Source organism: Ranitomeya imitator, chromosome 8, assembly GCF_032444005.1.
Source record: "Ranitomeya imitator isolate aRanImi1 chromosome 8, aRanImi1.pri, whole genome shotgun sequence".
Classification (NCBI taxonomy): Eukaryota; Metazoa; Chordata; class Amphibia; order Anura; family Dendrobatidae; genus Ranitomeya; species Ranitomeya imitator.
In genome coordinates this window covers 64,406,617-64,478,705 of record NC_091289.1, presented here as the reverse complement: position 1 = coordinate 64,478,705, position 72,089 = coordinate 64,406,617, and the positions used below count along the sequence as shown (strand labels likewise).

At 45.7% G+C, this 72,089-nt stretch overlaps 1 long non-coding RNA gene across 1 annotated transcript; it reads right to left on the bottom strand.

The window, feature by feature from the left end:
- Nucleotides 1-18,140: 18,140 nt before the first annotated feature.
- LOC138647120 (uncharacterized) lies at nucleotides 18,141-59,620 on the bottom strand. Its single transcript, XR_011314886.1, has 3 exons — nucleotides 59,505-59,620; nucleotides 50,597-50,703; nucleotides 18,141-18,631 (listed from the first exon to the last, which is right to left on the bottom strand). It is a non-coding gene; the product is annotated as an uncharacterized lncRNA (long non-coding RNA).
- Nucleotides 59,621-72,089: the final 12,469 nt, after the last annotated feature.

Below are 72,089 nucleotides of genomic sequence, written 5' to 3'. Positions count from 1 at the left end.
AGGAAAGCACGGGTTAGACGCGGCGGGGTGAGCGCACGGAGATGTGGGGGGAAAAAAGGAAAGCACGGGTTAGATGCGCGCGGGGTGAGCGCACGGAGATGTGGGGAAAAAAAAAAGGAAAGCACGGGTTAGACGCGGCGGGGTGAGCGCACGGAGATGTGGAAAAAAAAAAAGGAAAGCACGGGTTAGATGTGCGCGGGGTGAGCGCACGGAGATGTGGGGAAAAAAAGAAAAGGAAGGCAAGGATCAGATGCGGAGGCTGGGTGTGTGAACGGGGATGTGAAAAAAAAAACCCGCAGACACGAGAGCTCTGATAAATGAACCGCGTCACTTACCAAAGTTCAGCGGCTGCTGGGTGCGTGCACAGGGATGTGAGAAAAAAAAAAAAGGAAAGCACGGGTTAGACGCGGTGGGGTGAGCGCACGGAGATGTGGGAAAAAAAAAAAAAGGAAAGCACGGGTTAGATGCGCACTTGGTGAGCGCACGGAGATGTGGGGAAAAAAAAAAGGAAAGCACGGGTTAGACGCGGCGGGGTGAGCGCACGGAGATGTGGGGGAAAAAAAAGGAAAGCACGGGTTAGATGCGCGTGGGGTGAGCGCACGGAGATGTGGGAAAAAAAAAAAAAGGAAAGCACGGGTTAGATGCGCACGGGGTGAGCGCACGGAGATGTGGGGAAAAAAAAAAAGGAAAGCACAGGTTAGATGCGCACGGGGTGAGCGCACGGAGATGTGGGGAAAAAAAAAGGAAACCACGGGTTAGACGCGGCGGGGTGAGCGCACGGAGATGTGGGGGAAAAAAAAGGAAAGCACGGGTTAGATGCGGTGGGGTGAGCGCACGGAGATGTGGGAAAAAAAAAAAAAGGAAAGCACGGGTTAGATGCGCACGGGGTGAGCGCATGGAGATGTGGGAAAAAAAAAAAGGAAAGCACGGGTTAGACGCGGCGGGGTGAGCGCACGGAGATGTGGGGGAAAAAAAAGGAAAGCACGGGTTAGATGCGCGTGGGGTGAGCGCACGGAGATGTGGAAAAAAAAAAAAAGGAAAGCACGGGTTAGACGCGGCGGGGTGAGCGCACGGAGATGTGGGGAAAAAAAAAAAGGAAAGCACGGGTTAGATGCGCGCGGGGTGAGCGCACGGAGATGTGGGGGAAAAAAAAAGGAAAGCACGGGTTAGACGCGGCGGGGTGAGCGCACTGAGATGTGGGGGGAAAAAAAGGAAAGCACGGGTTAGATGCGCGCGGGGTGAGCGCACGGAGATGTGGGGAAAAAAAAAAGGAAAGCACGGGTTAGACGCGGCGGGGTGAGCGCACGGAGATGTGGGAAAAAAAAAAAGGAAAGCACGGGTTAGATGCGCGCGGGGTGAGCGCACGGAGATGTGGGGGAAAAAAAAAAAGGAAAGCATGAGTTAGATGCGCACGGGGTGAGCGCACGGAGATGTGGGGAAAAAAAAAAGGAAAGCACGGTTAGACGCAGCGGGGTGAGCGCACGGAGATGTGGGGGGAAAAAAAGGAAAGCACGGGTTAGATGCGCGCGGGGTGAGCGCACGGAGATGTGGGGAAAAAAAAAAGGAAAGCACGGGTTAGACGCGGCGGGGTGAGCGCACGGAGATGTGGAAAAAAAAAATGAAAGCACGGGTTAGACGCGGCGGGGTGAGCGCACGGAGATGTGGGGGAAAAAAAAGGAAAGCACGGGTTAGATGCGCGTGGGGTGAGCGCACGGAGATGTGGGGAAAAAAAGAAAAGGAAGGCAAGGATCATATGCGGAGGCTGGGTGAGCGTACGGGGATGTGTTAAAAAAAAAAAACGGCAGGCACGAGAGCTTTGATGAGTGAACCGCGTCACTTATCAAAGTTCGCGCGGCTGCTGGGTGTGCGCACAGGTATGGTGAAAAAAAAAAAGGAAAACGGCAGGCACAAGCTCTGATAAGTGAGCTGCGTCACTTATCAAAGTTTGGCGGCTGCGGGATGGGTGTACGGAATTGGGCAAAGGGGGGCTGCTGAAAAAAAAGCGAGCACGAGTGTTGATCGGTGAACTGTGTCACCAATCAACGCTCGGCGGCTGCTATACGTGCGCACGGAGGCGGCGCAAAGAGGGACGGAGGGGGTAAAAAAGAGGGGGAAGGGGGAAAGAGGGGGAAAAGGGGGATGGGTGGATGAAATGAGACCGGGTAGGGGCTGTTAGCACTTACCTTTTGTAGTCTCTCTTCTTTCTTTGGTTTTCTTTCTTCGGTTTTCTTTCTTCTTTCTTTCGCTTTTTTGTATCGCAGGGGATTGTGGTGTTACAGGCTTCTGTAGCACCACAAGGCCCAGCAAGACAGGATCTGGCTGTGTGACCGCTCAGCAGGAGTCCCTCAGCTAGAGTGAGGACCCCTGCAGAGCGGTCACACAGGTCACCTGCAGGTGACACAGGTCACAGAGCGGTCACACCACTGCTGCGAGCTGTCATTGGTAGGATCGAATGATAACATCGATCCCACCAATCCCTGCAGGGCTTGGTGACCATGGCAACTGCCTAGGATCCCTCCGATCCTAGGCAGGTCACTGCCAGGTCACCAGCAGGGCACACAGCGGTCACAACGTGACCGCCGCTGTGCCCTGTGATTGGCGCGATCGTCGATCGCGCCAATCAGCTCCTGCAGGCCCTGCTGGGACTGCACTAGTCACTGGCCTGTGATCGGTGCCATTGCAACACCGATCCAGGCCGCTACAGCAGGGGGCAGGGGGTATGGGAGCAGGGGACAGCCGGGCACGGGGCAGGGAAAAGCCGGGGACGGGGCAGGGAACAGCCGGGCACAGCACGGTAATACCGCCGCTGTGCCCGGTGATTGTCGCGATCGTCGTTCGCATCGATCGTGCCAATCAGCCTCTGCAGGCCCTGCTGGGCCTGCACTAGGCTCTGGCCTATGATCGGTGCTATTGCAGCACCGATCCAGGCCAGTACAGCAGGGCACAGCGGCGGTGATATCGCTGCTGTGCCCTGCGATTGGCGCGATTGATACGATCGGCGATCGCGCCAATCCGGGGGGGTTTTGCCGGTGCCTGGCATTGCCAGGCATCAGCCCTAGGATCGAGTACATCGGTACTCGATCCTAGCCTGCGACCTCATTGTTTCAGCCGCTCCGATTGGCTGAAACAATGAGGAACGCTGTGATTGGCTGTTCAGAATTGAACAGCCAATCACAGCGATCCAGAGGCCTGGGGGGCAAAGCCATGCCCAGGGATGTTGGCGCCATCTTCCTCCAGGTAAGATGGCGCCGGAAATTTAATGCGATCACCGCGACTTAAGTCGCGATGTCGCATTAAACACTATGACGTACTATCCCGTCTCTGGGAATTAAGTCCCAGGTCACCTCGACGGGATAGTACGTCATATGGGATTAAGGGGTTAATGATTGGTATAATTCATTGGTTGCATTGTAGGATTTACTCACTGTTTGATGTATATCCATGACTGTGGCCACTCTAGATACTATCAGGTGGAAGGTGTCATAGCATGTTGCCAGCCACAATGTATTTGATAATTTAACCACCCCCTGGTGTGCTGGCCCCAGCTGCCAAATTATCCCCACCCTGGTCCCACAATCCATCTCTTCTGACCCAGCAGTCTGGACTATACATTTAGAACCATCCTTAGAGGTGGACGCATGTGGGGGTGCACATAAGCATCCCAGAAGATAAGCGTCGTGATACAGCAGTTATTCCATGGCAGTTAGTCAGGGCAGGAGTCAGGTAACCCACACTCTGCTCTCCCCTATATCCATGTGCTTTATTCCTATGCTCCCTTGCAATCCACATCCACCGCCCAATCCCTCCTCCATCACGACTCATATACATCAACTCCTCACTCCTTGCCTCTCCCATTTACAGCTCCCATGCACTTCTCACCTTCTTGAAAAACCTCACTCCATCTTGCACAAACACACTGCACAAAAAAACTTCATACAATTCCAAAAACTACTTGCTCTTTATCTTCCTGCTCCTACTGATTTCAGCGGACATCTCCCCTGTTGTGAATTCTGTGGATGAGTTCACTTCTGTGGTCACAAGTGGTATTGCAGTCTCTGGGCTTCCTCCCTCAGGTGTTTTGGTGAGCTCGTTGGCTGCCTTGCTATTTAGCTCCACCTGAGTCTGTCTTCCTTGCTCCTTGTCAATGTTCCAGTGTTGGATCTGAGCTTCTGCATCTTTCCTTTGGCCTGCTGCTCTGCTAGATAAGTGCTTCTAGTTTGTTTTCTGTTTTTTCTGTCCAGCTTGCTATTAACTTTTGCTGGAAGCTCTGAGAAGCAAAGGGGTGCACCGCCGTGCTGTTAGTTCGGCACGGTGGGTCTTTTTGCCCCTTTGCGTGATTTTCGTTTTAGGGTTTTTTGTAGACTGCATAGTTCTCTTTGCTATCCTCGCTCTGTCTAGAATATCGGGCCTCACTTTGCTGAATCTATTTCATTCCTACGTTTGTCTTTTCATCTTGCTAACAGTCATTATATGTGGGGGGCTGCCTATTCCTTTGGGGTATTTCTCTGAGGTAAGTCAGGCTTGTATTTCTATCTTCAGGCTAGTCAGCTCCTCAGGCAGTGCCGAGTTGCATAGGTAGTTGTTAGGCGCAATCCACTGCTGCTTATAGTTGTGTGAGGATAGATTAGGTACTGCAGTCTACAGAGATTCCACGTCTCAGAGCTTGTCCTATTGTTTTTGGTTATTGCCAGATCTCTGTATGTGCGCTGATTACTGCACGCTGTGTTGCCTGATTGCCAGCCATAACAGTACAAGGAGCCACACCAATGATTCCCAATAGAGGGAAAAAAGAAATCCTGACATCATTTTTTTTTCTTAGCTCTGTCTTCAGTCTTTTTTTTCCCCTAGACATTAGAGTGCTTCAGGACACAGCTGTGGACATGGATATTCAGGCTCTGTGCTCCTCAATGGATAATCTCGTTGTAAATGTACAAAAGATTCACGATACTATTGATCAGAAATCGATGCTAGAACCAAGAATTCCGATTCCTGATTTGTTTTTTGGTGACAGAACTAAGTTCCTGAGCTTCAGAAATAATTGTAAGCTATTTTTGGCCTTGAAACCTCATTCTTCTGGTAATCCTACTCAACAGGTTTTGATTATTATTTCTTTTTTGCGCGGCGACCCACAGGACTGGGCATTTTCTCTTGCGCCAGGAGACCCTGCATTGAGTAGTGTCGATGCGTTTTTCCTGGCGCTCGGATTGCTTTACGATGAGCCTAATTCAGTGGATCAGGCTGAGAAAAATCTGCTGGCTTTATGCCAGGGTCAGGATGATATAGAAGTATATTGTCAGAAATTTAGAAAGTGGTCAGTACTCACTCTGTGGAATGAATCTGCACTAGCGGCTTTGTTCAGAAAGGGTCTCTCTGAAGCTCTTAAGGATGTAATGGTGGGATTTCCTATGCCTGCTGGTTTGAATGAGTCCATGTCCTTGGCCATTCAGATCGGTCGTCGCTTGCGCGAGCGTAAATCTGTGCACCATCTGGCGGTATTGTCTGAGAGTAAACCTGAGCCTATGCAGTGCGATAGGACTATGACTAAATTAGAACGGCAAGAACACAGACGTCTGAACAGACTGTGTTTCTATTGTGGTGATTCTACTCATGCTATTTCTAATTGTCCTAAACGCACTAGGCGGTTCGATAGCTCTGCCTTTATTGGTACTGTACAGTCCAAATTCCTTTTGTCCATTACCTTAATGTGCTCTTTGTCATCGTATTCTGTCATGGCGTTTGTGGATTCAGGCGCTGCCCTGAATCTGATGGATTTGGATTATGCTAAACGTTGTGGATTTTTCTTGGAGCCTTTGCGGTGTCCTATTCCGTTGAGAGGAATTGATGCTACACCTTTGGCCAAGAATAAGCCTCAGTACTGGGCCCAGCTGACCATGTGCATGGCTCCTGCACATCAGGAAGTTATTCGCTTTCTGGTACTGCATAATTTGCATGATGTGGTCGTGTTGGGGTTGCCATGGCTACAAACCCATAATCCAGTATTGGATTGGAACTCTATGTCGGTAACCAGCTGGGGTTGTCAGGGAGTACATGGTGATGTTCCATTTTTGTCTATTTCGTCATCCATTCCTTCTGACATCCCAGAGTTCTTGTCGGACTTTCAGGATGTATTTGAAGAGTCCAAGTCTGATGCCCTACCTCCGCATAGGAATTGTGATTGTGCTATCGATTTGATTCCTGGTAGTAAATTCCCTAAGGGTCGTTTATTTAATTTGTCCGTACCTGAACACACCGCTATGCGCAGTTATGTGAAGGAGTCCCTGGAGAAGGGACATATTCGCCCATCGTCGTCACCATTGGGAGCAGGGTTCTTTTTTGTAGCCAAGAAGGATGGTTCGCTAAGACCGTGTATTGATTACCGCCTTCTTAATAAGATCACTGTTAAGTTTCAGTATCCCTTGCCATTGATTTCTGACTTGTTTGCTCGGATTAAGGGGGCTAGTTGGTTCACCAAGATAGATCTTCGTGGTGCGTATAATCTGGTGAGAATCAGGCAAGGAGATGAATGGAAAACGGCATTTAATACGCCCGAGGGTCATTTTGAGTATCTGGTGATGCCGTTTGGACTTGCCAATGCTCCATCTGTTTTTCAGTCTTTTATGCATGACATTTTCCGTGAGTATCTGGATAAATTCTTGATTGTTTACTTGGATGACATTTTGATCTTCTCTGATGATTGGGAGTCTCATGTGAAGCAAGTCAGAATGGTTTTCCAGGTACTGCGTGCTAATTCCTTGTTCGTAAAGGGATCAAAGTGTCTCTTCGGTGTGCAGAAAGTTTCATTTTTGGGGTTCATCTTTTCCCCTTCTACTATCGAGATGGATCCGGTTAAGGTTCAGGCCATCCAGGATTGGACTCAGCCGACATCTCTAAAAAGTCTGCAGAAATTCCTGGGCTTTGCTAATTTTTATCGTCGCTTCATCTGTAATTTTTCTAGCATTGCCAGACCATTGACCGATTTGACCAAGAAGGGTGCTGATTTGGTTAATTGGTCTTCTGCTGCCGTGGAAGCTTTTCAGGAGTTGAAGCGTCGTTTCTGCTGTGCCCCTGTGTTGTGTCAACCTGATGTTTCTCTTCCGTTCCAGGTCGAGGTTGATGCTTCTGAGATTGGTGCAGGGGCGGTTTTGTCACAGAGAGGTTCTGGTTGCTCAGTGTTCAAACCATGTGCTTTCTTTTCCAGGAAATTTTCTGCTGCTGAGCGTAATTATGATATGGGCAACCGAGAGTTGCTGGCCATGAAGTGGGCATTCGAGGAGTGGCGTCATTGGCTTGAGGGTGCTAAGCATCGCATGGTGGTTTTGACTGATCATAAGAACCTTACTTATCTTGAGTCTGCCAAGCGCTTGAATCCTAGACAGGCCCGTTGGTCGTTATTTTTTGCTCGTTTTGATTTTGTGGTTTCATACCTTCCAGGCTCTAAAAATGTGAAGGCGGATGCTCTGTCTAGGAGTTTTGTGCCCGACTCTCCGGGGTTATCTGAGCCGGCGAGTATCCTCAAGGAAGGAGTCATTGTGTCTGCCATCTCCCCTGATTTGCGGAGAGTGTTGCAGAAATTTCAGGCTAATAAACCTGATCGTTGTCCGGCCGAGAAACTGTTCGTCCCTGATAGGTGGACTAGTAAAGTTATCTCTGAACTTCATTGTTCGGTGCTGGCCGGTCATCCAGGAATCTTTGGTACCAGGGAGTTGGTTGCTAGATCCTTCTGGTGGCCATCTCTGTCACGGGATGTGCGAGCTTTTGTGCAGTCCTGTGGAATTTGTGCTAGGGCTAAGCCCTGCTGTTCACGTGCCAGTGGGTTGCTTTTGCCCTTGCCGGTCCCGAAGAGGCCTTGGACACATATTTCGATGGATTTCATTTCTGACCTTCCCGTTTCTCAAAAAATGTCGGTCATTTGGGTGGTCTGTGATCGTTTTTCTAAAATGGTCCATCTGGTGCCCTTGGTTAAATTGCCTTCCTCCTCTGATTTGGTGCCTTTGTTCTTCCAGCATGTGGTTCGTTTACATGGCATTCCTGAGAATATTGTTTCTGACAGAGGTTCCCAGTTTGTCTCGAGGTTCTGGCGAGCCTTTTGTGGTAGGATGGGCATTGACCTATCTTTCTCCTCGGCCTTCCATCCTCAGACTAATGGCCAGACCGAACGAACCAATCAGACCTTGGAAACATATCTGAGATGTTTTGTTTCCGCTGACCAGGATGATTGGGTGTCATTTTTGCCGTTGGCTGAGTTCGCCCTTAATAATCGGGCCAGCTCGGCTACCTTGGTCTCTCCATTTTTCTGCAATTCTGGGTTCCATCCTCGTTTCTCTTCAGGACAGGTTGAGTCTTCGGACTGTCCTGGTGTGGATTCTGTGGTGGACAGGTTGCAGCAGATCTGGACTCAGGTGGTGGACAATTTGACCTTGTCCCAGGAGAAGGCTCAGCTTTTCGCTAATCGCAGACGCCGTGTGGGACCCCGACTTCGTGTTGGGGATCTGGTTTGGTTATCTTCTCGTCATATTCCTATGAAGGTTTCCTCTCCTAAATTTAAACCTCGTTTTATTGGTCCGTATAGGATTTCTGAGATTCTCAATCCGGTGTCTTTTCGTCTGACCCTCCCAGACTCCTTTTCCATACATAATGTATTCCATAGGTCGTTGTTGAGGAGATACGTGGCACCTATGGTTCCATCTGTGGAGCCTCCTGCCCCTGTTTTGGTGGAGGGGGAATTGGAGTATATTGTGGAGAAGATTTTGGATTCTCGTGTCTCTAGACGGAAACTCCAGTATCTGGTCAAATGGAAGGGTTATGCTCAGGAAGATAATTCCTGGGTTTTTGCCTCTGATGTCCATGCCCCAGATCTTGTTCGTGCCTTTCATGTGGCTCATCCTGGTCAGCCTGGGGGTTCTGGTGAGGGTTCGGTGACCCCTCCTCAAGGGGGGGGTACTGTTGTGAATTCTGTGGATGAGTTCACTTCTGTGGTCACAAGTGGTATTGCAGTCTCTGGGCTTCCTCCCTCAGGTGTTTTGGTGAGCTCGTTGGCTGCCTTGCTATTTAGCTCCACCTGAGTCTGTCTTCCTTGCTCCTTGTCAATGTTCCAGTGTTGGATCTGAGCTTCTGCATCTTTCCTTTGGCCTGCTGCTCTGCTAGATAAGTGCTTCTAGTTTGTTTTCTGTTTTTTCTGTCCAGCTTGCTATTAACTTTTGCTGGAAGCTCTGAGAAGCAAAGGGGTGCACCGCCGTGCTGTTAGTTCGGCACGGTGGGTCTTTTTGCCCCTTTGCGTGGTTTTCGTTTTAGGGTTTTTTGTAGACTGCATAGTTCTCTTTGCTATCCTCGCTCTGTCTAGAATATCGGGCCTCACTTTGCTGAATCGATTTCATTCCTACGTTTGTCTTTTCATCTTGCTAACAGTCATTATATGTGGGGGGCTGCCTATTCCTTTGGGGTATTTCTCTGAGGTAAGTCAGGCTTGTATTTCTATCTTCAGGCTAGTCAGCTCCTCAGGCAGTGCCGAGTTGCATAGGTAGTTGTTAGGCGCAATCCACTGCTGCTTATAGTTGTGTGAGGATAGATTAGGTACTGCAGTCTACAGAGATTCCACGTCTCAGAGCTTGTCCTATTGTTTTTGGTTATTGCCAGATCTCTGTATGTGCGCTGATTACTGCACGCTGTGTTGCCTGATTGCCAGCCATAACACTCCCCCAACCGCGGTCCCCCATCCCCATCCCCTACCCTACCTCACATCGAAATCTTAATAATCTTACTAATATTATTTACACTCCTTCATCTCCTTCTTTTAATTGTGCCCTTTGGAATCCACAGTCTGTTTGCAACAAGCTTCCTTTCCTTCACAATTACTTTCTGTAAAACTCTCTGAATCTGTTGGCCCTCACGGAAACCTGGATTCAGGATTCTGACACTATCTCTCCTGCTGCCATTTCCCATGGTGGCTTACAATTCTCCCATTCCCCGAGACCCACAAACAGACCTGGTGATGGAGTCGGCTTACGCCTGTCCCCACAATGCACTTTCCAGGTCATCCCCCCAATACCATCGCTTTCATTCCCTTCTTTTGAAGTCCACACCATCAGGCTCTTCCGTCCCCTCTCCCTCAGAGTAGCGGTCATATACCGGCCCCCAGGCTGACCCACCCACTTCCTAGACCATTTCTCTGCCTGGCTGCCGCACTTCATGTCCTCAGAACTACCAACCCTTATCCTGGGAGACTTCAACATCCCCATAAACAGCCCCACTTCCACAACTGCATCTCAGCTTCTATCACTAACCACTTCTCTAGGCCTCTCACAGTTCTCAACCTCTGAAACACACAAAGACGGTAACACCCTGGACCTGGTTTTCGCCCGCCTCTGCTCAATCTCCTACCTTGATAACTCACCTCTTCCCCTCTCTGACCACAACATTCTCTCTTTCACACTCACAAATCCTCGCTCACCCCAGCACCCTCCTACCTACCATTCAGTCAGAAATCTACATGCTATTAACCCTCATACACTTTCAGACTCCCTACACTCATCATTGTCCCCAATCTCTTCTTTTTCCTGTCCTGATCTGGCTGTACATCACTTCACTGACACTCTTAGAAGCACCCTTGACCAAGTAGCTCCCCTCACCTTCAGAACCTCCATACACAGAGTGAAACAGCTCTGGATCACATCGCAAACCCGATTTCTCCAGCGATGCTCTAGGTGTGATGATCGCTTATGGAGGACATGCACACCAGAAGATTTCATACACTTCAAACTTATGTTAAGGACCTATAAGTCTGCCCTTCACCTCGCCAAACAGACCTACTTCACCACCCTGATCTCCTCACTTACCAATAACCCCAAGAAACTTTTTGACACCTTTCACTCCCTCAGGCCAAAAGCACAAGCCCCTATCAGACATTTGTGCTGATGACCTTGCCTCCCACTTTATAGAGAAAATAGACAATATCCATCAGGAAATCCGCTCCCAATGACCAAGTTCAGTGACTCCCATCCCTCCCTGCATTTCTCCTGGCTCACTCTCCACATTTGATCCCATCACAGAAGTCTCCAGGCTCCTCTTCTCTTCTTGTCCGACTACATGCACCACCGACCCCATTCCCTCACATCTCCTCCAGTCCCTCTATCCATTCGTCACAACTCACCTAACTACAATCTTTAGTCTCTCCCTCTCCTCTGGCATTTTCCCCTCCTCCTTCAAACACTCTATCATTACTCCATTACTAAGAAAAAACCCACCCTCGACCCATCCTGCACAAACAACAACAGACCAGTCTCCAATCTCCCCTTCATCTCTAAACTCTTGGAGTGACTGATATACTCCCGCCTTACCTGTTACCTCTCCACTCACTCCCTCCTAGACCCTTCACAGTCCGGTTTCTGCCCCCTACATTCGACAGAAACTGCACTCCTCAAAGTGACCAATGACATTCTGACAACAAAACGTAACGGTGACCACTCTGCTCATTCTTCATCCTTTCTGCACCTTTCGACACTGTTGACCACCCTATCCTACTCTCTAGGCTTCAGTCACTTGGCATTAAGGACACTGCTCTCTCCTGGTTCTCCTCCTATCTTTCTGACCGTTCCTTCAGTGTTCTGTTCTCTAGCTCCACTTCATCTCCTCTTCCTCTCACTGTCAGGGTACCTCAGGGCTCAGTTCTTGGCCCCCTTCTCTTCTCTCTCTACACAGCCCCAATTGGACAGACTATCATCAGATTTGGCTTTCAGTACCATCTTTATGCCGATGACACACAACTATACACATCCTCCCCTGACCTTACCCCCGGTGTACTACAGAATGCCACTGATTGTCTCCAGTCTCCAACATCATGTCTGCTCTCTATCTGAAACTCAACCTCTCCAAAACTCAACTACTTCTGCTCCTGCCATCTACTAACCTCCCTAAATCTGACATTTCCCTCTCCGTGGGTGGCACAATAAAAACACCCCGGCAGCAGGCGCGCTGTCTGGGTGTTATGTTTGACTCCAATCTCTCCTTCACCTCCCATGTACAATCTCTTGCCCGCTCGTGCCGCTTACACCTAAAGAACATCTCTAGAATCCACCCTTTTCTCACCATGGAAACAACAAAAACCCTCACTGTCGCCCTGATCCACTCCCGCCTGGACTACTGTAATGCTCTACTAATTGGCCTCCCCCTTACTCGACTTTCCCCTCTTTAGTCTATCCTTAATGCAGCAGCCAGGGTCGTCCATCTGGCTAGTCATTACTCAGATGCATCCGCTCTTCGCCAGTCGTTACACTGGCTGCCCAATCATTACAGGATACAATTCAAAGTACTTGTTCTCACCCACAAAGCTCTCCACAGTGCGGCACCCCCATACATCTCCTCCCTCATTTCGGTCTATCGGCCTCGCCGACCGCTGCGCTCTGCAAATGACTTTCGACTAACCTCTGCACTAATCCGTACCTCCCACTCCCGACTCCAAGACTTCTCCCCCGCTGCGCCAATCCTCTGGAATGCTCTACCCCAAGATATTAGGACCATCCACAATTTGCATAGTTTTAGGCGCTCGCTCAAAACACATTTGTTCAGAGCGGCCTATCACATTCAGTAATCAAAGTCATGTTATGTTTGTGTGTGTGTGTGTAGCCCATTCACTATCTCCATCTATCCCCCACCCCCTGAAGATGGCTGGACCATCATTGTAAATACACCATTGTAAATCCAAAACAAAGAAAAAAATGGAGTGCACTCACCGGTCCAAAATGCAAACAGTCCTTTAATCAAAACATGTGCAGGTACACTGGGAGAATGTGGAACAGAAGGACGACGGCCGTTTCACGCTACTGCGCTTTAACGGGTCCTAATACTAAATGTGCAAGGGAAAGGATTTTTCCCTTGTTCCTCTGACAGGGAACACCCACTTGACGTCACTATAGAAACAAGGAACCACCCAACAGTGAAAAACAATAAGTGACAAATAAAATTAATTAAAAGCCAAAACAAATATGTCTAATCTATGACAAAAAAACAATGGGAAAATATGCTGGCATAGCAATATAAACATTACAAACAAAATTTTTATATAAAAAATTTTTTTTATAAAAATACCGCCATATTAATTTTTTCATTTAAACCTAATGGACCCATAGCATGTGGCCACTGTAATTTTTGTGCTTTCCATACTACTGGAAATAGACTACAAGTGGGAACAGTGTCCCATTATGTGCGACAATTTATCTCTTGCAGATCTAGCAATATAGTTTACGTAATTACTTGCCCTTGTGGTTATTTTTATATTGGTAAAACCATCCGTCCACTCTTCATTAGAATAAGAGAACATTTTAATTCCATCTGGACAGGAAAAGGAGTCCCGAGACTCATTAATCACGTAAGGTCAGTCCATGCAGGAAATACTAACATACTCCGCTTTGCTGGCATAGAACAGGTTACACTACCGCAACGGGGGGGAAACCTCCATAGGTCACTTCTGAGAAGAGAAGGTAAATGGATCCTACGCACTAATGCTATGGGTCCATTAGGTTTAAATGAAAAAATTGATATGGCGGTATTTTTATTAAAAAAAATTTTTTTATATAAAAAATGTTTTTGTAATGTTTATATTGCTATGCCAGCATATTTTCCCATTGTTTTTTTGTCATAGATTAGACATATTTGTTTTGGGTTTTAATTAATTTTATTTGTCACTTATTGTTTTTCACTGTTGGGTGGTTCCTTGTTTCTATAGTGACGTCAAGTGGGTGTTCCCTGTCAGAGGAACAAGGTAAAAATCCTTTCCCTTGCACATTTAGTATCAGGACCCGTTGAAGCGCAGTAGCGTGAAACGGCCGTCGTCCTTCTGTTCCACGTTCTCCCAGTGTACCTGCACATGTTTTGATTAAAGGACTGTTTGCATTTTGGACCGGTGAGTGCACTCCATTTTTTTTTTTTTTGTTTTGGATTATCATGGACTGACAGGCGTGCACCCAAGTGTCCAGCAGCAGGCATATAGGCACAACAGCTTGGAATTTCTGTGGTGGTATTAGAAATATTTAGTAGCAGTGCCATGCATCACTTTTTTTCTCTATATCTATAATATTCACACCATTGTAAATGCACACCTGCACTTTGTATCTCCCCCACCTCATTGTAGATTGTAAGTTTTCACGAGCAGGGTCGTCTTATTTCGCTTTAATTATTGTATTGTTAACGTTGTTACTTATGACTGTTGTGCTTGAAACTGGTAAACTGTAAAGCGCTGCGGAATATGTTGGCACTATGTAAATAAAGATTATTATTATTATGTAAACCTATGGTGCACTTGCATTATTTGTTACATTTCATTGAATACATCTACTACCATTACATTAGTGCTTGATGATTAGGCACCTTATATCGCACGGTGGCTCAGAGCACAGCAGCCTTGCAGCGCTGGGGTCCTGGGTTCAAGTCCCACCAAGGACAACATCGGCAAAGAGTTTGTATGTTCTCTCTGTGTTTGCGTGGGTTTCCTCCGGGCACTCCAGTTTCCTCCCACATTCAAAAGACATACTGATAGGGAATTTAGCTTGTGAGCCACATCGGGGACTGTGATGATAATGTGTGCAAAAACTGTAAAGCGCTGCAGAATATGTTAGCGCTATATAAAAATAAAGATGATTATTATTTAGGCACCCGGGGTCACTGTGTCCCATTTTTATCTTTTGTGATGGTTGTTCACAGTTGTCATTGCTTGCTGCCTTACACAATAAAGCGCTTTTACCTATTGTAGATATTCTGCCACTGCTATACGTGGATGAGATGTGTCTGAGGGATGTGATCACGAATCTCTGTATAAACAATGGCGGATAGCGTTACTCGCCAACCTGTGCTCCCAGTCCCTATCAGCTGTGCGTGGTGGTCTGGAAGTATGATGCAGTGATGAATTCAACAGACTTTATTTACAGTACCTTGATGAGATGAGATGTCAGGGAAGATGAAGGAATGAAGATGAGGTAGGAGTGAGGACTGTAGGTTAGAGCTGTTATAGAAGCCATACCTCCCAACTTTTGAAGATGGGAAAGAGGGACAAAGTTTGCGGAGCATAACGCGCGTTGTGGCAAATTTTAGGCCACACCTCTGACCACACCCATTCATAACTAGTCACACCCATATCCACGTCCCAACCACACCCATTTAGCATTGCTGATCACACTGTTTCATAAAGAATAATTATAAACAAAAAAATATGGCCACACAGTGCTCCATACTGTATAATGGCCACACATGATGCTCCATACTGTATATTGGCTGCACATGATGCTCCATACTGTATATTGGCTGCACATGATGCTCCATACTGTATATTGGCTGCACATGATGCTCCATACTGTATGACTGCACATGATGCTCCATACTGTATGACTGCACATGATGCTCCATACTGTATAATGACCGCACATGATGCTCCATACTGTACATTGGCCGCACATGATACTTCGTACTGTATAATGGCCACACATAGCTACTCCTACACACGCGGCTGCGCTCCATACACTTTGCACACACGACTCCACTCCGTGCACACACGACTCCACTCCGTACACACGCGCTCCGCTCCATAAAACCTCGTACACACGCTGCTCCGCTCCGTACACCTCGTACACATTGAGCTCCGCTCCATACACTTCATACACACACGGCTCCACTCCATACACCTCATACACACACGGCTCCGCTCCGTACACATTCAGCTCCACTTCATACACACACGGCTCCGCTCCATACACCTGACCTCGTACACATATGGCTCTGCTACATCCACACTGTAAACACCTCCTGACCCCACACATAAGGCAGCTTACTTACCTCATCCAGCAGCACCATGGCAAGTTGGGTATGCAGTATTCAGTGTCAGAACACACACTCCATGGTGTGACATGCAGATGCACCACGCACAGAACTTTATGCTCAGTAAGCACCTCCATGAGAAGGTATGCAATGTAACACTTGCCTTACGAAACTCCACTGACTCTTCTCCCTGCTCCATCCTTCATATCTGCCGCTCAGCCCTTCTCCTCTAATTTGTCCATGGAGCTCGGCGAGCAGCTGATTGATGGATGGGCCTGTCAGTCAAAGAAGTCTCCAGCAATCAATCTCCGGCGGTGCATTCCCTAACAGAATTCTAAACACAAGAGCGCGCGTTTATAAAATGGCATCGGTAATGGAGTCATAAATTCTCCACACCTCCCAACCAGTGCGGGACATACTTGTCCCGGCCGTGACAGCGGGGGAGACTGTCAAAATCGTAACAGTCCCGCTGGATCCGGGACGGTTGGGAGGTATGTAAAAGCTCCAGGTTAGAGACAATAGAAGCTCCAGGTTAAAGATAATAAGAGAATTCTTTCTCCAGCTCTGTAGCACATGTGTGTTCTAAGATGGCATGGAGAACAAACAGGAAGAGAAGGAAAAAGATAGGAGGAGCTATGGACAGAGAGGTATTATGGGAAAGTATCATAACAAATATTACAGTGTAATACAGCAATGGCCAGTAGATGGCAGCAAAGTATAACAAATACAATAGATGATAGAACTAGGTGTATTGCCATTACATAAATGTCCATGTATGGCTGAAAGTCTATCAGAATAAACTGAACAGCACAATAGACCTCAGCTTGTTTTGTTGGATTCGTCCTCCCCACTGTTGAATTTATATAGTTGATAACTGGCCTTTCTACAGGTCCATAGCATGTATTACCTCTGGGTATATTGGAGTTAAAATTTTGAGTAGATATTTGTGATACATTACAGCTACCCAGATGTATTGGTTGCTGTTGTTCATGCCCCAATTTTTTTTTTTTTTATTCCTAGGGTGCCAACCTCCACAGCAAGGCAGGGCCAAGACAGTGTTTGAATAGGGTAAGTCACTGTCCCCCTTTGCTTTCTTTCTTGTGTTGTTATAGACTAAGGTTTATGGTAGTGATAGTTCTTTCTATTTATATGTTATATTTAATTCTGTTGCAGAGTTACAATTTTAATACTAACTATTGAAAGCTATATTTTAACTTCATCTTTTAAAGTACAGACCATTTATGGTGAAATGTGTTTGAATAGGGTAAGTCACTGTCCCCCTTTGCTTTCTTTCTTGTGTTGTTATAGACTAAGGTTTATGGTAGTGATAGTTCTTTCTATTTATATGTTACATTTAATTCTGTTGCAGAGTTACAATTTTAATACTAACTATTGAAAGCTATATTTTAACTTCATCTTTTAAAGTACAGACCATTTATGGTGAAATGTGTCTTAAAAAGATTTGCACTATAGAGTTGCTTCAAGCTGTGAGGTTTTTTGGATGATGATTAACCCAGAACAAGCCCATAGGCATAAAAAAGACTCGTACAAGGAAAGGGGTTTTAAAGGGCCTTTAATGATTACACACAAATACAAGCAAATACAAGATACACATCTTATTATGGCTACACATCACCATTGAAGTACTGAGCCAGAGTGGTTACTGTAGAATAGGAACAGCATATAAGCTTAGTGATATTCATAGAGCTTAAAGGGAATCTGTCACCCAAAAATTGGCTTATAAACTAAGCCCACCGGCATCAGGGGCTTATCTACAGCATTTTGTAATGCTGTAGATAAGCCACCGATGTAACCTGAAAGATAAGAAAAACAGGTTAGATTATACTCACCCAGGGGTGGTCTCGGTGCGGTTCGGGTTCGATGGGCGTCGAGGTCCGGGTCCGGGGCCTCCCATCTAAATACAATGTTGTCCTCTTCTTTTCTTCCTGCCACGGCTCCTGCGCAGGCGTGCTTTGTCTGCTCTGTTGAGGGCAGAGCAAAGTACTGCAGTGCGCAGGCGCCGGGAAAGGTCAAAGAGGCCCGACACCTACGACTGCAGTACTTTGCTCTGCTCTCAACAGGGCAGACAAAGTACGCCTGCGCAGGAGCCATGGCAGGAAGACAAGAAGAGGACGTCATCGTATGAAGATGGGAGGCGCCGGACCGCGACACCCATCGGACCCGACCGCAGCGGGACCGCCCCTGGGTGAGTTTAATATAACCTGTTTTTCTTAACATTCAGGTTACATCGGGGGTTTATCTACAGCTTTACAGAATGGTGTAGAAAAGCTCTGATGCCGGTGGCCTTAGTTTATAGGCCAATTTTGGAGTGACAGATTCCCTTTAAAAGCTGCAGAATGATTACAACAGTATCTGTACCTCTAAGATCAAGTGTGTTATAAACAGCGGCCTGTAATCGTACAGACATGCTGAATAATATTAATGAGTTGTTTTACTGCACAGTGAATGTCATAAAAAACAAACCCAAAAAACAATGCCACAACTGTGTTTTTTTCCATTCCACCTCAGAAAGTTTTTTTTTTTTTCATTTTTAAATACATTACATTGTGCCATATATTACATTGTTCCATACAGTTTTCTTTTTCACCGATTAAATTGTGTCATCTAAAAGTACAACTTTTCCTGTTAAAAAAAAAATGAAAGTGGTTTTATTTGTACAAATAACGTATGTTGCATCAAAAGAAAGAAAATATTTTCTGCACCACATGGGACTTTCACTGATCTTCAGTATATGCAGCCAGAATAGTGACAACATCTTGTTGACATTTCCTACCCTACATGAATTGAGCACATGGCAGTTCCATCTATATATCTGAGATAATTAATATTAAGAAAAACAATCCACACATACACTTGGCCATTAGATGGTGCTGACATCTACAACCCCAATTCTAAAAAGTGGGGATGCTGGGTAAATGTAAAGAAAACAAGAATGCTATGATTTGGAAACTTCTTATACCACATGATACAAGAATTAAACAACATTCCTCACTCAAAATGCCAGCTATTGGTCTCCTCACTTCTCAGACTTTTACAGGCTAATGTAACATGAAAAGAGGATGCTACAAAATGACCTTGCCCAACCTTTGATAATGTGTTGATACCATCAATTTCTAAATTACATATTTTTTTTAAATGAAATGGAAAAATGTCTAATGTTCATTTCTAGAAGTGTTAATCTACTGTGATATATAGCTATAAGAGATTTCCAAATCATTACATTTTTGTTTTCTTTACATTTTTAAATGACCCAACTGTTTTGGAGTTAGGATTATATGAATAGCCATCTACACAGTCTGTGAAGTTTGATTTATTATTGAAAGAAGGTTTAGACTGTATGTAGCTTTTCCTGACAGTTTAGTAAAAGTAACTCTCTGTACGATACACTAAAGAATAAGTTCACCGTGGAACACTGTTCTCCAGTTTATATACATGCAGTATAGAATTAATGTAGATAATGTTGACAAGGTTTTCAGATATATAATAATACATAGAGTGGGGAAATAAGTATTTGATACACTGCTGACTTTGTAGTTTTCCAACCTACAAAGAATGGAGAGGTCTGTAATTTTTATTGTAGGTACACTTCACCAGTGAGAGACAGAATCTAAAAATAAAAACATAAAATCACATTGTATAATTTTTAAATAATTAAATTTAATTTTATTTTATTGCATTGAAATAAGTATTTGATCACCTACCAATAGCAAGAATTTTGGCTCTCACAGAAGTTAGTTTTTATTTAAAAAGCCCTCCTACTCTGCACTCATTACCTGTATTAATTGCACCTGTTTGAACTCATTACCTGTATAAAAGACAGCTGTCCACACACTCAATCAGTAACACTCCAAAAACTCCACCATGGCCAAAACCAAAGAGCTGTCTAAGAACACCAGGAACAAAAGTGTAGAACTGAAAAAGGCTGGGATGGGCTACAGGACAATAGGCAAGCAGCTTGATGAGAAGGCAACAACTGTTGGCATAATTATTAGAAACTAGAATAAATACAAGATGACTGTCAGTCTTCCTCAGTCTGAGGCTCCATGCACGATCTCGCCTCGTGGGGTATGTTTCTGAGAAAGATCAGGAATCAGCCCAGAACTACATGGGAGGACCTGGTCAATGAACTGAAAAGAACTGGGACCACAGTCTCAAACATTAACATTGGTAACACGTTACGCCTTCATGGATGAAGATCCTGCAGGGCACACAAGGCCCCCCTGCTCACTCCAGCACGTATTCAGGCCCGTTTAAAATTCACCAATGACCATTTAGATGATTCACAGGAGGCATGGGAGAAGGTCATGTGGTCATATGAGTCCAAAAAAGAACATTTTGGTATCAACTCTACTTGACGTCTTTAAAGAAAGAAGGATTAGCACAACCCCAAGAACACAGTCTCAGCCATGAAGCATGGTGGGGGAAACATCATACTTTGGTTATGCTTTTCTGCAAACGGGACAGCGTGACTGCACCGTATTGAAGGGAGAATGGATGGGGTCATGTATTGCAAGATTTTGGTCACCAACCTCCTTATCTCAGTAAGAGCACTGAAGATGGGTCATGGCTGAGTCTTCAAGCATGAAAATGACCCAAAACACACAGCCAGGGCAACTAAGAAGTAGCTTCATAAGAAGTCCAGTAGTGGCCTAGCCAATGTCCAGACCTGAATCCAATAGAAAATCTTTTGGAGGTAGCTGAAACTTAATGCCCAGCAACAGCTCATAAACCTGAAAGATCTGGAGAAGACCTGAATGGAGGAGTGGGCCAAAATCCCTGCTGCAGTGTATGCAAACTTGGTCAAGAACTACAGGAAATATCTGACCTCTGTAATTGCAAACAAAAGGTTTCTCTACCAAATATTAAGTTCTGAAAAAGAATCGAAATCGCGCTTGAGGAAAAATAACAGAACCTATACGTAATCCAAAAAGTTGTGTGACATTGTACCTGAACAAAATGATCCGAGATGGTAGAGAGAGGCACGTCAAAATCACTAGGGGGTCCACATGTAGGGTGATATGAAGGACTATAACGAAACCATATAATGATAGAAATAATGGAAATAGTTATAAAATAAAATAAAACATAGACAGTAGTGCACAGTGCCAGGTATGTGTCGGTAGGTGCGATACACGTACCTAAGGACGGATGATGTGCCTCTGAAAAATCCGCCGTAGAAATACACACTAAGAACTCAGAAAATTCCACCGTAACTGCACACACTGTAAACTTGGCCCCTGCAAGCTGCTAAAATATATACCGCTAATGATAATCCTCAAAAAATGCACGAAACTGGTTTGCATGAACGTGGGACTCACCAAAGAGCCAGGGTACTGGACACCGGGAGCAGGAGTATCTGAGGCAGCAGGAGGGAGACGGAAGTCGGCAGGACACAAGTAGAAGAGTGCTACGCAGAGCCAGAGAAAACCCCACCCGGCGGTATCTCTGGATGCGTGCAGGAGAAGGCGGGGAAACAAAGATAGCCGACAGGACTAACTGGCGTGTGGCGTTACAGCCCAAACTACGGAGCAATGCTGGGGCCAAAAAGGCATACCGATGCGTTTCAAAGGAGCAACGTCCTTCTTCATCAGGGTTGCCGGTCCCTGTTGCTCCCAGCTAATAAAGCCAGAGCCCTGTCAGTCAAAAAAGCCCGCCCATCCATCCAGTGGAATGAGTATGGAAAATAGCCTGCTGAAAATGAGCGGTTATGTGGGTGCCGAAAAAGGGGGGGAGAAAGGGAGACATAAATAAAAAAGAGAGTGTGTGACACCCTAAGATGAAAATGAGATGACATGGAATAACAACTAGGAGGAAAAGTCAAAATGCACTCCCGATATAGATACAAATACAAATACACATGATAAAACCCACAGGGGGTAAAAAGCCTAGACACGTAGATAGGGTAAAATTGAACTTAAATAGAAAATACATTAACCCCTTAAGCCCCGAGGGTGGTTTGCACGTTAATGACCGGGCCAATTTTTACAATTCTGACCACTGTCCCTTTATGAGGTTATAACTCTGGAACGCTTCAACGGATCTTGGCGATTCTGACATTGTTTTCTCGTGACATATTGTACTTCATGTTAGTGGTAACATTTATTCGATATAACTTGCGTTTATTTGTGAAAAAAACGGAAATTTGGCGAAAATTTAGATAATTTCGCAATTTTCCAACTTTAAATTTTTATGCCCTTAAATCACAGAGATATGTCACGCAAAATACTTAATAAGTAACATTTCCCACATGTCTACTTTACATCAGCACAATTTTGGAACCAAAATTTTTTTTGTTAGGGAGTTATAAGGGTTAAAAGTTGACCAGCAATTTCTCATTTTTACACCATCATTTTTTTTTAGGGACCACATCTCATTTGAAGTCATTTTGAGGGGTCTATATGATAGAAAATACCCAAGTGTGACACCATTCTAAAAACTGCACCCCTCAAGGTGCTCAAAACCACATTCAAAAAGTTTATTAACCCTTCAGGGGTTTCACAGGAATTTTTGGAATGTTTAAATAAAAATGAATATTTAACTTTTTTTCACACAAAATTTATTTCAGCTCCAATTTGTTTTATTTTACCAAGGGTAACAGGATAAAATGGATGCCAAACGTTGTTGTACAATCTGTCCTGAGTAGGCTGATACCCCATATGTGGGGGTAAACCACTGTTTGGGCGCATGGCAGAGCTCGGAAGGAAAGGAGCGCCATTTGACTTTTCAATGCAAAATTGACAGGAATTGAGATGGGACGCCATGTTGCGTTTGGAGAGCCCCTCATGTGCCTAAACATTGAAACCCCCCACAAGTGACACCATTTTGGAAAGTAGACACCCTAAGGAACTTATCTAGATGTGTGGTGACCACTTTGACCCACCAATTGCTTCACAGAAGTTTATAATGCAGAGCGGTAAAAATAAAAAATCATATTTTTTCACAAAAATGATATTTTCGCCCCCAATTTTTTATTTTCCCAAGAGTAAGAGAAGAAATTGGACCTCAAAAATTGTTGTCCAATTTGTCCTGAGTACGCTGATACCCCATATATGGGTGTAAACCATTGTTTGGGCGTATGGCAGAGCTCGGAAGGGAAGGAGCGCCATTTTACTTTTCAATGCAAAATTGACTGGAATTGAGATGGGATGCCATTTTGCGTTTGGAGAGCCCCTGATGTGCCTAAACATTGAAATCCCCACAAGTGACACCATTTTGGAAAGTAGACCCCTTAAGGAACTTATCTAGATGTGTGGTGAGCACTTTGACCCAACAAGTGCTTCACAGAAGTTTATAATGCAGAGCCGTAAAAATAAAAAATCATATTTTTTCACAAAAATGATTTTTCGCCACCAATTTTTTATTTTCCCAAGGGTAAGAGAAGAAATTAGACCACAAAAGTTGTTGTGCAATTTGTCCTGAGTGCGACGATACCCCATATGTGGGGGTAAACCACTGTTTGGGCGCATGGCAGAGCTCGGAAGGAAAGGAGCGCCATTTGACTTTTCAATGCAAAATTGACTGGAATTGAGATGGGACGCCATGTTGCGTTTGGAGAGCCCCTGATGTGCCTAAACATTTGAACCCCTCACAAGTGACACCATTTTGAAAAGTAGACCCCTTAAGGAACTTATCTAGATGTGTGGTGAGCACTTTGACCCAACAAGTGCTTCACAGAAGTTTATAATGCAGAGCCGTAAAAATAAAAAATCTTATTTTTTCACAAAAATGATCTTTTCGCCCCCAATTTTTTATTTTCCCAAGGGTAAGAGAAGAAATTAGACCACAAAATTTGTTGTGCAATTTGTCCTGAGTGTGACGATACCCCATATGTGGGGGTAAACCACTTTTTGGGTGCATAGCAGAGCTCGGAAGGGAAGGAGCGCCATTTGACTTTTCAATGCAAAATTGACTGGAATTAAGATGGGACGCCATGTTGGTTTGGAGAGCCCCTGATGTGCCTAAACATTAAAACCCCCCACAAGTGACACCATTTTAGAAACTAGACCCCCTAAGGAACTTATCTAGATGTGTTTTGAGAGCTTTGAACCCCCAAGTGTTTCACTACAGTTTATAACGCAGAGCCGTTAAAATAATTTTTTTTTTTTTTCGCAAAAATTATTTTTTAGCCCCCAGTTTTGTATTTTCACAAGGGTAACAGAATAAATTGGACCCCAAAAGTTGTTGTCCAATTTGTCCTGAGTACGCTGATATCCCATATGTGGGGGGGAACCACTGTTTGGGCGCATGGCAGAGCTCGGAAGGGAAGGAGCGCCATTTGGAATGCAGACTTAGATGGATTGGTCTGCAGGAGTCACGTTGCATTTGCAGAGCCCCTGATGTACCCAAACAGTACAAACCCCCCACAAGTGACCCCATATTAGAAACTAGACCTCCCAAGGAACTTATCTAGATGTGTTGTGAGAACTTTGAACCCCTAAGTGTTTCACTACAGTTTATAACGCAGAGCCGTGAAAATAAAAATTCTTTTTTTTTTTCACAAAAATGATTTTTTAGCCCCCAGCTTTGTATTTTTACAAGGGTAACAGAATAAATTGGACCCCAAAAGTTGTTGTTCAATTTGTCCTGAGTACGCTGATACCGCATATGTGGGGGGAACCACTGTTTGGGCGCATGGCAGAGCTCGGAAGGGAAGGAGCGCCATTTGGAATGCAGACTTAGATGGATTGGTCTGCAGGCATCACGTTGCATTTGCAGAGCCCCTGATGTACCCAAACAGTAGAAACCACCCACAAGTGACCTCATATTGGAAACTAGACCTCCCACGGAACTTATCTAGATGTGTTGTGAAAACTTTGAACCCCCAAGTATTTCACTACAGTTTACAACGCAGAGCCGTGAAAATAAAAACCTTTTTTTTCCCACAAAAATGATTTTTAGCCCCCCAAATTTTTATTTTCCCAAGGATAACAAGAGAACTTGGACCCAAAAAGTTGTTGTCCAATTTGTCTCGAGTACGATGATACCCCATATGTTGGGGTAAACCCCTGTTTGGGCGCACGGGAGAGCTCGGAAGTGAAGGAGCACTGTTTTACTTTTTCAATGCAGAATTGGCTGGAATTGAGATCGGACGCCATGTCGCGTTTGGAGAGCCCCTGATGTGCCTAAACAGAGGAAACCCCCCAATTATAAATGAAACCCTAATCCAAACGCACCCCTAACCCTAATCCCAACTGTAACCCTAACCACACCTCTAACCCAGACACACCCCTAACCCTAATCCCAACTGTAACCCTAACCACACACCTAACCCTGACACACCCCTAATTCTAATCCCAACCCTAATCCCAACCGTAAATGTAATCCAAACCCTAACCCTAGCCCTAACCCTAATGGGAAAATGGAAATAAATACATTTTTTTTTAATTTTATTATTTTTCCCTAAGGCTAGGTTCACATTGCGTTAGGGAAATCCGTTTAGCGCTAGCGGATTGCGCTAACGCAATGTCTTTTTAGGTGTCGTGTTTAGTGGTCGCGTTAACGTCCCCGCTCTGGAAGATCGGGGATCGGACCTCGGGCGCGCCGCGGACGCTGCAAGCAGCGTCTGAGGCGCGCCACAAAAGAATGGCACCTTGCTAGCGCGAGCCGAAAATGGCACGCTCTAGCGATGCGCTACACCCGAAAATCACATTGCTGTCAATGGTTGTGCTAACGGACCCGTTGCACGGCGTTCATTGTGACATTTTCGCCGTGCAACGCTGTCCGTTAGCGTTAACCCATTAACGCAATGTGAACCTAGCCTAACTAAGGGGGTGATGAAGGGGGGTTTGATTTACTTTTATAGCGTTTTTTATATCGGATTTTTATGATTGGCAGCCGTCACACACTAAAAGACGCTTTTTATAGCAAAAAAGTTTTTGCGTCTCCACATTTTGAGACCTATAATTTTTCCATATTTGGGTCCACAGAGTCATGTGAGGTCTTGTTTTTTGCGGGACGAGTTGACGTTTTTATCGGTTACATTTTCGGACACGTGACAGTTTTTGATCGCTTTTTATTCCGATTTTTTGTGAGGCAGAATGACCAAAAACCAGCTATTTATGAATTTCTTTTGGGGGAGGCGTTTATACCGTTCCGTGTTTGGTAAAATTGATGAAGCAGTTTTATTCTTCGGGTCAGTACGATTACAGCGATACCTCATTTATATCATTTTTTTATGTTTTGGTGCTTTTATACGATAAAAGCTATTTTATAGAAAAAATAATTATTTTGGCATCGCTTTATTCTGAGGACTATAACTTTTTTATTTTTTTGGTTATGATGCTATATGGCAGCTTGTTTTTTGCGGGACAAGATGACGCTTTCAGAGTTACCATGGTTATTTATATCCGTCTTTTTGATCGCGTGTTATTCCACTTTTTGTTCAGCGTTATGATAATAAAGCGTTGTTTTTTGGCTCGTTTTTTTTTTTTTTTTCTTACGGTGTTCACTGAAGGGGTTAACTAGTGGGCCAGTTTTATAGGTCGGGTCGTTACGGACGCGGCGATACTAAATATGTGTACTTTTATTGTTTTTTTGTTTTTTTTTAGGTAAAGAAATGTATTTATGGGAATAATATTTTTTTTTTCTGCTTTATTTAGGAATTTTTTTTTTTTTTTTTTTTTTTTTACAAGTGTGGAAATTTTTTTTTTCACTTTTTCACTTTGTCCCAGGGGGGGACATCACAGATCACCGATCTGACAGTGTGCACAGCACTCTGTTAGATCGGTGATCTGACATACAGCCGGGCAGGATTAGAGCTGCAGCTGCAGCCTGATCCTGACCCGGAAGTGCTCCCTGCAGGACCCGGATGCAGCCCGGCGGCCATTTTGGATCCGGGGACTGCAGGGAGAAGACGCTCGGTACACGGTGAGTACATCACCGTGTACCGATTGTCTCAGGGAAGCACGCAGGGAGCCCCCTCCCTGCGCGATGCTTCCCTGCACCGCCGGCACACCGCGATCATCTTTGATCGCGGTGTGCCGGGGGTTAATGTGCCGGGAGCGGTCCGTGACCGCTCCTGGCACATAGTGCCGGATGTCAGCTGCGATAGGCAGCTGACACCCGGCCGCGATCGGCCGCGCTCCCCCCGTGAGCGCGGCCGATCGCATATGACGTACTATCCCGTCCCTGGGAATTAAGTCCCAGGTCACCTGGACGGGATAGTACGTCATATGGGATTAAGGGGTTAAAAATATGAAAAATCTAAAATAGAAATCAGGCTACAAATACATATTCGGACTTATAAAAAATAATGATGATATCATTAGGACCACGTGGGGACAGATATCAGGAAAAGAAAAACAAAAGAAAAAATGAAAATAAAAATAAAATCGTTAGAAGGCATAAGTTATTTCGTATAAATATAATTATATGTATGTAAAAATCTAAATAAAAACTATGTAAAAAACCATATGAAATCCGTGTACGGATATGGTACTAGGTGCAAAACTCCCCAAAAAAGGGGGGGGGGGGAGAAAGGAAAGGGAAGGGGGGTTTGGGGGAGAGGAAGCGAAAACCCAGGACGCTGGGGCTAGAATATCCCCCTAAAACGCATATAGTTCTAACCCATGATTAAGTCCCTTAGGTGCAAGGCAATCTAAAGAGAAGATCCAATGGCACTCTGTCCTAGACATAATTTGTATAAGATTGCCACCCCGTATATTCTGTTGAACTTTGTGAATCCCACAAAAGCGGACACCCTTAATAGATCTATTGTGTTTTTCACTAAAATGCTGTGAAAGGGGATGGCCCGCAAAGCCTTTCTGAATATTAGTCAGATGTTCCTTCAGCCGTACCATAAGGGGCCTCTTTGTGCGGCCTACGTAAAGTTTTTTGCACGGACATTCGATAATATATATCACCTTACTAGTAAAACATGGAGAAGCAACCTGGAGAACACCTTGGAGCGGCAGACACCGTCTCTACAACCCAGACCCAACTTGTAGGCCTAATGCAGTGATGTTTCAACAACTACTTAACGAGAGCTAGAAGATCGAAGCTATGGAGAGGCAACCTGGAGAACACCTTGGAGCGGCAGACTCCGTCTCTACAACACAGACCCAACTTGTAGGCCTAATGCAGTGTTGTTTCAACAACTACTTAACGAGAGCTAGAAGATAGAAACTATGGAGAGGCAACCTGGAGAACACCTTGGAGCGGAAGACACCGTCTCTACAACCCAGACCCAACTTGTAGGCCTAATGCAGTGTTGTTTCAACAACTACTTAACGAGAGCTAGAAGATAGAAGCTATGGAGAGGCAACCTGGAGAACACCTTGGAGCGGCATACACCGTTAGTAGGCCCTATCGAAGTAGTAGCCCCAATGCAGTTTTCAAATTCCTATAGGCTGAAAACCAGACTATTGACGCTCAGCTTTTTTCAGAGGAGGACAGCTGTATTGAGTAGCGCAGACAGACACAGGTAGTAGGCCTTAAACAAAACATTTGGCTTAATGCAGTTTAAAAAAGGTTACAGGGGTACACAGGCAGCATTTCTCTGGTCAGTGGAGGACAATTTCAATTATGGACCGCAGATAGACTTAGTACGCCTACAATTAAAAAAAGGATGCTCTATGCAATTTAAAATAGGTTCCAAGGGTACACGGACAGCATTGGTATGGTCAGCGGAGGACTATTGGAAGGAGGGACCGCAGACAGGCTTAGTAGGCCTAACATAACAAAAGTAGGCTGTAGGCACTTTAAAATAGCTTCCAGGGGTACACGGGTAGCAGTGGTGTGGTCAGTGGAGGACTATTGGAAGGAGGGACCGCAGACAGGCTTAGTGGGCCTAACATAACAAAAGTAGACTGTAGGCGCTTTAAAATAGGTTCCAGGGGTACACGGGCAGCATTGGTCTGGTCAGTGGAGGACTATTGGAAGGAGGGACTGCAGACAGGCTTAGTAGGCCTAACATAACAAAAGTAGGCTGTAGGCACTTTAAAATAGGTTCCAGGGGTACACGGGCAGCAGTGGTCTGGTCAGTGGAGGACTATTGGAAGGAGGGACCGCAGACAGGCTTAGTAGGCCTAACATAACAAAAGTTGGCTGTAGGCACTTTAAAATAGCTTCCAGGGGAACACGGGCAGCAGTGGTGTGGTCAGTGGAGGACTATTGGAAGGAGGGACCACAGACAGGCTTAGTAGGCCTAACATAACAAAAGTAGTAGGCTCTATGCACTTGGAAATATCTTGCAGGGGTACACAGGCAGCATTGGTGTTGTCGGCGGAGGCCGATTGTAATGAGTGTCTGACAGTTAATACTCCCAAAAAATAAATAGATGTTAATGTCTCGCAATACAACAAAACCAAAAAACAAAAGGGTGGCATACTTAGGTACAGGGGTGGGCTCCTCTGCTGAGTTTCAGACCTAGTAATTTGGCGCAAAGTATTTACTGGTGTAAATATAGGACACTGCCCCTGACTATTTTAAGTAGCATCATACATGTCAACACATTTGTATTGTCAGTGCCAGGCATTGAAGGATGTCAGCGCATAGACTAAACATTGGTGGAGCTGTGAGAGATAATTTTGCAAATCGTAGAGCACTGTTTCAGCTTGGGGGGAGAGGGAACTGTCTTGTGGCCGGCGGTACAGGCCCAGGGCCCCTCATGTTACAACGGTGTGTCTGACGTTGGTTGCGTGCCACCACCGCCAGAGACACTTTATTGTACTGAGGGACCCAGTGGCAGTGCCGTCGACCAAAAGCGTGCACACTGTTGTGAAAGGTAATTCAGTACCACAATGGACATAGAGGTCAGAACACATACAGTGACCTGACAATAACCCAAAAACATAGAACGGGCTCTGAGACGTGGGAACTCTGCTGACCGCAATCCCTAATCTTCTCCAGCCACACTAGAGGCAGCCGTGGATTGCGCCTAACGCTACCTATGCAACTCGGCACAGCCTGAGAAACTAGCTAACCTGAAGATAGAAAATAAGCCTACCTTGCCTCAGAGAAATACCCCAAAGGAAAAGGCAGCCCCCACATATAATGACTGTGAGTTAAGATGAAAAGACAAACGTAGAGATGAAATAGATTTAGCAAAGTGAGGCCCGACTTTCTGAACAGAGCGAGGATAGGAAAGGTAACTTTGCAGTCAACACAAAACCCTACAAAAACCACGCAAAGGGGGCAAAAAGACCCTCCGTACCGAACTAACGGCACGGAGGTACACCCTCTGCGTCCCAGAGCTACCAGCAAGTAGGAAAAAACAAATAGACAAGCTGGACAGAAAAAACAGCAAACAAAATAGCAAAGCAGAACTTAGCTATGCAGAGCAGCAGGCCACAGGAACGATCCAGGAGGAAACAGGTCCAATACTAGAACATTGACTGGAGGCCAGGATCAAAGCACTAGGTGGAGTTAAATAGAGCAGCACCTAACGACTTCACCACATCACCTGGGAAGGAAACTCAGAAGCCGCAGTACCACTTTCCTCCACCAGCGGAAGCTCACAGAGAGAATCAGCCGAAGTACCACTTGTGACCACAGGAGGGAGCTCTGCCACAGAATTCACAACAGTACCCCCCCCCTTGAGGAGGGGTCACCGAACCCTCACCAGAGCCCCCAGGACGACCAGGATGAGCCATATGAAAGGCACGAACAAGATTGGGAGCATGGACATCAGAGGCAAAGACCCAGGAATTATCTTCCTGAGCATAACCCTTCCACTTAACCAAATACTGGAGTTTCCGTCTTGAAACACGAGAATCCAAAATCTTCTCCACAATATACTCCAACTCCCCCTCCACCAAAACCGGGGCAGGAGGATCAACAGATGGAACCATAGGTGCCACGTATCTCCGCAACAATGACCTATGGAATACGTTATGTATGGAAAAAGAATCTGGAAGGGTCAGACGAAAAGACACAGGATTAAGAACCTCAGAAATCCTATACGGACCAATGAAACGAGGTTTAAACTTAGGAGAGGAAACCTTCATAGGAATATGACGAGAAGATAACCAAACCAAATCCTCAACACGAAGTCGGGGACCCACACAGCGTCTGCGATTAGCGAAACATTGAGCCTTCTCCTGGGACAAGGTCAAATTGTCCACTACATGAGTCCAAATGTGCTGCAACCTGTCCACCACAGTATCCACACCAGGACAGTCCGAAGACTCAACCTGCCCTGAAGAGAAACGAGGATGGAACCCAGAGTTGCAGAAAAACGGCGAAACCAAGGTAGCCGAGCTGGCCCGATTATTAAGGGCGAACTCAGCCAAAGGCAAAAAGGACACCCAGTCATCCTGATCAGCAGAAACAAAGCATCTCAGATATGTTTCCAAGGTCTGATTGGTTCGTTCGGTCTGGCCATTAGTCTGAGGATGGAAAGCCGAGGAAAAAGACAAGTCAATGCCCATCCTACCACAAAAGGCTCGCCAAAACCTCGAAACAAACTGGGAACCTCTGTCAGAAACGATATTCTCTGGAATGCCATGTAAACGAACCACATGCTGGAAGAACAATGGCACCAAATCAGAGGAGGAAGGTAATTTAGACAAGGGTACCAAATGGACCATCTTAGAGAAGCGATCACAGACCACCCAAATGACTGACATCTTTTGAGAGACGGGAAGATCTGAAATAAAATCCATAGAGATATGTGTCCAAGGCCTCTTCGGGACCGGCAAGGGCAAAAGCAACCCACTGGCACGAGAACAGCAGGGCTTAGCCCGAGCACAAATCCCACAGGACTGCACAAAAGAACGCACATCCCGCGACAGAGACGGCCACCAAAAGGATCTAGCCACTAACTCTCTGGTACCAAAGATTCCAGGATGACCAGCCAACACCGAACAATGAACCTCAGAGATAACTTTATTCGTCCACCTATCAGGGACAAACATTTTCTCCGCTGGGCAACGATCAGGTTTATTAGTCTGAAATTTTTGCAGCACCCGCCGCAAATCAGGGGAGATGGCAGACACAATTACTCCCTCTTTGAGGATACCCGCCGGCTCAGATAAACCCGGAGAGTCGGGCACAAAACTCCTAGACAGAGCATCCGCCTTCACATTTTTAGAGCCCGGAAGGTACGAAATCACAAAGTCAAAACGGGTAAAAAACAGCGACCAAGGAGCCTGTCTAGGATTCAACCGCTTGGCAGACTCGAGATAAGTCAAGTTCTTATGATCAGTCAAGACCACCACGCGATGCTTAGCTCCTTCAAGCCAATGACGCCACTCCTCGAATGCCCACATCATGGCCAGCAACTCTCGATTGCCCACATCATAATTTCGCTCAGCAGGCGAAAACTTCCTGGAAAAGAAGGCGCATGGTTTCATCACCGAGCAATCAGAACTTCTCTGCGACAAAACAGCCCCTGCTCCAATCTCAGAATCATCAACCTCGACCTGGAACGGAAGCAAAACATCTGGTTGACACAACACAGGGGCAGAAGAAAAACGACGCTTCAACTCTTGAAAAGCTTCCACAGCAGCAGAAGACCAATTGACCACATCAGCACCCTTCTTGGTCAAATCGGTCAATGGTTTAGCAATGCTAGAAAAATTGCAGATGAAGCGACGATAAAAATTAGCAAAGCCCAGGAACTTTTGCAGACTTTTCAGAGATGTCGGCTGAGTCCAATCATGGATGGCTTGGACCTTAACAGGGTCCATCTCGAAAGTAGAAGGGGAAAAGATGAACCCCCAAAATGAAACCTTCTGAACACCAAAGAGACACTTTGATCCCTTCACAAACAAAGAATTAGCACGCAGGACCTGAAACACCGTTCTGACCTGCTTCACATGAGACTCACAATCATCCGAGAAGATCAAAATGTCATCCAAGTACACAATCAGGAATTTATCCAGGTACTCTCGGAAGATGTCATGCATAAAGGACTGAAACACTGATGGAGCATTGGCAAGTCTGAATGGCATTACTAGATACTCAAAATGGCCCTCGGGCGTATTAAATGCAGTTTTCCATTCATCGCCTCACTTAATACGCACAAGATTATACGCACCACGAAGATCTATCTTGGTGAACAAACTAGCCCCCTTAATCCGAGCAAACAAATCAGATAACAACGGCAAGGGGCACTGAAATTTAACCGTGATCATATTTAGAAGGCGGTAATCTATACAAGGTCTCAGTGAACCATCCTTCTTGGCTACAAAAAAGAACCCTGCTCCTAATGGCGACGATGACGGGCGAATATGCCCCTTCTCCAAGGACTCCTTCACATAACTCCGCATAGCGGCGTGCTCAGGCACAGATAAATTAAACAGTCGACCTTTTGGGAATTTACTACCAGGAATTAAATCGATAGCACAATCACAATCCCTATGCGGAGGTAAGGTATCGGACTTGGGCTCATCAAATACATCCCGGTAATCAGACAAGAACTCTGGAACCTCAGAAGGGGTGGATGACGAAATAGTCAGAAATGGGACATCACCATGTACCCCCTGACAACCCCAGCTGGACACAGACATGGATTTCCAATCTAATACTGGATTATGGACTTGTAGCCATGGCAACCCCAACACGACCACATCATGCAGATTATGCAACACCAGAAAGCGAATAACCTCCTGATGGGCAGGAGCCATGCACATGGTCAGCTGGGTCCAGTACTGAGGCTTATTCTTGGCCAAAGGCGTAGCATCAATTCCTCTCAATGGAATAGGACACTGCAAGGGCTCAAAGAAAAACCCACAACGCCTAGCATACTCCAAGTCCATCAAATTCAGGGCAGCACCTGAATCCACAAATGCCATGACAGAATACGATGACAAAGAGCAGATCAAGGTAACGGACAGAAGAAATTTTGACTGTACCGTACCAATGGTGGCAGACCTAGCGAACCGCTTATTGCGCTTAGGACAATCAGAGATAGCATGAGTGGAATCACCACAGTAGAAATACAGCCCATTCAGACGTCTGTGTTCTTCCCGTTCAACTCTTGTCAAAGTCCTATCGCACTGCATAGGCTCAGGTTTATGCTCAGATAATACCGCCAAATGGTGCACAGATTTACGCTCACGCAAGCGTCGACCGGTCTGAATGGCCAAAGACATAGACTCATTCAGACCAGCAGGCATAGGAAATCCCACCATGACATCCTTAAGGGCTTCAGAGAGACCTTTTCTGAAAATAGCTGCGAGCGCACCTTCATTCCATTGAGTGAGTACGGACCACTTCCTAAATTTCTGACAATATACCTATCTCATCCTGACCCTGACATAGAGCCAGCAAATTTTTCTCTGCCTGATCCACTGAATTAGGTTCATCGTACAGCAATCCGAGCGCCAGGAAAAACGCATCGATATTACTTAATGCAGGATCTCCTGACGCAAGAGAAAATGCCCAGTCCTGAGGGTCGCCACGTAAAAAAGAAATAATGATCCTAACTTGTTGAACTGGGTCACTAGAGGAGCGAGGTTTCAAAGCCAGAAATAGTTTACAATTATTTTTGAAACTCAGAAATTTAGTTCTATCTCCAAAAAACAAATCAGGATTAGGAATTCTCGGTTCTAACATAGAATTCTGAACCACAAAGTCTTGAATATTTTGTACTCTTGCCGTGAGCTGATCCACACATGAAGACAGACCTTTAATGTCCATCGCTACACCTGTGTCCTGAACCACCCAAATGTCTAGGGGAAAAAAAAAGGCAAAACACAGTGCAGAGAAAAAAAAATGGTCTCAGAACTTCTTTTTTCCCTTTATTGAGAATCATTAGTACTTTTGGCTTCCTGTACTGTTATGATTAGGTAATTCAGTACCACAATGGACATAGAAGTCAGAGCACAAACAGTGACCTGACAATAACCCAAAAACATAGAACGAGCTCTGAGACGTGGGAACTCTGCTGACCGCAATCCCTAATCCTCTCCAACCACACTAGAGGCAGCCGTGGATTGCGCCTAACACTACCTATGCAACTCGGCACAGCCTGAGAAACTAGCTAACCTGAAGATAGAAAATAAGCCTACCTTGCCTCAGAGAAATACCCCAAAGGAAAAGGCAGCCCCCACATATAATGACTGTGAGTTAAGATGAAAAGACAAACGTAGAGATGAAATAGATTTAGCAAAGTGAGGCCCGACTTTCTGAACAGAGCGAGGATAGGAAAGGTAACTTTGCGGTCAACACAAAACCCTACAAAAACCACGCAAAGGGGGCAAAAAGACCCTCTGTACCGAACTAACGGCACGGAGGTACACCCTCTGCGTCCCAGAGCTACCAGCAAGCAGGAAAAAACAAATAGACAAGCTGGACAGAAAAAACAGCAAACAAAATAGCAAAGCAGAACTTAGCTATGCAGAGCAGCAGGCCACAGGAACGATCCAGGAGGAAACAGGTCCAATACTAGAACATTGACTGGAGGCCAGGATCAAAGCACGAGGTGGAGTTAAATAGAGCAGCACCTAACGACTTCACCACATCACCTGAGGAAGGAAACTCAGAAGCCGCAGTACCACTCTCCTCCACCAACGGAAGCTCACAGAGAGAATCAGCCGAAGTACCACTTGTGACCACAGGAGGGAGCTCTGCCACAGAATTCACAACAGCACACCCACCTCTTCAGACAAACGGTACTCTCACGGGTGCTTGCGCCAAGTGGCGAGACCACGGCCCCGTGGGGGGAGTTTGGCCATTTAGGGAGGTGTAAACATGTTGTATGCTGGACAAACAGCTGCTGCAAATTACGAGATTGGAAAACTCAGTCAGAGCAGTACTGAAGCAAGACCTTTTCATTGGAAAGCTAGGTGTCAGCCGGGAAAGGTGGGGCAAAATAATTCGAAATCCAGTAGTGGTTCATTTTAATGAAGGTTAGATCATCAACATTTTGGGTAGCCAGATGAGTCCTTTTTTCGGTTAATATTGAACCAGCAGCACTGAATACTCTTTCTGATAGCACACTAGCTGCTGGGCAAGCAAGCTCCTGCAATGCATATTCTGCCAATTCTGGCCAGGTGTCTAATTTGGATGCCCAGTAATCAAATGGGAATGACGGTTGAGGGAGATCAATAAGGGATGAAAAATAGTTAGCAACCATACTGGACAAATGTTGTCTCCTGTCACTTTGAATTGATGCTGCAGTACCTGTCCTGTCTGCGGTCATAGCAAAATCACTCCACAACCTGGTCAGAAAACCCCTCTGTCCAACGCCACTTCTGATTTGTGCACCTCTAACACCTCTGGTCTGCTGCCCCCTGCAGCTCGTGTGAGAACGATCACCGGCGCTGTGTGCTGGGAATGCCTGAATCAAACGGTCAACAAGAGTTGATTGGTTGCTAATATTTGTTCCAAGTTCTCATGTGGCATAATATTTTGCAATTTGCCTTTATAGCGAGGATCAAGGAGGCAGGCCAACCAGTAATCGTCATCGGTCATCATTTTAATAATGCGTGTGTCCCTTTTGAGGATACGTAAGGCATAATCCGCCATATGGGCCAAATTTCCAGTTGTCAAATCTGCGGTTGTGCTGGGTTTAGGGGCAGTTTCAGGCAAATCTACGTCACTTGTGTCCCTCAAAAAACCAGAACCCGGCCTTGCCACGCCACCAATTTCCAGTGGCCCCGGAGAAGCTTCCTCATTAAAAAAATACTCATCCCCATCATCCTCCTCGTCCTCCTCCTCCTGTTCGCCCGCTACCTCATCCTGTACACTGCCCTGACCAGACAATGGCTGACTGTCATCAAGGCTTTCCTCTTCCTCTGCTGCAGACGCCTGCTCCTTTATGTGCGTCAAACTTTGCATCAGCAGACGCATTAGGGGGATGCTCATGCTTATTATGGCGTTGTCTGCACTTACCAGCCGTGTGCTTTCCTCAAAACACTGAAAGACTTGACACATGTCTTGTACCTTCGACCACTGCACACCTGACAACTCCATGTCTGCCATCCTACTGCCTGCCCGTGTATGTGTATCCTCCCACAAATACATAACAGCCCGCCTCTGTTCGTACAGTATCTGAAGCATGTGCAGTGTGGAGTTCCACCTTGTTGCAACGTCGATGATTAGGCGATGCTGGGGAAGGTTCAAAGACCGCTGATAGGTCTGCATACGGCTGGAGTGTACGGGCGAACGGCGGATATGCGAGCAAAGTCCACGCACTTTGAGGAGCAGGTCGGATAACTCCGGATAACTTTTCAGGAAGCACTGCACCACCAGGTTTAAGGTGTGAGCCAGGCAAGGAATGTGTTGCAGTTGGGAAAGGGCGATGGCAGCCATGAAATTCCTTCCGTTATCACTCATTACCTTGCCTGCCTCAAGATCTACAGTGCCCAGCCACGATTGCGTTTCTTTCTGCAAGAACTCGGACAGAACTTCCGCGGTGTGTCTGTTGTCGCCCAAACACTTCATAGCCAATACAGCCTGCTGACGCTTGCCAGTAGCTGCCCCATAATGGGACACCTGGTGTGCAACAGTGGCAGCTGCGGATGGAGTGGTTGTGCGACTGCGGTGTGTGGATGAGCTCTCGCTTCTGCAGGAGGACAAGGAGGAGGAGGAGGGGCGAACGGCTACAGCCAACTGTTTCCTAGACCGTGGGCTAGACAGGGCTGTCCCAATATTGCTGTCCCCTGTGGACCCTGCATCCACCACATTCACCCAGTGTGCCGTGATGGACACGTAACGTCCTTGGCCATGCCTACTGGTCCATGCATCTGTTGTCAGGTGCACCTTTGTACTCACAGATTGCCTGAGTGCATGGACGATGCGCTCTTTAACATGCTGGTGGAGAGCTGGGATGGCTTTTCTCGAAAAGAAGTGTCGACTGGGTAGCGTGGTTCAGCGTAGTCCATCAGGGCTTTGAAAGCTTCGCTTTCAACTAACCGGTAAGGCATCATCTCTAACGAGATTATGTCTAGCTATGTGGGCGTTCAAACCCTGTGTACGCGGATGCGAGGATGAGTACTTCCTTTTTCTAACGAGAGTCTCATGTAGGGTGAGCTGGACTGGAGAGCTGGAGATCGTAGAACTAGCGGGGATGCCGGTGGACATGGCAGACTGAGAGACGGTTGGAGACGGTATTCTTGCCGGTGCCCTAGATGCAGTGTTTCCTACTACGAAACTGGTGATTCCCTGACCCTGACTGCTTTGGCCTGGCAACGAAACATGCACAGATACTGCAGGTGGTGCGGAAAATGGTGGACTTACAGTGACGGAAGGGATGTAACATAGTAACATAGTAACATAGTTAGTAAGGCCGAAAAAAGACATTTGTCCATCCAGTTCAGCCTATATTCCATCATAATAAATACCCAGATCTACGTCCTTCTACAGAACCTAATAATTGTATGATACAATATTGTTCTGCTCCAGGAAGACATCCAGGCCTCTCTTGAACCCCTCGACTGAGTTCGCCATCACCACCTCCTCAGGCAAGCAATTCCAGATTCTCACTGCCCTAACAGTAAAGAATCCTCTTCTATGTTGGTGGAAAAACCTTCTCTCCTCCAGACGCAAAGAATGCCCCCTTGTGCCCGTCACCTTCCTTGGTATAAACAGATCCTCAGCGAGATATTTGTATTGTCCCCTTATATACTTATACATGGTTATTAGATCGCCCCTCAGTCGTCTTTTTTCTAGACTAAATAATCCTAATTTCGCTAATCTATCTGGGTATTGTAGTTCTCCCATCCCCTTTATTAATTTTGTTGCCCTCCTTTGTACTCTCTCTAGTTCCATTATATCCTTCCTGAGCACCGGTGCCCAAAACTGGACACAGTACTCCATGTGCGGTCTAACTAGGGATTTGTACAGAGGCAGTATAATGCTCTCATCATGTGTATCCAGACCTCTTTTAATGCACCCCATGATCCTGTTTGCCTTGGCAGCTGCTGCCTGACACTGGCTGCTCCAGGTAAGTTTATCATTAACTAGGATCCCCAAGTCCTTCTCCCTGTCAGATTTACCCAGTGGTTTCCCGTTCAGTGTGTAATGGTGATATTGATTCCCTCTTCCCATGTGTATAACCTTACATTTATCATTGTTAAACCTCATCTGCCACCTTTCAGCCCAAGTTTCCAACTTATCCAGATCCATCTGTAGCAGAATACTATCTTCTCTTGTATTAACTGCTTTACATAGTTTTGTATCATCTGCAAATATCGATATTTTACTGTGTAAACCTTTTACCAGATCATTAATGAATATGTTGAAGAGAACAGGTCCCAATACTGACCCCTGCGGTACCCCACTGGTCACAGCGACCCAGTTAGAGACTATACCATTTATAACCACCCTCTGCTTTCTATCACTAAGCCAGTTACTAACCCATTTACACACATGTTCCCCCAGACCAAGCATTCTCATTTTGTGTACCAACCTCTTGTGCGGCACGGTATCAAACGCTTTGGAAAAATCGAGATATACCACGTCCAATGACTCACCGTGGTCCAGCCTATAGCTTACCTCTTCATAAAAACTGATTAGATTGGTTTGACAGGAGCGATTTCTCATAAACCCATGCTGATATGGAGTTAAACAGTTATTCTCATTGAGATAATCCAGAATAACATCCCTCAGAAACCCTTCAAATATTTTACCAACAATAGAGGTTAGACTTACTGGCCTATAATTTCCAGGTTCACTTTTAGAGCCCTTTTTGAATATTGGCACCACATTTGCTATGCGCCAGTCCTGCGGAACAGAACCTGTCGCTATAGAGTCACTAAAAATAAGAAATAATGGTTTATCTATTACATTACTTAGTTCTCTTAGTACTCGTGGGTGTATGCCATCCGGACCCGGAGATTTATCTATTTTAATCTTATTTAGCCGGTTTCGCACCTCTTCTTGGGTTAGATTGGTGACCCTTAATATAGGGTTTTCATTGTTTCTTGGGATTTCACCTAGCATTTCATTTTCCACCGTGAATACCGTGGAGAAGAAGGTGTTTAATATGTTAGCTTTTTCCTCGTCATCTACAACCATTCTTTCCTCACTATTTTTTAAGGGGCCTACATTTTCAGTTTTTATTCTTTTACTATTGATATAGTTGAAGAACAGTTTGGGATTAGTTTTACTCTCCTTAGCAATGTGCTTCTCTGTTTCCTTTTTGGCAGCTTTAATTAGTTTTTTAGATAAAGTATTTTTCTCCCTATAGTTTTTTAGAGCTTCAATGGTGCCATCCTGCTTTAGTAGTGCAAATGCTTTCTTTTTACTGTTAATTGCCTGTCTTACTTCTTTGTTTAGCCACATTGGGTTTTTCCTATTTCTAGTCCTTTTATTCCCACAAGGTATAAATCGCTTACACTGCCTATTTAGGATGTTCTTAAACATTTCCCATTTATTATCTGTATTCTTATTTCTGAGGATATTGTCCCAGTCTACCAGATTAAGGGCATCTCTAAGCTGTTCAAACTTTGCCTTCCTAAAGTTCAATGTTTTTGTGACTCCCTGACAAGTCCCCCTAGTGAAAGACAGGTGAAACTGCACAATATTGTGGTCGCTATTTCCTAAATGCCCGACCACCTGCAGATTTGTTATTCTGTCAGGTCTATTAGATAGTATTAGGTCTAAAAGTGCTGCTCCTCTGGTTGGATTCTGCACCAATTGTGAAAGATAATTTTTCTTGGTTATTAGCAGAAACCTGTTGCCTTTATGGGTTTCACAGGTTTCTGTTTCCCAGTTAATATCCGGGTAGTTAAAGTCCCCCATAACCAGGACCTCATTATGGGTTGCAGCTTCATCTATCTGCTTTAGAAGTAGACTTTCCATGCTTTCTGTTATATTTGGGGGTTTGTAACAGACCCCAATGAGAATTTTGTTACCATTTTTCCCTCCATTAATTTCAACCCATATGGACTCGACATCCTCATTCCCTTCGCTAATATCCTCCCTTAAAGTGGACTTTAGACAAGACTTTACATAGAGACAAACCCCTCCTCCTCTCCGATTTTTACGATCCTTTCTAAACAGACTGTAACCCTGTAAGTTGACTGCCCAGTCATAGCTTTCATCTAACCATGTCTCGGTTATTCCCACTATGTCAAAGTTACCTGTAGATATTTCTGCTTCTAGTTCTTCCATCTTGTTTGTCAGGCTTCTGGCGTTTGCGAGCATGCAGTTTAGAGGATTTTGTTTTGTTCCAATCTCCTCACTGTGGATTGTTTTAGAAATGTTCTTACCTCCCTTCAGAGTATGTTTTCCTGGGTCGTCTTTGTTCGAGTCTAGCGTTGCTGACTAGCTTCATTGTCCGAGGGTGCTACAACCTTAAGGGACGTTTGGTAGTTAGTCCAGGCTTGCAAATTGTTGTGAATTCTGTGGCTGAATTCACTCCTGTGGTCACAAGTGGTACTGCAGCTTCTGAGCTTCCTCCCTCAGGTGTTCTGGTGAGCTCATTAACTGCTTCATTACTTAACTCCGCCTGATGCTGCTATCCTTGCTCCTTGTCAATGTTTCAGTGTTGGATCTGAGCTTCTCCTGATTGTTCCTGTGACCTGCTGCTCTGTATAGCTAAGTGCTTTTTGCTTTTTTGTTGCTTTTTTTCTGTCCAGCTTGTCTTTTGTTTTGCTGGAAGCTCTGAGATGCAAAGGGTGTACCGCCGTGCCATTAGTTCGGCACGGTGGGTTTTTTTTTGCCCCCTTTGCGTGGTTTTGCTTTAGGGTTTTTTGTAGACTGCAAAGTTCGCTTTACTGTCCTCGCTCTGTCCTAGAATATCGGGCCCCACTTTGCTGAATCTATTTCATCCCTACGTTTTGTCTTTTCATCTTACTCACAGTCATTATATGTGGGGGGCTGCCTTTTCCTTTGGGGAATTTCTCTGGGGCAAGTCAGGCCTATTTTTCTATCTTCAGGCTAGCTAGTTTCTTAGGCTGTGCCGAGTTGCCTAGGTAGTTGTTAGGCGCAATCCACAGCCGCTTTTAGTTGTGTTTAGGATAGGATCAGGTGTGCAGTCTACAGAGTTTCCACGTCTCAGAGCTCGTTCTTGTATTTTTGGGTATTTGTCAGATCACTGTGTGCGCTCTGATCGCTAAGCACACTGTGTTTCTGGATTGCCTTCATAACACCTGTCATTAGCAAACATAACAGTACAAGGAGCCCAACTAATGATTCTCAATAGAGGGAAAGAAAAAGTTCTGACATCATTTTTTTTTTTTTTTTCTGCTCTGTGTTCACTTTTTTTTTTCCCCTAGACATTTGGGTGATTCTGGACACAGGTGTGGACATGGATATTCAGGGTCTGTGCTCTTCAATGGATAATCTCGTTATAAATGTACAAAAAATTCAAGATACTATTGATCAGAAATCTATGTTAGAACCAAGAATTCCTATTCCTGATTTGTTTTTTGGAGATAGAACTAAGTTTCTAAGTTTCAAAGATAATTGTAAGCTATTTCTGGCCTTGAAACCTCATTCTTCTGGTAATCCTATTCAACAGGTTTTGATTATTATTTCTTTTTTGCGCGGCGACCCTCAAGACTGGGCATTTTCTCTTGCGCCAGGAGACCCTGCATTGAGTAGTGTCGATGCGTTTTTCCTGGCGCTCGGATTGCTGTACGATGAGCCTAATTCAGTGGATCAGGCTGAGAAAAATTTGCTGGCTTTGTGCCAGGGTCAGGATGATATAGAAGTATATTGTCAGAAATTTAGGAAATGGTCAGTACTCACTCAGTGGAATGAATCTGCGCTGGCAGCTTTGTTCAGAAAGGGTCTCTCTGAGGCTCTTAAGGATGTCATGGTGGGATTTCCTATGCCTGCTGGTTTGAATGAGTCTTTGTCTTCGGCCATTCAGATCGGTCGACGCTTGCGCGAGCGTAAATCTGTGCACCATTTGGCGGTACTGCCTGAGGTTAAACCTGAGCCTATGCAGTGCGATAGGACTATGACTAGAGTTGAACGGCAGGAATACAGACGTCTGAATGGTCTGTGTTTCTACTGTGGTGATTCCACTCATGCTATTTCTGATTGTCCTAAGCGCACTAAGCGGTCCGCTAGGTCTGCCGTCATTGGTACTGTACAGTCCAAATTCTTTCTGTCCATTACCTTGATATGCTCTTTGTCGTCGTTTTCTGTCATGGCGTTTGTGGATTCGGGCGCTGCCCTGAATCTGATGGATTTGGATTATGCTAAACGTTGTGGGTTTTTCTTGGAGCCTTTGCGGTGTCCTATTCCATTGAGAGGAATTGATGCTACACCTTTGGCCAAGAATAAACCTCAGTACTGGGCCCAGCTGACCATGTGCATGGCTCCTGCACATCAGGAAGTTATTCGCTTTCTGGTGTTGCATAATCTGCATGATGTGGTCGTGTTGGGGTTGCCATGGCTACAAACCCATAATCCAGTATTGGATTGGAATTCCATGTCGGTATCCAGCTGGGGTTGTCAGGGGGTACATGGTGATGTTCCATTTTTGTCGATTTCGTCATCCACCCCTTCTGAGGTCCCAGAGTTCTTGTCTGATTATCAGGATGTATTTGAAGAGCCCAAGTCCGATGCTCTACCTCCGCATAGGGATTGTGATTGTGCTATCAATTTGATTCCTGGTAGTAAATTCCCTAAAGGTCGATTATTTAATTTATCCGTGCCCGAACACGCCGCTATGCGCAGTTATGTGAAGGAATCCCTGGAGAAGGGACATATTCGCCCATCGTCATCACCACTGGGAGCAGGGTTCTTCTTTGTAGCCAAGAAGGATGGTTCGCTGAGACCGTGTATTGATTACCGCCTTCTTAATAAGATCACTGTTAAATTTCAGTATCCCTTGCCATTGTTATCTGACTTGTTTGCTCGGATTAAGGGGGCTAGTTGGTTCACTAAGATAGATCTTCGTGGTGCGTATAATCTGGTGAGAATCAGGCAAGGAGATGAATGGAAAACTGCATTCAATACGCCCGAGGGTCATTTTGAGTATCTAGTGATGCCGTTCGGACTTGCCAATGCTCCATCTGTGTTTCAGTCTTTTATGCATGACATCTTCCGTGAGTATCTGGATAAATTCCTGATTGTTTACTTGGATGACATTTTGATCTTCTCAGATGATTGGGAGTCTCATGTGAAGCAGGTCAGAATGGTTTTTCAGGTCCTGCGTGCTAACTCTTTGTTTGTGAAGGGATCAAAGTGTCTCTTCGGTGTGCAGAAAGTTTCATTTTTGGGGTTCATCTTTACCCCTTCTACTATCGAGATGGATCCAGTTAAGGTCCAAGCCATCCAGGATTGGATTCAGCCGACATCTCTGAAAAGTCTGCAAAAGTTCCTGGGCTTTGCTAATTTTTATCGTCGCTTCATCTGTAATTTTTCTAGCATTGCCAAACCATTGACCGATTTGACCAAGAAGGGTGCTGATTTGGTTAATTGGTCTTCTGCTGTGGAAGCTTTTCAGGAGTTGAAGCGTCGTTTTTGTTCTGCCCCTGTGTTGTGTCAGCCAGATGTTTCTCTTCCGTTCCAGGTCGAGGTTGATGCTTCTGAGATTGGAGCAGGGGCGGTTTTGTCACAGAGAGGTTCTGATTGCTCAGTGATGAAACCATGTGCTTTCTTTTCCAGGAAGTTTTCGCCCGCTGAGCGTAATTATGATGTGGGCAATCGAGAGTTGCTGGCCATGAAGTGGGCATTCGAGGAGTGGCGTCATTGGCTTGAAGGAGCTAAGCATCGCGTGGTGGTATTGACTGATCATAAGAACTTGACTTATCTCGAGTCTGCCAAGCGCTTGAATCCTAGACAGGCCCGTTGGTCGTTATTTTTTGCCCGCTTCGACTTTGTGATTTCGTACCTTCCGGGCTCTAAAAATGTGAAGGCGGATGGTCTGTCTAGGAGTTTTGTGAATGACTCTCCGGGTTTATCAGAGCCAGCGGGTATCCCCAAGGAAGGAGTCATTGTGTCTGCCATCTCCCCTGATTTGCGGCGGGTGCTGCAAAAATTTCAGGCTAATAAACCTGATCGTTGTCCAGCAGAGAAACTGTTCGTCCCTGATAGGTGGACTAGTAAAGTTATCTCTGAACTTCATTGTTCGGTGTTGGCTGGTCATCCTGGAATCTTTGGTACCAGAGAGTTAGTGGCTAGATCCTTCTGGTGGCCATCTCTGTCACGGGATGTACGTACTTTTGTGCAGTCCTGTGGGATTTGTGCTAGGGCTAAGCCCTGCTGTTCTCGTGCCAGTGGGTTGCTTTTGCCCTTGCCGGTCCCAAAGAGGCCTTGGACACATATTTCGATGGATTTCATTTCTGACCTTCCCGTTTCTCAAAAGATGTCAGTCATTTGGGTGGTCTGTGATCGCTTTTCTAAAATGGTCCATCTGGTGCCCTTGGCTAAATTGCCTTCCTCCTCTGATTTGGTACCTTTGTTCTTTCAGCATGTGGTTCGGTTGCATGGCATTCCTGAGAATATTGTTTCTGACAGAGGTTCCCAGTTTGTTTCAAGGTTTTGGCGAGCCTTTTGTGGTAGGATGGGCATTGACCTATCCTTTTCCTCGGCTTTCCATCCTCAGACTAATGGCCAGACCGAACGAACCAATCAGACCTTGGAAACATATCTGAGATGTTTTGTTTCTGCAGACCAGGATGATTGGGTGTCCTTTTTGCCGTTGGCTGAGTTCGCCCTTAATAATCGGGCCAGCTCGGCTACCTTGGTTTCTCCATTTTTTTGCAATTCTCGGTTCCATCCTCGTTTCTCTTCAGGACAGGTTGAGTCTTCGGACTGTCCTGGTGTGGATTCTGTGGTGGATAGGTTGCAGCAGATCTGGACTCAGGTAGTGGACAATTTGATCTTGTCCCAGGAGAAAGCTCAACTTTTCGCTAATCGTAGACGCCGTGTGGGTCCCCGACTTCGTGTTGGGGATCTGGTTTGGTTATCTTCTCGTCATATTCCTATGAAGGTTTCCTCTCCTAAATTTAAACCTCGTTTTATTGGTCCGTATAGGATTTCTGAGGTTCTCAATCCTGTGTCTTTTCGTTTGACCCTCCCAGACTCCTTTTCCATACATAATGTATTCCATAGGTCGTTGTTGCGGAGATACGTGGCACCTATGGTTCCATCTGTTGAGCCTCCTGCCCCGGTTTTGGTGGAGGGGGAATTGGAGTATATTGTGGAGAAGATTTTGGATTCTCGTGTTTCTAGACGGAAACTCCAGTATCTGGTTAAATGGAAGGGTTATGCTCAGGAAGATAATTCCTGGGTTTTTGCCTCTGATGTTCATGCTTCCGATCTTGTTCGTGCCTTTCATGCGGCTCATCCTGGTCGGCCTGGGGGCTCTGGTGAGGGTTCGGTGACCCCTCCTCAAGGGGGGGGTACTGTTGTGAATTCTGTGGCTGAATTCACTCCTGTGGTCACAAGTGGTACTGCAGCTTCTGAGCTTCCTCCCTCAGGTGTTCTGGTGAGCTCGTTAACTGCTTCATTACTTAACTCCGCCTGATGCTGCTATCCTTGCTCCTTGTCAATGTTTCAGTGTTGGATCTGAGCTTCTCCTGATTGTTCCTGTGACCTGCTGCTCTGTATAGCTAAGTGCTTTTTGCTTTTTTGTTGCTTTTTTTCTGTCCAGCTTGTCTTTTGTTTTGCTGGAAGCTCTGAGATGCAAAGGGTGTACCGCCGTGCCGTTAGTTCGGCATGGTGGTTTTTTTTTTGCCCCCTTTGCGTGGTTTTGCTTTAGGGTTTTTTGTAGACTGCAAAGTTCGCTTTACTGTCCTCGCTCTGTCCTAGAATATCGGGCCCCACTTTGCTGAATCTATTTCATCCCTACGTTTTGTCTTTTCATCTTACTCACAGTCATTATATGTGGGGGGCTGCCTTTTCCTTTGGGGAATTTCTCTGGGGCAAGTCAGGCCTATTTTTCTATCTTCAGGCTAGCTAGTTTCTTAGGCTGTGCCGAGTTGCCTAGGTAGTTGTTAGGCGCAATCCACAGCCGCTTTTAGTTGTGTTTAGGATAGGATCAGGTGTGCAGTCTACAGAGTTTCCACGTCTCAGAGCTCGTTCTTGTATTTTTGGGTATTTGTCAGATCACTGTGTGCGCTCTGATCGCTAAGCACACTGTGTTTCTGGATTGCCTTCATAACACCTGTCATTAGCAAACATAACAGCAAATGCATGGTGGTTAAATGTCTATGCATGCAACTTGTATTTAGACTTTTCAGATTCTGACCTCTGCTTAAGGTATTTGAACATTTTTGACAGATGACTTTGCGCTGATCAATTGGATGTTGTTTAAAAAAATGCCAGACTGCACTCTTTCTAGCATCGGATACCTTTTCAGGCATTGCAGACTGAGCTTCTTTAACCGGATGGCCACGCTGTCCTCCAACTGGTTTTGGCTTTGCCACGCGTTTTGGGCCAGATACGGGCCCGGCAGATGGAACCTGTTGCGATGTTGATGACTGCTGCGGCCCCTCCTGCTCCGCTTCAGAACTACTGCCGCCTGCACCCTGTTCCCCCAATGGCTGCCAATCGGGGTCAACAACTGGGTCATCTATGACCTCCTCTTCTATCTCATGTGCAACTTCGTCTGTGTTACCGTGTAAGCCGGTGGTATAGCGTTTGTGACGGGGCACCATAGTCTCATCAGGGTCTGATTCTGGATCAGTACACTGCGAGGGCAATGTGGTGGTCTGAGTCAAAGGAACAGCATAGTAATCTGGCTGTGGCTGTGCATCTGTGCACTCCATGTCCGATTCAACTTGTAATGGGCATGGCCTGTTAACTGTTTCACTTTCTAACCCAGGAACGCTATGTGTAAAGAGCTCCATGGAGTAACCCGTTGTGTCGCTTGACGCATCCTTCTCTGTTGTTGTTTTTGCTGAACAGGACAATGGAGCGACTTGTCCCTGAGCATGAACATCCACTAACGACGCACTGCTTTTACATTTACCAGTTTCAGAAGAGGAGGCAAAAGAGCTAGAGGCTGAGTCAGCAAGGAAAGCCAAAACTTGCTCTTGCTGCTCCGGCTTTAAAAGCAGTTTTCCTACTCCCAGAAAAGGGAGCGTTCGAGGCCTTGTGTAGCCAGACGATGAACCTGGCTCCACAGCTCGAGACTTAGGTGCTATATTGTTTTTCCCACGACCACCTGATGCTCCACCACCACTACCATCATTACCAGCTGGCAATGAACGCCCAAGGCCATGACCTCTTCCAACAGACTTCTTCATTGTTTTAAAAACGTAACCAAAGTAACGGTATTTGTTACTGTAAAACAACTTACAAGGTGAACTCAAACTTCTGTAGGATTTAGATATCCCTTTATAGGTGGGTGAGACTGCAAGGAAAATCAGGCACAATGTTACACACTCGGTTTTCTGTGGCACAAAATGAGACAGATGCCACACACGCAGGACTGGCACTGAAGCACAAATGCCAATATTAATCTCCCTCTATTTTTTTTTTCAGGGAGAATTTAAAAACCAAAATAAAAAAAAACAGACACTAGGCTTTCTGTGGCCCACAATTTGAGAGAGATGGCACACACGACTGGCACTCAAGCACAAATGCCAATATTAATCTCCCATATTTTTTTTTAAAGGGAGAATTAAAAACCAAAAAAAAAGCAGTATTGCAGACACTAGGCTTTCTGTGGCCCACAATTTGAGAGAGATGCCACACACGCAGGACTGTCACTCAAGCACAAATGCCAATCTTAATCTCCCACTTTTTTTTTGTTTCTGGGAGAATTGTCAAGAAATCAGGCCCAGTATTACACACTAGGCTTTCTGTGCCCCAAAATTGGAGAGAGATGGCACACACAGGACTGGCACTCTAGCAGAAATGCCAATCTTAATCTCCCACTACTTTTTTTTGTTAGGGAGAATTGCCAAGAAATCAGGGCCAGTATTACACACTAGGCTTTCTGTGCCCCAAAATTGGAGAGGGATGGCACACACAAGACTGGCACTCTAGCAGAAATGCCAATCTTAATCTCCCACTACTTTTTTTTGTTAGGGAGAATTGCCAAGAAATCAGGGCCAGTATTACACACTAGGCTTTCTATGCCCCAAAATTGGAGAGAGATGGCACACACAGGACTGGCACTCTAGCAGAAATGCCAATCTTAATCTCCCACTACTTTTTTTTTGTTAGGGAGAATTGTCAAGAAATCAGGCCCAGTATTACACACTAGGCTTTCTGTGCCCCAAAATTGGAGAGAGATGGCACACACAGGACTGGCACTCTAGCAGAAACGCCAATCTTAATATCCCACTACATTTTTTTGTTAGGGAGAATTGCCAAGAAATCAGGCCCAGTGTTACACACTAGGCTTTCTGTGCCCCAAAATTGGAGAGAGATGGCACACACAGGACTGGCACTCTAGCAGAAATGCCAATCTTAATCTCCCACTATTTTTTTTTTAGGGAGAATTAGAAAAAAAAAACATGGACTGTCCTACAATTACTATCTCCCTGCAGTAATCTCAGCAAGGTATGGCAGGCAGCAATAACAAAGAGTGGACTGCTGCACAAATTAAATAAAAAGTGTGGACAAACAAACAAGATAGCTGTGCAGAAAGGAAGGAACAACAGGATTTGTGCTTTGAAAAAAGCAGTTGGTTTGCACAGCGTCGTACACACAGCAATGCAGCTATCAGGGAGCCTTCTAGGGCAGCCCAATGAGCTACAGCGCTGAGGAAAAAAAATGTAGCTTCCACTGTCCCTGCAAACAAAAGGTGGTGTTGGACAGTGGAAATCGCTACAGCACAAGCGGTTTGGGGGTTAATGGACCCTGCCTAACGCTATCCCTGCTTCTGACGAAGCGGCAGCAACCTCTCCCTATGCTCAGATCAGCAGCAGTAACATAGCGGAACGCCCCTTTATCGCCCCTGTGACGCCGCAGACAGCAAGCCAATCACTGCAATGCCCTTCTGTAAGATGGTGGGGACCAGGACCTATGTCATCACGCTGCCCACACTCTGCGTCCACCTTCATTGGCTGAGAAATGGCGCTTTTCGCGTAATTAAAATGCAACTTTGGCGCGAAAGTCGCGTACCGCATGGCCGACCCCACACAGGGATCGGGTCGGGTTTCATGAAACCCGACTGTGCCAAAAGTCAGCGACTTTTGAAAATGAACGATCCGTTTCGCTCAACCCTAATGCTAATTATGTAAAAATCATACAATGTGATTACCTGGATTTTTTTTAAAGGTTTTGTCTCACAGTGGAAGTGTACCTACAATAAATATTACAGACCTCTACATTCATTGTAGATGGGAAAACTTGCAAAATAGTCAGTCTAATACTTATTTTCCCACCTTATAGTAAAAATGTAATGAATATATATATATATATATATATATATATATATATATATATATATATATATATTTTAGCTTGGCAAATATTACTATAAATTTTGAGTGGATAGAGTTGTGGACACGAGCAGCTATCTCTCCATTAATTCTCCTGATGCAGTGGCAAGTTCCTATCTCATCAGGCAGGAAATGAGTTCTAGTTCAGGAAATAGGTGTGGGTTCCAGAAATGGGACCCAAATCAATTAGACATATTTGTTAAATGTCTAAAAGCAAATTTTAGCTGCTAGTAGTAAGAATGTGTAGCTTCAATATCCTGACCTACAATTGAGCATCAATTAAACTGTTTGACTTAAAATGGATTCTCAAATTATAACTTCCTTTATGGAGCAGCATTTACAGTTTTGAAACTTACAATCATTCCCTGCTGACCCAGTGGCTGCAGACAGACTGCTCTACATTGTAGCCATAGTCTATAGCACTGGAATGGGAAACACCAGTAACTTTTCTGATGTATTATAGGACTTAACTAACTTGGTATCGTATTATCTGGTTAAAATCTTTCTGTTGACTCTCAATTCTATTGTAATATGTATTCCTCATCTTTTAGCTGTCTAATGTTCTCTTTAACAATATGGAAGGATACAGCATAGGCGTTGAAACTGAACTCTTTGGAATACTGTTAATATTTTTCATAAGTTCTTGCATTACTGCTTTCTTAGCTGGATCATTTGGAATATGCTTGTCCTGTAACTATAAAACAGAAGGTAAAGCTACATATATGCAACAATATGTTGAATTAAATGTTTATAAAATGTAGATTTAACCCTTTAACTATCAAGGATGTAAGTAATATTTCATGACTTTAAACAATGCTCAACCCTAGATATATTATTTTTTAGGAAACATTGGGCAACTAAGAGCTTGTTAACATCACATTTTTTGCTTATATTTTTTGTGCAATTGGAAAACTCTTTTGACACACACACTTAACATGCTCCACCTCCCTGGATATTTCAAACATGTCCTCCACTGTGGACCACTGTTGAGGGGAGGAGAGGAATTCAGGGAAGCCTACCCCATTTATAACCATCCCTACTCAAACAGCGAGTGAGAAAGCCTCACATATAAGCTGGACCTCAACTCTCATGGAGCAGGAAGAGGAGAGGAAAAGACAGCAGACAAAAAGAAAGTGGCAGAGAAAGCCAAAAGTGGAGAAAGATGGCAAGCAGGGAAGTGAGAAAGCAAGGTAGGTGGATCGGGAGGAAGACATGGATCTGAAAAGGAGCAGGAAGGATGAGCAGGAGACCCGGTGTTCTAGAAAAGGAGATGAGAAATGTGAGAAATGTGTAGGTGGGATGCAAAATAATTGCACTATGTTGCACGATGATGACATTTGGGGGTGGTATTTTTTTTACTTAAACTGTACATTGAGGATATTATTTTTGTGATTGACACTCTGTGGATATTGCTTTTATATCTGCCACTATATATTATGTGGTTACTACTTTTGTGACTGATTCTCTATATGAGGTGCTTTTGTATATTAGTGTAACCCTGGTGGGTGTGGACTCACTGTGCCATCAGCCTCACTTACCCTGGAGGGGCGTTCCTAAGCGACTACCTGGTTTTTGTTAGAGCCTCTGGTGGTAGGTAGGTGATAGGTTTGGACATGGGTAGTTGCCAGGTACCACTCTAGGGCAGTCTCCGGGACTGCAACAGTTGGCCGGAGGGTCAGATACATGGTAAGAGGTACAGAAGGGCAAGACAGAGGCATAGTCAGAGGTGCGAAGTCGGGGCAGGCAGTCCAGGATTAATACACGAAGCCGATGTCGGGAATGGGAGGTCAAGCAGGACAGATAAACAAGCCGGGTCTTTAGCTAATGGGGTAGGAACCAACGTTCATCCTGGGAGTGCCCCCCATAGTCCCCTTCTTTCTCTTACCAGACCAGCGTATCATATTCATTTATGGCAGTAGAATCCTCACTTTCTTCATTTCTTGTCAATAGTCTCATCAGTTGTTTCAAATGTCCACCAGATGGTCCAATAAGCACACCAAAACCACATATATAAAACCGCATATATAAAGCTCTCTAATATCTCCCTGCTGTATGCTATAAATGAATATGACACACTTTCATGCATGCCATATTTTCCCTCTCTTTTTCCTTTTTTAGTGTTGTATTTTTTCTGTATTTTCTATAGGCCAGCCAAGGATGTCTAATGCTAAAAGAACATTTATGTTTTAATTCGTCTCACATATATAAGGACACTACATATCAATGAATAATGTTGATTGTGGGATGTCAGTAATTTACCACAAGCACTTTAGTACATAATATCTTTCACATAATAGTTTACAGCACTTTAGCAATAATACATTCAATCACACTGCCACAAGCAAAAATATATTGGTACATCACATAAGGCATTTCTCTTTCACACTATACTCACCAACACTTCACCATCACTTCACCTATTTTTTACATGCGCCATGTCTCGGGTTCCCTCTCGTCTCATCCCTTTCATTGTCCTGTCCATGCCTACGTGATGAGCAGCCTGACACCTGCCGCCTCACGTGACTATGACAGGGGTGTCTGAGGGGATGGGAGGAGATTGGATTCCGGAACAGGTGTGTGCCTACGCGTGGAAACAAAACATTTGATTGGCAGTTGTCCGATCATGTGACCAGAACTGTGCAGTATTTATTTCGGACAGCTGCCACACTTAAGCCACACCCCCTGAGGAAGCGACATAGACACGAAATGCGGGTTGGGGAACGAGGCCGCATTTCAGGCAGGATTGACAGATATAATGGGTAAATACTCCTCCTACTTGTTATACTTTTAATATACATAGCGTTCATCATAGATCTACTGGCACTTCTTGATAGACACTGGACTACTGCTCCCTTATTGGATGATTTTCCTACCACTATCTCACACAGAGTTCTATCTCAATTTAGAGGTACCAGTTGATATGTGTCTCTCATGAATTTCCAACACTGGACAAAACATCTTAGTTTTTCTCATTTTACCACCATGTCCTGACCTATTATCCGGCTTCTTTTTTCACCCGTGGATCAAATCACATTGTACTCATAAATTCTATATTGTTTATGTATTTTTTTATTATAATTTTTTGTATCAATATTCATTTTTAGTATATGATAATTATGACATGTAGAAATCAACTGCATGCACTGTAAACTGTAAAATGATGATTATTACAGTCAAAATCATAGGTATATATATATATATATATAAATTTCTCCAGCTTTTTTGGGGATAGCGATAATGTCTGTAAAACACTGTGGAATATGGTGGTGCTATATAAACGACTAAAAAAATAAAAACCACATCAATAGGGCAGTCATAAATTATTCAGACTGAATAATATGAGTAAAATGTCTAAATTCACTAATAAAGCCATACATTTGTTCTGAGGGTATGTGCACACGTTGCGGATTTGGCTGCGGATCCGCAGTGCACATGCTGCGTAAAATTCCGCAGCGTTTTACACCTGTTTCTATAATTGGAATCCGCAGGTGTAAAAAACGCAGATGAAATCCACACAAAATCCGCGGTAAATCCATAGAATCGGCGCGGAAAAATCCGCAATGGAATCCGCAATATGTGCAGTGACTTCTCCTTAGTGATCTATTTCACTACACCCTGTGTTAGAGGTACGGTATATTATCAAGATCAGTGACTTTCATAGGAAAACCTAATTTTAGCAAAGGTGAACCAAGCTCTTTTTCCACTTTCGAATAAACAAAATTTGCTGGGGAACTGCAATTAATCACAGCTTTTAGAGATGCACATTTTTCTAAATAAGATAAATGAACTGAACAGGAGAGTCGTAGGGGAATACTTGCGCATCCTGGAAGTTAATTTACTTTCTGCTATACAGAATGGTTGTCATTAAAGAGCCTAACAGCCTCAAAGAAAGATATTGGAGGAGAGTTCTAGAGCAGGCATGCACAACATGCGGCTCGTGGGCTGCATACTGCTCTTGGTGCGGCCTGCCGAAAGATATGTGGTCTGCAGAGAATGAGGAGAATTCAGTTCCCATCTTCCTGTGTTCAGCTGTATTTGTGTATTTTCTGATGCGCATTTGTGTTAAACGCCAGGACAGGGATAGAGCAGAGGAGTGCTCATCAGCCTCTTCCACGATGTGCAGCAGTGTGATGTGGTCATCATCACGCTGCTGCTGCAGTGCAGAGGAGCTGTGTGTGTGGGTGGGGGACATAACGAAGAGGAGCTTTGTGTGGGGGAGAATATGGCAAAGAGGAGCTGTGTGTGGGGGAGAATATGGCAAAGAGGAGCTGTGTGTGGGGGAGAATATGGCAAAGAGGATCTGTGTGTGGGAGAGAATATAGCAAAGAGGAGCTGTGTGTGGGAGAGAATATGGCAAAGAGGAGCTGTGTGGGGGAGAATATGATGAAAAGGAGCTGTGTGTGGGAGAGAATATGGCAAAGAGGAGCTGTGTGTGGGGGAGAATATGGCAAAGAGGAGCTGTGTGTGGGGGAGAATATGGCAAAGAGGAGCTGTGTGTGGGAGAGAATATAGCAAAGAGGAGCTGTGTGTGGGGGAGAATATGGCAAAGAGGAGCTATGTGTGGGAGAGAATATGGCAAAGAGGAGCTGTGTGTGGGAGAGAATATGGCAAAGAGGAGCTGTGTGTGGGGGAGAATATGGCAAAGAGGAGCTGTGTGTGGGAGAGAATATGGCAAAGAGGAGCTGTGTGTGGGGGAGAATATGATGAAAAGGAGCTGTGTGTGGGAGAGAATATGGCAAAGAGGAGCTGTGTGTGGGGGAGAATATGGCAAAGAGGAGCTGTGTGTGGGGGAGAATATGGCAAAGAGGAGCTATGTGTGGGAGAGAATATGGCAAAGAGGAGCTGTGTGTGGGAGAGAATATGGCAAAGAGGAGTTGTGTGTGGGGGAGAATATGGCAAAGAGGAGCTGTGTGTGGGAGAGAATATGGCAAAGAGGAGCTGTGTGTGGGGGAGAATATGATGAAAAGGAGCTGTGTGTGGGGGAGAATATGATGAAAAGGAGCTGTGTGTGGGAGAGAATATGGCAAAGAGGAGCTGTGTGTGGGGGAGAATATGGCAAAGAGGAGCTGTGTGTGGGGGAGAATATGGCAAAGAGGAGCTGTGTGTGGGAGAGAATATAGCAAAGAGGAGCTGTGTGTGGGAGAGAATATGGCAAAGAGGAGCTGTGTGTGGGGGAGAATATGATGAAGAGGAGCTGTGTGTGGGGGATAATATGGCAAAGAGGAGCTGTGTGTGGGGGAGAATATGGCAAAGAGGAGCTGTGTGTGGGAGAGAATATGGCAAAGAGGAGCTGTGTGTGGGGGAGAATATGATGAAGAGGAGCTGTGTGTGGGGGATAATATGGCAAAGAGGAGCTGTGTGTGGGGGAGAATATGGCAAAGAGGAGCTGTGTGTGGGGGAGAATATGGCAAAGAGGAGCTGTGTGTGGGGGAGAATATGGCAAAGAGGAGCTGTGTGTGGGGGAGAATATGGCAAAGAGGAGCTGTGTGTGGGGGAGAATATGGCAAAGAGGAGCTGTGTGTGGGGGAGAATATGGCAAAGAGGAGCTGTGTGTGGGGGAGAATATGGCAAAGAGGAGCTGTGTGTGGGAGAGAATATGGCAAAGAGGAGCTGTGTGTGGGAGAGAATATGGCAAAGAGGAGCTGTGTGTGGGGGAGAATATGATGAAGAGGAGCTGTGTGTGGGAGAGAATATGGCAAAGAGGAGCTGTGTGTGGGAGAGAATATGGCAAAGAGGAGCTGTGTGTGGGGGAGAATATGGCAAAGAGGAGCTGTGTGTGGGGGAGAATATGGCAAAGAGGAGCTGTGAGCTGTGTGTGGGAGAGAATATGGCAAAGAGGAGCTGTGTGTGGGAGAGAATATGGCAAAGAGGAGCTGTGTGTGGGGGAGAATATGGCAAAGAGGAGCTGTGTGTGGGGGAGAATATGGCAAAGAGGAGCTGTGAGCTGTGTGTGGGAGAGAATATGGCAAAGAGGAGCTGTGTGTGGGGGAGAATATGGCAAAGAGGAGCTGTGTATGGGGGAGAATATGGCAAAGAGGAGCTGTGTGTGGGGGAGAATATGGCAAAGAGGAGCTGTGTGTGGGGGAGAATATGGCAAAGAGAAGCTGTGTGTGGGGGAAAATATGATGAAAAGGAGCTGTGTGTGGGAGAAAATATGGCAAAGAGGAGCTGTGTGTGGGGGAGAATATGGCAAAGAGGAGCTGTGTGTGGGAGAGAATATGGCAAAGAGGAGCTGTGTGTGGGAGAGAATATGGCAAAGAGGAGCTGTGTGTGGGGGAGAATATGGCAAAGAGGAGCTGTGAGCTGTGTGTGGGAGAGAATATGGCAAAGAGGAGCTGTGTGTGGGGGAGAATATGGCAAAGAGGAGCTGTGTGTGGGAGAGAATATGGCAAAGAGGAGCTGTGTGTGGGGGAGAATATGGCAAAGAGGAGCTGTGTGTGGGGGAGAATATGGCAAAGAGGAGCTGTGAGCTGTGTGTGGGAGAGAATATGGCAAAGAGGAGCTGTGTGTGGGGGAGAATATGGCAAAGAGGAGCTGTGTGTGGGTGAGAATATGATGAAGAGGAGCTGTGTGTGGGGGAGAATATGGCAAAGAGGAGCTGTGTGTGGGGGAGAATATGGCAAAGAGGAGCTGTGTGTGGGGGAGAATATGATGAAGAGGAGCTGTGTGTGTCTGGGGAATATGATGAGAGGAGCTGTGTGTGGGGGGGAATATGGCAAAGAGGAGCTGTGTGTGGGGGAGAATATGGCAAAGAGGAGCTGTGTGGGGGAGAATATGATGAAAAGGAGCTGTGTGTGGGAGAGAATATGGCAAAGAGGAGCTGTGTGTGGGGGAGAATATGGCAAAGAGGAGCTGTGTGTGGGGGAGAATATGGCAAAGAGGAGCTGTGTGTGGGAGAGAATATAGCAAAGAGGAGCTGTGTGTGGGGGAGAATATGGCAAAGAGGAGCTATGTGTGGGAGAGAATATGGCAAAGAGGAGCTGTGTGTGGGAGAGAATATGGCAAAGAGGAGCTGTGTGTGGGGGAGAATATGGCAAAGAGGAGCTGTGTGTGGGAGAGAATATGGCAAAGAGGAGCTGTGTGTGGGGGAGAATATGATGAAAAGGAGCTGTGTGTGGGAGAGAATATGGCAAAGAGGAGCTGTGTGTGGGGGAGAATATGGCAAAGAGGAGCTGTGTGTGGGGGAGAATATGGCAAAGAGGAGCTATGTGTGGGAGAGAATATGGCAAAGAGGAGCTGTGTGTGGGAGAGAATATGGCAAAGAGGAGTTGTGTGTGGGGGAGAATATGGCAAAGAGGAGCTGTGTGTGGGAGAGAATATGGCAAAGAGGAGCTGTGTGTGGGGGAGAATATGATGAAAAGGAGCTGTGTGTGGGGGAGAATATGATGAAAAGGAGCTGTGTGTGGGAGAGAATATGGCAAAGAGGAGCTGTGTGTGGGGGAGAATATGGCAAAGAGGAGCTGTGTGTGGGGGAGAATATGGCAAAGAGGAGCTGTGTGTGGGAGAGAATATAGCAAAGAGGAGCTGTGTGTGGGAGAGAATATGGCAAAGAGGAGCTGTGTGTGGGGGAGAATATGATGAAGAGGAGCTGTGTGTGGGGGATAATATGGCAAAGAGGAGCTGTGTGTGGGGGAGAATATGGCAAAGAGGAGCTGTGTGTGGGAGAGAATATGGCAAAGAGGAGCTGTGTGTGGGGGAGAATATGATGAAGAGGAGCTGTGTGTGGGGGATAATATGGCAAAGAGGAGCTGTGTGTGGGGGAGAATATGGCAAAGAGGAGCTGTGTGTGGGGGAGAATATGGCAAAGAGGAGCTGTGTGTGGGGGAGAATATGGCAAAGAGGAGCTGTGTGTGGGGGAGAATATGGCAAAGAGGAGCTGTGTGTGGGGGAGAATATGGCAAAGAGGAGCTGTGTGTGGGGGAGAATATGGCAAAGAGGAGCTGTGTGTGGGGGAGAATATGGCAAAGAGGAGCTGTGTGTGGGAGAGAATATGGCAAAGAGGAGCTGTGTGTGGGAGAGAATATGGCAAAGAGGAGCTGTGTGTGGGGGAGAATATGATGAAGAGGAGCTGTGTGTGGGAGAGAATATGGCAAAGAGGAGCTGTGTGTGGGAGAGAATATGGCAAAGAGGAGCTGTGTGTGGGGGAGAATATGGCAAAGAGGAGCTGTGTGTGGGGGAGAATATGGCAAAGAGGAGCTGTGAGCTGTGTGTGGGAGAGAATATGGCAAAGAGGAGCTGTGTGTGGGAGAGAATATGGCAAAGAGGAGCTGTGTGTGGGGGAGAATATGGCAAAGAGGAGCTGTGTGTGGGGGAGAATATGGCAAAGAGGAGCTGTGAGCTGTGTGTGGGAGAGAATATGGCAAAGAGGAGCTGTGTGTGGGGGAGAATATGGCAAAGAGGAGCTGTGTATGGGGGAGAATATGGCAAAGAGGAGCTGTGTGTGGGGGAGAATATGGCAAAGAGGAGCTGTGTGTGGGGGAGAATATGGCAAAGAGAAGCTGTGTGTGGGGGAAAATATGATGAAAAGGAGCTGTGTGTGGGAGAAAATATGGCAAAGAGGAGCTGTGTGTGGGGGAGAATATGGCAAAGAGGAGCTGTGTGTGGGAGAGAATATGGCAAAGAGGAGCTGTGTGTGGGAGAGAATATGGCAAAGAGGAGCTGTGTGTGGGGGAGAATATGGCAAAGAGGAGCTGTGAGCTGTGTGTGGGAGAGAATATGGCAAAGAGGAGCTGTGTGTGGGGGAGAATATGGCAAAGAGGAGCTGTGTGTGGGAGAGAATATGGCAAAGAGGAGCTGTGTGTGGGGGAGAATATGGCAAAGAGGAGCTGTGTGTGGGGGAGAATATGGCAAAGAGGAGCTGTGAGCTGTGTGTGGGAGAGAATATGGCAAAGAGGAGCTGTGTGTGGGGGAGAATATGGCAAAGAGGAGCTGTGTGTGGGTGAGAATATGATGAAGAGGAGCTGTGTGTGGGGGAGAATATGGCAAAGAGGAGCTGTGTGTGGGGGAGAATATGGCAAAGAGGAGCTGTGTGTGGGGGAGAATATGATGAAGAGGAGCTGTGTGTGTCTGGGGAATATGATGAGAGGAGCTGTGTGTGGGGGGGAATATGATGAGAGGAGCTGTGTGTAGGGGGGAATATGACAAAGAGGAGCTGTGCTGTAGGGAGATATGATGAAGAGAAATTGTGGGGAGGGAATATGATGAAGAGGAGCTGTGAATAGGTGGAAGGGAAAGCAAGTCCCAGTTATTCAAAAGATAAACTGAAACATACTATTGTGGCTCAGCAGCATCTACAGTATAAGTGTGCCTTGAGTCCACTGTGAGAAAAGCACTATACAAATGTATGAGTGTTGTATTTGTAGTGTAGGGACAAAGGCAGAGAACTGTGCTCTGACGAGGAGGCCACAAAGTGTGAAAATGGTCTGAAATCCTCTATTAGGAAAAGGTAAATAAATTACAAGTAACAATTATAAGAAATTAATGTTAAATTCTAACCTGAAGCAAGAAAATTTGCAAATCCTGCAAAACAGTTTGCGGAAGGTCCATAAGTTTTAAATCTGCTGCCTCATCAAGAATTTGATCTATTTCATTTAGTGTAAGAATATTGCAGCTCTCATATTTCAGGAACTAAAGAAAGAAAAAGTTAAATATTTTCAAATACAGTAACAGTTCAAGTTTCATCTTATGTAGTATTTGGCACAAGTAAATCTATATATCTCTCTGTTTATTTATCCATATATACATGTACATTATTTATATATACATAGCTATTCTCCTGCATCTATAGGAAAAAATAGGAAAGATACTGCTTTAAAAACAATTAAAGGGGTATTCTCAAGTTCTTAAATTGATTTAATTAGCTAGCATGAATATAAGCAAGTTTGCGCAATTGCATTGCTTTTTCTATCTGTGATCATTCTCCTGCAATGAGAGCTTTTATTTTTTATAGTGTACAGCTGGTTTCCATGGAGCCTGGCCTCTATACCATGCACAAAAGTATGCAGTAATTACATTCCAGGAGATGGGTTAACTCTTAATATACTAGTTACCTCTCTCCAACTCATTGATTTCGATACAGCAGTTAGCTGTTACCTCCCCCTCCCTAACATTTTCCGAAGAGATATTATTATTATAGCGCCATTTGTTCCATGGCTCTTTACATGTGAAGAGGGGTATACATAATAAAAAATAAGTACAGTAATCTTAAACAATAAAAGTCATAACTGGTACAGAAGGAGAGAGGACACTGCCCGCCAGGACTCACAATCTACAAGGGATGGGTGAGGATACAAAAGGTGAGGGTAGAGCTGGTCGTGCAGCAGTTTGGTGGTTACTGCAGGTTATAGGCTTGTCGGGAGAGGTAGGTCTTCAGGTTTCTTTTGAAGGTTTCCATGGTAGTTGAGAGCCTTATATCTTGGGGTAGAGAATTACAGAGTAGAGGGGATGCGCTGGAGAAATCTTGTATGCGATTGTGGGAAGGGGAGATAAGAGGGGATTATCGAAGGAGATCTTATGAGGATCGGAGGTTGCATGCAGGTAAGTACTGGGAGACGAGGTCACAGATATATGGAGAAGATAGGTTGTGGATGATTTTTTATGTCATAGTTCGGCTTTTGAACTATAGTTTCTTGGTAATGAGGAGCCAGTGAAGCAACTGACAGAGGGGAAAGGCTGGGGAATAGTGGGGGATAGGTGGATTAGTCGGGCAGCAGAGTTTGGAATAGATTGGAGGGGTGCGAGAGTGTTAGAGGGGAGGCCACAAGGCAAGAGGTTGCAGTAGTCAAGGCAGGAGAAACTATCCATTATATATTTGTCTAAGGGTCACTTCTGTCTGTCTTTCTATCACAGATATTCATTGGTCGCGGCTTCTGTCTGTTATGGAATCCAAGTCACTGATTGGTCTCGGCAGCTGCCTGTCATGGCTGCCGCAACCAATCAGCGACGGCCACAGTCCGATTAGTCCCTCCCTACTCCCCTGCAGTCAGTGCCCGGCGCCCACTCCATACTCCCTGCAGTCACTGCTTACACAGGGTTAATGGCAGCGGTAACGGACCACGTTATGCCATGGGTAACTCACTCCGTTACTGCCGCTATTAACCCTGTGTGACCAAGTTTTTACTATTGATCCTGCCTATGCAGCATCAATAGTAAAAAGATCTAATGTTAAAAATAATTTAAAAAAATAAAAAATCATTATATACTCGCCTTTCGCGACACTCCGGTGACCGCTCCATGCAAGCGGCAGGTTCCGGTGCTAAGTATGGTATGCGACAAGGACCTGCCATGACGTCACGGTCATGTGACCGTGACGCCATCACAGGTCCTGCGCACCTGCGTGAGAAGGACCTGCCATGACGTCACGGTCATGTGACCACGACGTCATCACACCCTGGAACCGGAAGCTGCCGTGTGCACCGCGCACAGGCGACAGAACTACAAGGGGCCCTCGGATCGGAAGGTGAGTATAAGTTTATTTTTTATATTTTTTAACCTGTGACATATCTGGCTGGGCAATATACTACGTAGCTGGGCAATATACTAAGTGGCTCTGAGCTGTATACTACGTGGCTGGGCAATATACTATGTGGCTCTGTGCTGTATACTACATCGCTGTGCAATATACTATGTGGCTCTGTGCTGTATACTACGTCACTGGGCAATATATTATGTAACTGGGCAATATACTACGTGGTTGGGCAATATACTACGTGACTGGGCAATATACTGCGTCACTGGGCAATATACTACGTCACTGGGCAATATACTACGTGAATAGGCAATATACTACGTGAATAGGCAATATACTACGTAACTGGGCAATATACTACGTGGGCTGTGCAATATACTACGTGGGCTGTGCAATATACTACGTGGCTGTGCTGTATACTTCGTGACTGGGCAATATACTATGTGGGCAGTGCAATATACTATGTGGCTGGGCAATATACTATGTGGCTGGGCAATATACTATGTGGCTGGGCAATATACTATGTGGCTGGGCAATATACTACGTGGCTGGTCAATATACTACGTGGCCGTACAATATACTACGTGGCTGTGCAATATACTACGTGGACATGCATATTCTAGAATACCTGATGCGTTAGAATCGGGCCACCATCTAGTGTAATATATATATATATATATATATATATGTCTAAGGGGTACTTCCGTCTGTCTGTAACGGAAATCCCTTGTTGTTGATTGGTCACGGCCGACAGGCCGTGACCAATCAGTGTCGGGCACAGTCCGGCCGAGAATTAGTCCCTCCCTACTTCCGTCCAGTCAGTGCCTTGCACCCACTCCATACTCCCCTCCAGTCAGCGCTGACACAGGGTTAATGGCAGCGTTAACGGACCGCGTTATGCTGCAGGTAAAGCACTCCACTAACGCTGCTATTAACCCTGTGTGACCCACTCTTTACTATTGATGCAGCCTATGCAGCATCAATAGTAAAAAGATCTAATGTTAAAAATAATAAAAAAACCAAAAACCTGCTATTCTCACCTTCCGCCGTCCGCTGATGCGCGCGCGGTTGCCGCCAGCTTCCGTTCCCAGAGATGCATTGCGAAATTACCCAGAAGACTTAGCGGTCTCACGAGACCGCTAAGTCATCTGGGTAATTTTGCAATGCATTGCTGGGAACGGAAGCTGGCGGCAACAGCGCGCGCATCGGGGCAGCTTCGCTGGACGCCGGCAGGTGAGTATATAACTTTTTTATTTTAATAAAATATTAAATAAAATATTTAATGAGACCACCTTGACGATGGTTGATGGGCTCACACTATTTGGCCAAATTCTGTGCTAAGCGTCTCAAAAAAATTTTTTTTTCCTAATGTTCAAAAAGCCATGTTGCTATTCATATTTCATGTATTTCATATTTGACGTGTTTTGGCACGATAGAGTGCAACCTTTTTTTCTATATATATTTTTATTTTAATTATTTTTTTTTTAAGATATGGTGCCCTTACTGCTATAAACTACGTGGGCTGTGTAATATACTGCGTGGCTGCTATATACTATGTGGCCAGTGTTATATACTGCGTAGGCTGTGTTATATACTATGTGGGCTGTTATATACTGTGTGGTCTGTGCTATATATTACGTGGGCTGTATTATATACTGCATGGCTGCTATATACTACGTGGGCAGTGTTATATACCATGTGGGCTGTGTTATATACTGCGTGGGCTGTGTTATATACTGCGTGGCCTGTGTTATATACTGCGTGGCCCTCAAAACCACATTCAAGGAGTATGAAGTAACCAAGATTGGAGGGCACCACAGAACAATAATAAAGGGGATCAACCCAGGGCCCAGAACATGGCAATAAACACACAACAACAAAAAAAGCTGGGGCCACAAAGAGGGTGATCACCACACAATATATAAATAATCAAAAGTTTTTACTGGATGCAAAAGCATGAGACCAACACATTAAAAACATTTTAAAAAGTCACACGTGACCAAACAGATACAATTGTAACCCATGATAACATAGTACCCTTAACACAGTGACACTAATGATAGAAACCTATATAGGTCAAAAATATACAAGGTACAAACAGCACACCAGTAATATATATGGACAATTAGAGAACATAGGGCGGTGCCAATGTATAAGCAATATGACATATAGTCATAGTCAAACATTTATCTGTCGCCTTTAATCCTGCACCTTTCCCTCTAATGTGCCTGTTGACTGTATGCTAAATGCATTTGTTGAATTGTATTACTTACTGCTGTCCATCCATGCTGGGGTCACAGGAGACATTATTGTGTTCAAGGTGTTAAGAGCAAATGTTTGCAGCCAGGTCTAGCGCCTTTGATCTTGTAACCTCCCCCGGGGTGTTGGCCAATTGCTAATTTATCTCAAATAAGGACCCACAATCCCTCTCACCTGATCCTTTAGTCAGTCCTATAAATTTAGTAGCATCTTAAGGGGTGCACGCGTGTGGGGTCAGGCACGCGCATCCCTGCAGTAAAGCATCACGGCAGCTAAGCATACAGACGCCGCAGTTATTTCAACGGCAGTTAGTCAGGGCAGGAGTCAGGACCCCACTCTATGTTCTGTTTCTTCTGGGTGTGTCTTCCGAGTAAGCAATTCTTATTACTTGGATCTAGCTTTTTTTTATTAAATTAACCCATCTTACTTCTTTGCCATGTTTACCTGTGCCCCTACATTCTTTGCTCCACTAGTCCTCTCTCTCCTTCGCTATCACAAATCCCAGCACTCTCTAACCTAATAATCATCTCCCCTTCCCTTTTACCTCCCCACCTGTCCTCCCCTGCTGACCTGCTCCTCAACCTCAAATCTGTCCAACAAACACATAAAACAAGTCGGCCACTCTTTCTCCCACCTGCTCTCTCTCTCTCTCTCTCCTTCTCCTCACTGCTGGAGACATATCTCCCATCCCTGGACCCCCACATCTCATACCTCCCATTACTACTCCCTCCTATCACTCCCTATCCAACATGAACTTCTGCAATCTTTCCAACATAAAACCCGTGCCCCTGATGCCCACCCCCCTGCTCCCTCTCTCTGGAGCACTCTGGAATGCCCGCTCAATCTGCAATAAGCTTCATGTGATTCACGACCTTTTTCTCTCCCGCAATCTTGCCTTCCTTGGCCTCACAGAAACATGGCTAACACCCTCTGACACTGCCTCCCCTGCGGCGCTGTGTTACGGAGGCCTCCACTTCACCCACACCCCTCGACTCGGCAACAAACATGGTGCAGGAGTGGGTCTTCTCCTTTCCTCAAACTGCACCTTTAACCCAATCCCACCTCTTCCCTCCCTTATCCTCCCCTCTTTTGAAGTCCATTCTGTCCGCATCTACTCTCCCTCCAACCTCCAAGTGGCCGTCATATACCGACCTCCGGGCCCGGCCACTGCCTTTATTGACCAATTCTCCACCTGGCTTCTTCACTTTCTCTCTGCTGACACTCCCACCATCATCATGGGTGACGTCAACATCCCCATTGATACCCTTCAGTCAACAGCCTCCAAACTTCTGTCCCTTACCTCATCTTTTGGACTTACTCAGTGGACCTCCGCAGCCACCCACACGGATGGGCATACACTAGACCTGGTATTCACCCGTCTCTGCTCTCTATCTAACTTCACCACCTCCCCTCTCCCTCTATCCGACCACCATCTGCTCACCTTCTCATCCCTGTCCTCCTCACCAATCATCCACATCCAGCAACATGCGCACCCACGCAGAAACCTTGCACACCTAGACACCCACACACTCTCTGACTCCATCCTACCACTGGCATCCATATCCTCACTCCACGATACAGACAGTGCTGCTGCTTTCTACAATGCCACCCTCGCATCAGCTATTGACACGGTTGCCCCTCTCGTCCATGGCAGAGCGCAGGGCCGGCGTCAGCACCCGGCACTCCGGGCAAATGCCGGGGCCCTGGGGAGAGAGGGGGGCCCTCTTACAGCTGGGAGAGCAGAGCAGGAGATAACATGCTCTCTCCACCCACAATGTCACTGCTGGCTGCGTTCTCTTAACCCCTATGTGCCAGCTCTGACACAAGCATCTTCTCACTCAGTCAGTGCAGCCAGGCAGGCACACATAGGGGTTAAGAGAAGGCAGCCAGTGTGACTGTTTGTGGGCGGAGAGAGCACGTTCTCTGCTCTCCCCCTGGCTGGCTGCAGACAGTGCTGAACTTATCAGGCAGATTCCGAGGAGCTCCGTCCTACCAGTGCCTGAGTGAGTGTTATGGTATCCAGCAGTGGTTGAAGTTATGGCTCAGTCTGCTGCTGCTGTCTGTCTCCGCTGCCTAAAAATGTGGGTGATGTCTGGAGGAGCAGCTGGTGGGGTGCAGCCTGTAGCCACCCAGCTCTCCCAGAATACATGCATGCTGCACCAAACCTGCACCAGTGGGATAGGAAGAAGCTTAACCCCTTCCCATCTGTATGAAGGTTATTGCTAAACCTTAAAGATAACAATCCGACCCGCATAAATGGGGTTAACCAGATGCCAGAAAGAAGGGGAGCTGCTGCCATGGATAAAACTGAGCTGTGGGCTGTACATTGGGGCCCCGTGGCCCCAGGCTGGTGACTGGAGGGACTCTGCCCAGTGCTGGCATGTGGGTGATTTCTGTGTCTCAGCTTCTCTCCTCCAGTCACAGCAACATTGGTTGTCTCTGTCCAGGTCCCAGCAGCTGCCACTGCTCCCACCAAGGACATGGCATCACTTAACCCTTCCCCTGCAGCCACCGGCAACAAATCCACATTATTCCTTGATTAAATCAGGTTCCAACCCAATAGAGGAGCAGACATTTCCTGCTGCCATTAGGGTCCAGGAGGGGGTGACATTGGCTGCCCTGCTACTCTGTAGTGGGGGGTGACAAGTGTAACATGGGGTAACGATGAAGGAGAAATGCACAGGATAATAGTGAGCGCGACAGAGGGCAGTGTATGGTATGGAGCAGTCAGGGGGTGGGCTGCAGGATCCCCCCATACTGTACATGACTGCCCAGGACAGGGAGGCGTTTAATGAGCTTCTAATGACGAGGCACTAATTGGGTCATTAGGGTTTGTGGAAAGGATTCAGCATCAGGTCCCTCATTAATGCCCGAGCCGCCTGTTACTTTGTAGCACAGATCTGTTGGGGCCGCAAAACCAAACAACGTTGTTTATGTAGAAAAGTCTTAGTTTCATAGAAAAACTCAAAACAGAAAAGCACCTCTCCTGTATATATACACTGCACAGCACCTTTCCTCCTGTATATATACACTGCACAGCACCTCTCCTGTATATATACACTGCACAGCACCTTTCCTCCTGTATATATACACTGCAGAATTTACAATAGCTGTCACTCATGTAAGAAGTGAAATCTGGCATTGTACTATACATTTCTCTGCCGTATCTGTGCATCATAAATCGGGGTATGTGTTAAAGGGGGGGCCCACTGAGAGTCTTTCGCCCAGGGCCCTCGAAAACCTGGAGCCGGCCCTGGCAGAGCGCGACGTATCAATAGACAACCTTGGCATAATAACACCACCAAAAAGCTAAGGCAAGTGTCCAGAGTTGCGGAGCGGCGTTGGAAGAGAACACACTCGCAAGACGACTTCACTGTATTCAAACAAGCAACACTCGCTTTTAAATCTGCACTCACCTCTGCTAAACAGGCCTACTTCACAACCCTCGTATCTTCCCTATCCCACAACCCCAAACAGTTATTCAAAACATTTAACTCCCTCCTCTGCCCCCCACTGCCCCCTCCAACCTCCCTCATCTCTGCTGAGGACTTTGCCACACACTTTAAAAATAAGATCAACCAGACAAGGCAAGACTTTATTGTTCAACCACCACAACCCCTTTGTATACCAGACCAATGCCCAAACCCCATAACCTCCCTATCCAACATCACTGAAGGGGGACTTAATTGTCTCCTCTCCAAATCCCACCTCACCACCTGTGCGCTCGACCTCATCCCATCCCACCTCCTCCCCAACCTCACCACCACACTTATCCCATCCCTAACCCACCTCTTCAACCTATCACTAACTTCTGGCACCTTCCCCTCTGCGTTCAAACATGCCACAATCACGCCTATCCTTAAAAAGCCAACCCTCGATCCAACTGCTATGTCCAGCTATCGCCCAATATCGCTGCTCCCATTTGCTTCCAAACTCCTGGAGCAGCACGTCCATGCTGAACTCTCCTCCCACCTCTCATCTAACTTGTTGTACGACAATCTACAATCTGGTTTCCGCCCCATCACTCAACTGAGACTGCCCTGACCAAAATCACTAACGACCTATTTACCGCCAAAGCTACTGGACAATACTCTGTACTCCTCCTTCTAGACCTGTCCTCTGCTTTCGACACAGTTGACCACTGCCTCCTACTGCAGATGCTCTCCTCCTTTGGCATCAAAGACCTCGCCCTATCCTGGATCTCCTCATACCTTTCCAACCGCACATTCAGCGTCTCCCACTCCCATACTACCTCCTCATCCCACCCTCTCTCTGTTGGAGTCCCCCAAGGCTCTGTTCTAGGACCCCTACTCTTCTCAATCTATACACTTGGCTTGGGACAACTCATAAAGTCCCATGGATTCCAGTACCACCTCTATGCTGACGACACTCAGATCTACCTCTCTGGCCCAGACGTCACCGCTCTGCTGTCCAGAATCCCAGAGTGCCTATCAGCCATATCCTCCTTCTTCTCCTCTCGCTTCCTCAAACTCAATGTGGACAAATCTGAACTCATAATCTTTCCTCCATCCCACAAATCTTCCTTACTTGACCTATCTATCGCAGTCAATGACATCATGCTTTCCCCTGTACCCGAAGTCCGCTGCCTCAGAGTAACCTTCGACTCTGCCCTGTCCTTCAAACCACACATCCAAGCTCTTTCCACCTCCTGTCGCCTCCAGCTCAAAAATATCTCCAGGATCCGTCCTTTCCTCAACCCCCAATCTACTAAAATGCTTGTGCACGCCCTCATCATTTCCCGCCTTGACTACTGCAACATCCTTTTCTGTGGCCTCCCTGCTAACACCCTTGCACCTCTCCAGTCTATCCTTAACTCTGCTGCCCGACTAATCCATCTCTCTCCTCGCTACTCCTCCGCTTCCCCCCTCTGCAAATCTCTTCACTGGCTCCCATTCCCTCAGCGTATCCAGTTCAAATTGCTAATACTGACCTACAAAGCCATCCACAACCTGTCTCCTCCATATATCTCTGAACTAATCTCTCGATATCTTCCCTCACGTGACCTCCGGTCCTCCCAAGACCTCCTTCTCTCCTCCACACTTATTCGCTCCTCATCCAATCGCCTCCAAGACTTCTCCCGAATATCCCCCATCCTCTGGAACTCTCTGCCCCAACACGTCCGACTATCAACCACAGTCGGATCCTTCAGACGGAACCTGAAAACTCATCTCTTCAGGAAAGCCTACAGCCTGCACTGACACCGCTGCTGCCTCATCACTATCGAAGCTACCGCCTCACCAACACCGGAGCTACCGCCTCACCAACACCGGAGCTACCGCCTCACCAACACCGGAGCGCCTGCAACCCTCAACCTACTGTCTCCTTCCCCATAATCCTGTAGAATGTAAGCCCGCAAGGGCAGGGTCCTCGCCCCTCTGTATCAGTCCGTCATTGTTAGTTTGTTTACTGTATGTGATATTTGTAACCTGTATGTAACCCCTTCTCATGTACAGCACCATGGAATCAATGGTGCTATATAAATAAATAATAATAATAATAATAAATAGTCCAAATAACAAGGTTTTTGCCAAATCAAAAGCCCAAACAAATGACTCAAGCAAAAATGATGAAATACTGTATCCACATAAGACAAACCTGTCTGTACCTAAGAAATTGCAGGATAACCGAGTATAATAACTCTCCAAATATTATCAAACCACATGAGGTCAGCACTTTGGAGCAATCCAATGGGCCCCACATGTGCGTGTCCCCATATACTGAGCTATAAAGATGCCCAGGGGAATTATGAGCCAAATAGGGATGCAATAGATAGGTGGTCAGAGGCAAAAGAGCATCAGGCCACTCCAAAAGTCTGTGCCATGGGATCCCAAGAGATAGATTGATACATCTCTGCCCCTGACGAAGCCACCGTGAGAGACGACATGCGTCTTGCTTTCAGCCCCATCTCTGTGACACTTATTTTGCAGGACTCTATTCATACTGATTGATGTATCAATCTAGCTCTTGGGATCCTGACTTTTGCAAATCTGACAGTCTAGTACCCATACATTGTACCTCCATACAGAGTAGAGCTCCTATATATAGTAGTACCCCCATACATTGTGCACAGCTTGTACTTCTAGCAATATACCGTACACCCATGAATTAAGTGCCTTCTCTCCATTACAATAATGCCAAACATGTGGCCGCTTACTGTGGTTTAGGCACAGTGGGGCTCAGAAGGAGGTGCATTTGAATTTGGGAGCACAGAATTCACTAGATTTTATTTGAGGGGATGGAAGCCATATCATTTTTCCATAGACTTTGTTCTACCAGTAACATGGGAACCTCCTATAGTTCCAGTGACAGATGACAGACCTGAGTGGGGTCTGGTTTCGTGCTTTTGTGTGGGTTTTTATTGGTAACATTTTGGTGTACACAACATTTTTGATCCCTTCCAGCTTAAGACTGGTATCACATTCTTTTGTTCTACACTGAGCAACTTTGGGGTTTCCGTGTAAAGACGACAAAAATGTGATTCAGACGAAACCCCCAATGGAGCCACCCACCATGAGGCAGATGGAGACACTTCGTACTCCGTTTGGTGTCTGCTCCAGTGATATCCATCTTTTTAAGCATGCAGAGATCTGTGGTCGATCACACTTGTGTGCTACAAAGAATCCTAAAATGATGGGACACCACCGGACAGAGACAAGTCAAAAGTGATTCCATCTGCCTCATAAATGAGTGGTTCTGTCTGGGGTTTTGTCTGAATCATGGTTTTGGGGAATTTACACAGAAACCCCAATGAAAGCACTCTTTGGAGAGAGCTGGATAAATGTGAGCTGAGCCTTAATCTGATTTTTGAGAGGCAGAATAAACAAATAGACAGTAGTACAAGAATAGTGTTTATTTTTATTTTTGCACGGTTCATTGTGTATATGTGATTAAGCATATTTATTCTTCGGTCGGTGTGATTCCAGCAATACAGGGATTCTTGAGGGTTTTTTAGTTTTTACTGCTATCACAATGAGGAAAAGAAAAAGCTAGCTCACCGATCTTCAGAAGGTGCATGAAACCCCCGTCCTGATTTAATGTACCATGTAGAATATTGAAGAAAAAACGTTCCAGCTCTTCTTGATAAAATTCTTGACTTTATTTCATGCGATTAAAATATAAACAGCCCCTCAGACAACGCACAAGAGGGCATGAGCTACGTGTTTCGATCGCTGCCGCGATCTTTATCAAAGCTACACACCACTGAGTGAAAAAACATTAAAAAGGAACTGACACCAATCAAATGTCAGATTTTCATCACATGATCAAAGGTCCATGTACAAAAAGTGCATGAATTAAACATATATAAAAACAAACATGTATACCACTACAAATAAACTACTTACACATATAAAAATTAACAAAAATCACTAATAATAAAATATGATGCGTTTTGTCTTGATTTTAGTAATGAAACATGATCTTGTTCCTTTTGTTCAGAGCATCTGGAAACCTAGTTCCCAAATTGAAAATCCAAAATGCTTCACGGGTAAGTAAATTTCTCCTAATATCCCCACCCCGCAAAGGACTTTTAATTCTTTCTTTTTAATACCTGACTGTGGTTGTGAGTAGGTACAACAATCTGAATTTTTATATATTTTGAGTAGTGATTATGAATATTGGGTTTATAAGGCAGTATCATGTACCAAGCATTTGTCAAAAGTTCATTGATTACCATGGTGCCCACAGGGACAGGCACCAGAATGTGATGATGCCATGAATCAATTAAGCCAGCAGAAGTGTCATGCTAAACAAAACAATCCTACAGCCCCACTGTCTCCTCAAGTTTCCTTCTGCCTTAAGGCCCCGTCACACATAGCGAGATCGCTAGCGAGATCGCTGCTGAGTCACAAGTTTTGTGACGCAACAGCGACCTCAGTAGCGATCTCGCTATGTGTGACACGTACCAGCGATCAGGCCCCTGCTGTGAGATCGCTGGTCGTGTCGGAATGGCCTGGGCCATTTTTTGATCGTTGAGGTCCCGCTGACATCGCTGAATCGGCGTGTGTGACGCCGATTCAGCGATGTCTTCGCTGGTAACCAGGGTAAACATCGGGTAACTAAGCGCAGGGCCGCGCTTAGTAACCCGATGTTTACCCTGGTTACCATCCTAAAAGTAAAAAAACAAACGCTACATACTTACCTATCGCTGTCTGTCCTCGGCGCTCTGCTTCTCTGGTCTGGCTGTGAGCGCCGGTCAGCCGGAAAGCAGAGCGGTGACGTCACCTCTCTGCTTTCCGGCCACTGTGCTCACAGCCAGACCAGAGAAGCAGAGCACCGAGGACAGACAGCGATAGGTAAGTATGTAGCGTTTGTTTTTTTTTACTTTAACGCTG